A 72,089-nucleotide genomic window follows, 5' to 3' on the forward strand; every position below is an offset into this window, starting at 1 on the left:
GTGCACTTCCACTGTGCACCGCTGGACTCCAGCTTGCTGGCCGAGCGTGGGGCTGGTGTGATGGCAAAGAAGGGCTTGGGGTGAACATGGCAGGCGGGTGAAGAGATGCAGCTGGGTCACAGCTAGTGATGCTGGGGAGAGAGCTGAGGAGACGGGTTGTATATCAGCACAAATGGTCATAACAAGCGGGTGGTGAAGGAAAGGACAGTGACACACTTTTGCCTGCACACATGCATGGCTTGACAGAGAGCGAAGAACTGCTGTTATTACCACCAAAGCTACCTTCAAAGACAACTGAAAAAATTGTTTGAAATGCCCTGCTTTTTTATTATTTGAAATTTTTTAATTTTTTGTATTTACTTATATTCTTTTCAAAAAACGTTTTCCAGTGCCTCTTGCCCCCAAAGCACATGTTGGGACCAAAGTTCTTTCACCAAAACATCTTGACACATACGGGATAAAATGCTGCTTAGTAAGATTTCATTAAATAACTAAGAGGTTACTGTCAGAGCTGAAATTATTATTCAAGAGTTGTGCTGTCATGAAAAAGATTTTTTCTCATCTTTAAATCTTCTTTTAATGATGTGTTTTTCATTCACTTTGTTAGAAGGAAATTACTTGAGTTGTCTTAATAAAAGTTTAAGCAGTCTTTATTCTGTAAATGAAAGGATGCACAAAACCAAATCATTGCAAAGATATATATCAAGTGTATACAAATTCTACAGAATCATCTCTTTTAAAGCAATTTTATAAAACCACTTAAAATCATATAGTGAGACATAAGACATAAATAAAACAGGTACAATGAATTTAAAATATGCAGAATGAACTTAATTTGTGCTTGTTTGTGAACATTTATTACTAAGAGACATTTAAAACAGAACGAATGATGTTTACAACTGGTTCACTCAGTCACCTCTTAACCACTTCCAGCATTTCTGTAACGGAGATAAATTTCTGGAAAATTATTATTGTTTTGTAAGCAGCTCCTCTATTCACCCAGTTGTAGCATGGAGAGCGGGATGGGCGTCTCTGTGTAGGCTCATGTACTTTACCAAGGCCTTATGGAGAAATTTTGGCCAACTCTAGCATTGTAGCTAGGTCTGTAGTTCCCCGAACAAGCTTCTGCATACATGCCCTGCAATGTATCTCTGAGGAGATGGTCATGCCTCTGCTGTGGAGGAAAATCTTCATGCAAACTCAGAGTAATCCAGCCCAGGAAAGCCTGAGTACCACATATTTTTCAGTGACTTGGAGGCCCAGAATTCAGTGATAATAGGCAAAGAAGAGATGTTTTAGGTTTTTATTGCTTGATAGGGCTTGATTTTTTTGGTTTAGTCCAACATATAGCACAAACCATAACACCTTACCAGGTATGCTGTGTTAAAGCCTGGAGACTTTTGTGGTACTGAAGCATGAGAGTTCTCAGGAAATTAAACTGTGCAACAGACAGAAAATACAAGAAACCAGAAGTGTCAGTGGTGCACAGTTGTATTAGCAAAGGAGCAGGTACCTGTGCTGGGCAGCAGCCTTTCTCTGCTCCTCTTCCACAGGTGAGTAAGGGGCAGTCCAGTGTCTTCCTGTGCTAAAAGTGCTTTTGAATTCTGGACCAAGCTGCATCTGGGAATAGATGGGCATGCACAGTGCCTACAGAGGGCATGTGGTGCAGGCTCTCTGGCCATCCCTGCTGTAGCCCCTGTCTTGAAGAAGTCCTCAGCGGCCACATCCAACTGATCCTTAATCTACGTGTAGCTCATGAGCAATGGATATGTCACCTCCAGCCTGAATAGATCTCCCCAGCTGTGGCAGATACATAGCTTGTCCCAAAACATTGCTGGAATTCTCCCCAAAATGAGAATGCCCTCCACCCCTGTCCACCCAGCACTGTCTGTCATGTCTTTGTGGCCTGAGACATTTCTGCTGCCCTGTGTGCCATCCCCGTACTGCACCAGGTGGCAATTCAGACAGCTCTGTGCGTTTGTGAGGAAGGTGAACTTCTTTCTCGGGTGTGACTATCTTCCTCACAAAAAGGGGTATAGGAGAAGAAGTTTAATCTCTGTGTATTGAGATATTAGGACAGGCATAGGTGATCTTGTTAGGTGCTACCAGGAGGTGAACAAATTAAAATGTAAGAGTCATGACCATGTCAGACTTTCTAGTCTAATTCTTGCCTTAAGCCAATATTTGAGCAATAATTATACTCTCCGTTGAGCTGCTCTATGGACACGAGTAATTATAATTCCCAATACACAAACCCATGTATCTCATTATAATGAAACACAGAAGTAAACAAAAAAAAAAAAAAAAAAGGCCTAGAAATAAATATTCAGGATGGCATTTATATGCTCGGCTTTAGTCAGTCAGCTCAGGTTTTACATAACAAGGAAGTCTGCATATGGAAATCTGGCCTTGTAAGTGGAGTTCGTGTGAAGAGTAGTTGTTAAGAGATATTTGTCCAATACCTGAAAAGAAAATGGCTATTCAGTTCAAATATTTCATTAGGTAGTAATCAAAGTGAGAAGTTTGCAGAGATACACTGCTTCTAAAGTGAAAATATAATTCTGTGCTCACATTTCTGTAGTAACTAGCTCAGTAACATTAAATAATTCAATATTGCAGCCTTTTTTCATTAAAATCCTAAAGCATTTACTAAAAAGTAAGTATAAAATTATAAAATTGATGTGGCTAAATGTAGTTAGTTACTGTAGACTCCTCTTAGAGTCAGCGCAGACCTAGGGAGCAACCCAGTTCATCCTAGAGCAGATGTCTTAAATATACTGTAGATATGTGTATTTAATCAAAAGAATCTACCCCAACAATATAAAAAGTTTAGACTTAGAAAACCAATCTCCATGTGTTCAAATTTCATTAAAATAGATCTGATACCAGACTTTCTAGATATCCGCAAAACATATAAATCTTACCAAGCAAAAAGCTGCAGTGATGGCTACTCAGCTGTTAAGACAAATTTAACCATCAGTCAGTTCAGTTCGGTCTGATTTTTCATTTTCATTTTACATTTTTCAATGTAGGGAAATTGACTACGTGGCTACATAAAATCACATCATTTCCAGCATTTCCATGTTTCCTTACCTGAAAGAATACAGCACTGGAACACGTACGTGGTGGAAATCCTGATGACGCTGAAGTCAAAGGGGATGTTTCCTTGATTTCAGAAATGCCAGGATTTCACCCAGGGACAAGAATGGTTGTGCCATGTCACCACAGATCTGCACAGGGAATGAAGATAATCCCCGAAACTTTAAAAACAAAGCCAAATACCCACCACCCACCACCCCTTGTCTGGCGGGTTCATCATTTCATGTCCCATTAAGGCATCTGTAGGCAACTCTGTCATAGAGAACAGGGTGTCTTGTGCTTGAAACGTGAATGAAGAAATGAGTGCTGGAGTTCAGCGATGAGTCACATCTGGCAAGTGTCTATTCCTGTCACTTCTGAGCAGCACTGCCCTGCTCTGCTCCACCGAAACATTTTAAATGATGTGGGAGATATTTTATATGGAGAAGCAAAGCACTCTGTACATGACTCAGAGATTCTGTTATTATTTTATCCCTTATTCAAATTAATCTTTAGATCAAGATTGTATTATTACTCATAATTAATTTGGCCTTGCATAATGCTTTTAATCCAAGTATCTCACAATACTTCTTGAGCATTACCTAATTAAGCTAGTCACAATATCTCTGTGATGTAGTCAAGGAATCTGTGGCTTGTTTCATCCACTGCCAAGAAGCAGTCACCTCTGGGGTCAAGTAAAGCAGCTGTTCAATAATGCATAGTGGCATTGCGCCACACTTTGGGAGAGGGAGTGAGAAATAGCATCCCTAATTGGGACAACAGGGAGATTAAGGGAGGAAAATGTAATTATCCATAATGTCAGATTTAAAGGTGATAACTCGTCTTTTCATCTGAAGATTGTCAAAGGCTTTTTAATGTCCAGTGTTCTTTTAGCGCACGGAACAGATGTTTCATAAAATACCACAGGTCCTCTGGTACCCTCTGGTCAGAGCCCGAGAGGAGTTCCTTACCTTGTCATGATTTGATGACCTATTTTACTTTGAAATTCTGTATCTACACATAGCATTTACATGCCCAAAGTAAATAGCTAGTGTGATTCTTTGATCAAAACCTTTAAGCAAGTGTCAGTATTTAACATTTCTCCCTATGAGTCTTATTTCAGGTAGTGTTATTATCCCCACAGTACAGAATGAAACTGAAGCACTGGGAAAATAAATGACCTTCCTCTACATACTGAGAAAGCCAGTGATTAAAAGGTCATCAAATCTTATTTTCCAGGCCTATATTAGTTTGCTAAACTCTCCCTCATCCTTCTTTCTGCCTGTTAAAATATCCCTTACATTCAGTCTGTACGACAAACCCTTTCTGTATTTGATTAAAATACAGCTCGAACACAGAGTCTAAAATATTGTGCTTAAGAGGAGAGCTTTCACATATCCATTCTCATTCCTGCCTCCTGTAAAACAAGATTTAAAACCCCCACGAAACCAAACACTACTAACCCCACTAATGCAGAAGCTCCCCAAGTGTCTTTTGGACAACTACTCCCCAAAGCAGGAGCACCCCATTTGTGGCTACTGCTGCTTCAGCCCAGACCCATCCCTGCAGGAAACTGCAACAGGCACCCGTCACCCAGGCTGTTCACAGCTCCACAGGCCGAGGTGTGTGGGACACAGGGCTTCGGGAGTGTGCCAGAGTGGGGACAAAGGACATTATATGCAGTTCCCTCTTCTCAGGAAGGGGCAGGAGGAGCAATCCCATGGACAGGATAGTCACTGAAAACAGCATTAAACTTTTCACAGGTTCTTGCAGCCAGATCAAGCTGTAGTGATCTCCTGTAACCTCCTCTGCAGCACACAAACCAGCAGGTATCACTAAGGAATTTTTGCATACGATAAAAACCTGACCTTCATTTAGATGCTGAGAGACAAAGGAACCGTTGTGACTCTAGGCAAAGTATTGAAATGGAAAATGACACTCACCACTGAATACCAGATTTTACTAAATCTCTGGTGGCTCAATCTCAATTATAGGAAAACCTGTTCCTTGTAGGTATTTATAAACAAGACTGGGGTGGAGGCTGGGTAGCCCAGATATTTTGCCAGGGCCTAGAAAAGCCAAGAGGGCCATAAAATTCACCTTTCTCCATCCTGCTTGTAGCGTAGCCATTTTTCAAACTTTGACTTTCATGTGCACATCTCTTTTTCAGTTCTTCTGTAACACAATGTGCATTCTTATGAAGCAAGAAAATGGAGGAAAAATGATAAGCAACAGGCTAAGGAATCCTGATGATTATTAAATTTAGAGACAGGACAGGCACTACTGTAACACCTGGAAGATCCAGGTCTTAAAGCATAGGAAATTATATAAAACCATCTATAATCCCAGTATTTTTACTATCTAGTAATGACATAATCTGCAGTGATATACCATCCTCCACTTTATGAAAACTCTGAGAACTGATGTACTTTATTATCATCAAGGGAGCAGACAGCCAACATGACCATTCCCGAGTTGAAAACACCTTTGCAAGATGACCCTTTAAATAGAGCTCCTATGAGGATGAAAATTCCAGTTCTTGGATGATTAAATGTCTCCCCAAATCTTGATGCTTTCAGATACTTTGTGAAAGAACTATTCTAGGGGGAAAGAAAAAAAAAAATCCATCAGAGTTCCTATTTCCAGTATTCTGATTGTAGAACAATTACAATTTTGAAACAAAGTACTTCCTGAAGGGAAAAAATATAAATGTTTCAGTCTGCAAAAGTATTGTAACAAAAAGTTCTGACACGGTCAATGTAGCTCTATGTTATTTGGGTTAAAATTGACAGTTTCACATTTCACCAGAGTAAAACATCTGTCAAAGTTTTAATAGCTTTTGTTGTGTTCCTTAAGCAACTTCAGTCACTTAAAATAAATAAATACATAAATACATAAATACTCTTTATTCCAGGGATAATGCTTTAAAAAGGAAGTTAAATTTTCTTTCCAATTATGCCCAATGGTAAGTTAAATTATTTTTCCAGTTATGCCCAAATGTATGCACATCTCCTTCTCAGTAGGTAACAAATTCCAGATGGCTGTATTACCTATGTTCACTGTGGTGTGCATCATGAAGAGCTGTAGCATCACAGTCATAGTGGCTGCACTTATATTTTCTTTGTAGAAAAACACATGCCTTTTCTCCTCAGGAAAGAGGAAGGACATCTCTAGGCTCAGCTACTAGTACATGTAAAATGAGGAGTTTGTCACATTGCAGGCCAGGGAAACACACATTGAGCAAGGTATGAAGTTAACTTCAGGGTGCTAGAAGTTAGAGAAGTCAAGGTTGAGCTCTTCATAGCGATGAGAGATATGGACTCCTAGGTGATTCATCTAATTCCAAATGAGTTACCTAATTATACACCTTCACTAAGTCAGGGAAAATAATTGCAAGTTGGAAATTCCTGTTAATCTCCATTGACACTAAAGGGAGCCAAAGGTAACTAATTCACTCCTTGATAACTAACTTTGTCTAATTTTTGCTGAGATGATCCTACCCTAAGTGCCTACAGTTATCTTAAAATACTTTTTAAAATCTACTTATGGATTTTGATAGCCATTCCTAAAATCAACAGGAAGGCATCCAGCCTGGGCAGGTTCCAGGGATTACATGCCTAAGGGTGATGCTAGAGCAATGACATTACCAGTGCTAAGTGTGCAGCAACAGTGTATTATGAACTCATATTTCAGGTTTAAATCTTCATAGAATATTGCATTTGACTGAATGAATGAATGTGTTGTTTGAATATTGCTATAACTGTACCTGCTGCTGTACCTAAAGTGGATGAAACGTCAAAGCACAGTAGATGTTACAAAACACAGTGCTGTAACCAAAGCCGAATGACCAGATGGCTTGGCTTGGCACAGATTTGTGGATACTTTGCTATATGCAGAGCTTATGATCTTTTTTGCACAAATTTAGAGACAGATTTAGGTTTTAAATATGTATTGTGCTAGTGCAAAAATCTAGCTGAATCAATCAGAAATGTTAAACAAAAGTATTGCTGCATGTCAATTCTCTGTCAGGATTTAGAGGCACTTAGGGGGAAAAGTGTAGCCCACAAGCTGCACCGATACAAAGGGAATGAACTCTCCTCCTAATGGTTTTGACACATCACGGCTAGCAGAATAGCAGAAATACTTAAATTAAACATTAATTTGGGTATCTCCACGTTGTGTGGCATTCTGACATATTCTAAGTTGCCTTCAGTGGGACCGCACAGATGTTACAGAGGAGACAGTAAGCCAATTCTCATAACTTTACAGCATATGTTTTGCTGTACTGCTCAGATCTGCCTGGCTTTACTAGCCACATTCAAAATACATTAAATGTCAATGATTCCTTTCTATTTGTAACAATTTACTCCACGGCAAAATTGGATTACTGGTAGAAAAGGAAAAAAAAAACAGGTGATGAGGGAGTATAAACAAGAAAAAGCAATGAAGATTCTCTTACAAAAAAATTCAAGAGAGTTACTTGCACTGAAACAAAAAAGGGCATCTCAAATGCTAAATAGTTCAACATCCTACCCAATAAACCATACTTAACCGACTACACAAATTAAGACCATTATAAATAAATTCAGCCCCCACACTGCTTTAATCAAATATAGAATCAAGGCAGATGGAACCCCAAGTACAAAAGGAAACATCTCATTTCTCAGTCATACTCAGTCAATCAGGCGAACAGATGGCTTAATAGCATGCCCTGAAATGTCTAATTACATGAGAAACTTTGTATAGTTTTTCTGGACTTTTAATTGGTATCCCAACTGTGTGTGAAAAGAGCCAAATGTTTTAATAGATTAATAATAAATATCAAGATAGACTGTTACGGCATGTACAAGACCTTGCTGGATTATTGTTGATGTGGATTTAAAAGATGAGGCAGTGCAGGGAGGGATTCAGCCCTGTGAGTCCAGACTGTCATGCAAATAAGCAGACAAGCGATACTTACCTCTTTGGAAGTCTTCCTCATAACAAATTGGGTACCTTACCATCCCACAAAACAGAAACAACAAGAGGTATGTCATAACAGATGTAGGGGCACTAAGAATTTAGCCTACATAAATGGCATGAGAGGAGCAATGGCCAGTAACTATAGCAACCAATAAAACCCTAAGAAGAGAGGGGAATGGACATTACACATCAGCACACCAAACTGAAATGTAACAATATGACTGAAAGATTAACAATATAATGCAAAGATCAAATTACTGAAATAATAAAATATTTTATTTATATTGTTAAAAGGATTAATGTATATTTAATGACCGAGATGTAAATATCTAAACAGCAGCAAAACAATGTATAGTCAAGTTCACAAAATCTTGTTCACAAACAACAGGCACAGAAACTAAGCATTGAGGCAAGAAAAAATCAGCAACAGCAAATGTGTTTTCCAGTGTGCAGTGAATTCAGAAATTTTATCTATAGATATCGGATCTATACCTCTATTGCCCAAAACTTTGTATAATGTTTCCCTCAAGCCACAGGAAAGCATCAGAATTCTGCTATTTTGGTCACATCATTTAATCCAGGTTGCGATCATGCTGTTTAACCACATTATATATTGTGCTGGAATTAGAAAAGCTGTTCAAAAATGGTGTTGCTTTGATGCTTAGAAACCTTCTTTTCAGGATAAATTTATTAATGGCCAGTTTATATCCATTTGTTCTGGTGCCAGCAGTGGCTATTAGTTCAAATAGCTTTTATCTGGTGTAATAACATGCAATATTATAGACACGCAACATTTTGTTGGACTGTGAAAGTCGAGTTCCTCTCAGAAGACAGAATCACAGAGTGGTTTGGGTTGGAAGTAACCATTAAAGGTCATGTAGTCCAACTCCCCTGCCATGGGCAGGGACGTCCTTCACTACATCAGGTTGCTCCAAGCCCCATCCAACCTGGCTTTGAGCACTCCCAGGGATGGGGCATCCACAACTTCTCTGAGTAACCTGTTCCAGTGTCTCACCACCCTCATCATAAGGAACTTCTTCCTTATATCTAACGTAAACCTACCCTCCTTTAGTTTAAAACAGTTACTCCTTGTTCTGTCACTACTGGCCCTGGTAAAAAATCTCCATCTTTCTCATAAACCCCCTTTAAGTACTGGGAGACTGTACTAAGGTCTCCGCAGAGCCTCCTCTTCTCCAGGCTGAACAACCCCAACTCTCTCAGCCTGTCCTCATAGAAGAGGTGCTCCAGCCCTCTGATCGTTTCATAACCTTTCTTTACCCTAATTATCTTGGAGTCTTTCTCTGATTTTCAGCACGTTTAATTCACTTGTGTAACCAGATGTAAATTACACTCCAGGTAAACTCTTGCTGGAGTACTCTTTAGTACTTCCCTGTCCTTGAGGATATGTTTTCTTTTTATATGGCTGTATCACATCAGTCTGTCACAGGATAGCTACCAGCTATCAATATTTTTTTCTTGGTTTATTGTTCCAACAGGTGAGGTAATTTACTGAAGAAACTCTAGAAACTACTGCTTAATCCTTGGCCTTGCATTTTGCACTACTGAATGTTGTCCAATTTTTACTAACTCAACCATCAGCTCAACCCATCACGGTGCAGGAGCCTATATCCCAGTTATGGTTGTTATTCCATTATGCTTATTATACCTGTACATGTGGCTGTGTAACAACTGAGCCTTTTCATTATTATTTATACATGTCCTCCAGCATATACCTGAAAAATTGCAATCCCAGTAATAAGAATTTGCTACATACAGATATCTCTATTCACCTGTCTATAGGATCTGTGGCAGTACATCAACGGTGGCCCCAGTGAAATCTCTTTTGCAATCCTTCCCATACACAACTGACCAAAATCCTTTTTGTTTTCATCAATCTAACCTTTATTTCACTGTTCGTTACTAACATGGTAATTCTCAACCCCACCAATTTAATCTTATCTTTCCTGGACAGCACACAGCTTTCTTCCACTGATGGTTGTAGTTTCATTGTGCTTCTTACTGCTGCACAGGAAAGAATCATAGAATCGTTGGAAAAGACCTTTAAGATTATTGGGTCCAACCATTAACCTGGCACTGCCAAGTCCACCACTAAACCATGTCCCCAGGTGCAACATCTACACGTCTTTTAAATACCTCCAGGGATGGTGACTCAGCCACATTCCTGGGCAGCCTGTTCCAATGCTTGACAACACTTCTGGGGAAGAAATTTTTAATACCAACCTGACCCTCCCCTAGCATAACCTGAGGCCATTTCCTCTTGTTCTATCACCTAAGATCCTGACTGATAAGCAGTACTTTGCACATATTTCCAAGAACAAAGAAGGAAAAGAAATTAAGGAAAATGGGTGATCATGGTCATAAGGTCTGTAGTGCTAAACTGAAAGCAAATCCTGTTCTACCTAGGTGCAAAGGGTAACAGAGGTGAAATAGCCATGTAGAAGGTATAATGCCTGAAATTATAGTGCTTCCCATTTTGGTTTGTATAGTTAGCCAGTATGACACACCTTCTTGGCTATCTTTGCTGTCTCCTTGTCACTGTTTACAGGGGAATCTGGTTGAATCTCTGTTTACTGTGGTCCATAAAGGGTGGGTTTTTTCCTTTTAAACAGAGTAAAAATCTTATGAAGCAAGAAAAATTACAGTGCTAGTCCTACTACCAGCCAGCAGTTAACCCAAAAGCTCCCTCTCTGTGTAGTACTACAGATGTTTTCTGAACTCTCTGTGGTGATTTGTCCCTGAGGTTCTTAGTGCTCATTGCCCAAATACTGGGACTCTCTATGAAGTCCACTCCCTGCCCCTTCATGCAGATCCTACTTGTTAACTGTATATGGACTATAACTGCAAAAAGCCTGGTTCTCAGGCACTGCCCTCTCGTGCCCATTTCAGGTGCTTCGACCGTGAAAAAGCTAAACTGCATCTATTGGGGTTGTCAGACCCCACTCCCCCACCCCTCCCCGGGGATTTAGTCCAGCTGCAGTTCTGCAAGGCATACCCAAGCACTCCGCAGACAAGATGGTTATGTCTATACAAGTAAAGGCACCAGTCCCAAGGTCCACTCACTAATCCCCAGGCCAACCAGCTTTGACTGGCTGTGCCTGTTCTGTTCATTTTTCTCAGCCTCCAAAACAGAGCGGCCACTTCCAAACTGCTGGTTGGCATGGGCCAGCCTGTGCTGTGGAGCTGCTCAGGAGGCTACTAGTTCACTCAGTTCAAAATGTGCCAGGGACTGGTTTAACGATTCATCTGTGCATACATTTCATTGCATCAGTTTAGATTATCATTGAAGACAGCTGCAAAAATGCTCATACCCTTATATTTCAGTTACAGCACCCATATATGTGCATTTTCCTTTGTGCTCCTGAGAATTACCCCTTCTCAGGGTTGGATGTTAAAAGTAGTGTCAAAACCTTTATTTGCAGCTATCAGAAGGTCTGGGAGTTCAAGAACTTGCAAGATTATAGCTCTTGAAGTACAGAGATTTATGCCTGGCAATTAGCATTTTTGTGTCCCCATATCTCACCTTTCATTGGCATACAGGCAACCTGCTTGTACTGCAGAAGCCCGTGGAGTCTACCCCTTTGTATAACGACTTCCAGAGCCTGCAAAAGTTTCCTTGTATTTAAAAAAATCTACAAAGAAGTGCAGCAAAGATAGCCTCGTTTACAAGTATAAAGAGCTAAAATGTAACCTCTCTACTCTTTAAGTATCATGACAACTGCCATGCTAGAGGCAGAGCTGTACTATTGGAAGTCTTCCAGGGTGGAGAAATAGGATAAGAAATAGGATAAGAGGAGCAGCATTAGAGGAACACAAAGCCCCATATTACTCACAGGATGCTTGCTCTGCAAGATGTCCAAAGGAAAGAAGATTGCTGAAGTGATGGCAAGACGGGGAGGTAAAGCTGAGCTTGGGGGAAAGAAAGCTAGTATCAGCAATCCCAGCAGCTTCAAAATACTTAGATATATTGTCCAAGTTGTCCTGTTCTTATGCTGAAGGGAGAGTCAGTCCATGGGAATTCAAATCAGGAAATTTTGAAGCTGTCAGAAAGGGCCACAAGAAAGCAAATTATAGATAAGAAAATAAGAAAGTTATTTGGAAATACTATTTTGCATGATAATGGACAAGCCAAATAACATTCTGGATGAAATCACCTTACACAAATAGGGAAGGTAAAACACAACAGCCCTATAACTGAATACAGTCCTAACTAAGATGACTACTTCTGATAAGTATCCAGCACAGAGGATTGCAAGTTCATAAAACACCAAGAGAAAGCACATCCCAAAGACACCTACATGTGTGATCACAGTTTAACCAATCAGGCAGATGAATAAATCAAGTGAGGATTAAATATATTAAGATTCTTAGCATTAGATTAGAAAAAGAACAGAAAACACCTTGTTTACAAGAGAACACATCTATTCCTGTGGAATAAGAAATACGAAGGAGCTTTCTTTGTAAAACTGTGAAAACAATTCTCAACTAGCAATACATAGCGTAACTCTGTAGGTAGTTATTCTGCATTTAAATTAGATGTATGAGTTGCTATCAAAACAGGATAAGCCATCTGGCTTGTGTGACAGCGTGTTTGCTATTTCCCATCTAGTTGTGTATTTGCTTTACTGTTTTTTTTAGTTTCCATTCCATATCTTCACAACTCTTGCCTTCAAAATAAAAATAGGTAGACTGAGGCAGAGGTATTGTTTACTAGGTGCTTATTACAGGGTGGCTGTTAAATAAACTGATTGGGGTTTCAGAAACCATAACACAACTGATCTAGATCAAGGTGCAAGGTCACATAGTCAAATTAAGTCTTGTTTCCTGTGGTTTTCATGGTTAACTCTGGGGTTTCAAATTAGACCAGACAAGGAATCCCGTTACTGCAAGCCTGTCACACTACAGACAGAAATTACTTGAATTGAAGCACCTGTCCACTGAAAGGCACTTTATGCATCGGGATAGTTTTCAGAGCTTCACATTCTGAAAGATGCAATTTCTTTTCTATAAAAAATATTAAAAATACATTATTTCAGTCAGAGATCTTGGTAACAGAGGTTCCAAGAAAATAGTTTGATATACAATAAATTAGAGTTTAGTATAAATTGATATTGTGAAAATAAAAGATAACATAAAAATTATAGTCAAATTATCAACACATTGAAACAAAGGGTTACAGCAAAAGATTTTTTAATTATTTGTCTGCATTTCCCCAGGTTTAAACAGAGTTGTGGCAACATAATGTTCACAACATTTTATACACAAATAATTATGTAATTATATACAGTGGTTTTAGAGTTCTAGACACTTAGAATGGAAAATGTCACAAAAACTAGGACTACTTGACATAATATCAGTGTAAAAATGCATTATTTAATAGCTTCAGAATATTCACTCATGGCCATGGAACAGTTATGAAATCCTCTGCTTTAGACTTAGGATGAAGATATATATATATTTTTTTATATATATATATATATATATGTATGTCTGTGTGTACACACACACAGAGTTATATATGTGTGTGAATGAGAAAACAGGATGTTCTTTGGGATGGTCTCGTTTACCTTTTAATCAGAAGTAAACAGTAACATGCAAGGCATGTAGACTTATAGAAACTATTAGTGTTTGAACAAAACAGTAAACACATGTAATAAAAGATTGGTGTAATAGTCATGAAATTATCAGCTAGAAAATATGTTTGGACAGAATAGAATTTCACTGTGATTATGGATACAAAAGAAAAATAATATAGAAGTAAAACAAGTCCTAGTGGGAAAGACATACAATTGCACAATTTTAATATTCAATTTTTAAAAGAAGAAAGGCAGAAAGAAAATAAACAGAAAAATACTTAATCTAATAATTTCCTGTATATACTTCATTATAAATTCAAATGTTTTTTTTTTAAATAAAAAGAATGGATACCAAAAATATTCCCTTGTGCTTAGATGAGGAAGCTGTTAACGTCTTAGACTTAAAGGCTCTCTTAAGTATTTGACCCTGGTTAAAACTGGAGAAACAGGACTTATAAATCATCTGAACTGCCCGGCCAAAATGATTATGACCTTTAACTCGCTTTGAATCAATTCAGACTAAAGAATTAGGATCTCAAGCTGCAAATAAATAAGCATGTAACAAATTGTGATGGCCCGAGAATATTTGTGCTTTTCCCACAATACCAAGGAACCTCTTTAGATGACCCTGCCCAGCTCTCCAGAGTAGTATTTGTGGTAAGCAGAAGCAATTGTGCAAAGCTAGAGGGAGAGAAAGGAAATGCTGTGAAAGGGCAGATAAGGAGAGAGCACCAACAGCAAAACAGGGACTCAGAATTTAAAAACAGTGGGTTTTCCAGGAATTGAAGTACGTCTCTAGCTACAGGAAGGTACTCAAAATAATAGTAGTACTGAAATCTAAGGTCACCATTACATACCTAAGAGCAGACCCATGTTCATAACTTAGTACTTTACAAAGACAATACTATTACAGTGAAACGGGGGGGGGGGGGGGGGAAGGCATTTTTGCAAGTCAAAACGACTTACTTAGGATGTTTGGAGATTTTTCCCAAGTTTCTGGATGATCTAAGAATAAGTTCAAATTGGGAAAGCAGCCCATGCAAGAAGATATAAATCAGTCCCAACCATAGTGCCCCATAGTGCCAGGATAAAAAAATACAGGACTACTAAATAACTTGAGGGTTTTCTTCCTTACAAACTTCTTGCTTAAATTAAACCCAGTATTTTTATAAATTATGTGTACAGTTGACTGGGAATTTTTCAAAATTAAAACACAAACAAATGACAATGTCCAAACCCAAAAGCAGAGGTTAAAATTCAGAGGTAAAATAAAATTCAGCTTACCACTGGGAGATGAAATATTTAGTCTGGGGCCGGGTTACACAGCAGAGTTGGCTAAGTTTCATCAGTTGAGTTAAAATAGAATGGAGGCACAAAGACCAGCTCTTCAGGAGTCAGTGCAGCAGCTCAAAACCCAGAGTAAATTGGAGGAAGCTGACATTAAAGGCTTCAGTTATGCTCACAGGGAACCCAAACCCAGTATCTGGAAATGTCCAGAAGTGTCGTTTAGCTTAGAATGACAAAACAAAACAAAAGAATGGGATGCTGTGAAATTTTACTGCCATGTAAAAAAAGTGTCAATATTTCTTGTGTCTGACACAACGCAAATTTTGAAACCCTGGTATTTTCACAAGAAGTAAGTATTCATTTGCATCCAATTCTGATAAATTCAAGTGCTGCATGCTGTTAAGCAAAGGATGTGTGTTCAATAGTGTGAGAGGAGAGGCAGGTAAAGCTCTGAGATGCGTGTCTTGACCTTTGCTTTAGGATGTAAACCCGAAGACCAAAAAGCTCTTTCAACTCAAAGCCAGATTTTATTAAAATATAAACAAAAACAATAAACATTTTAAAGAGAGAAAACTTAAGAGTGACTAGTAAGGCAGAGCAGAAATAACGTATATGAAAAAATCTCCTTCACCCATCATATACTTACAGGCAAGTTCTTGTTTCTCTGCTTGGTTACTGTGATCACAGTAAGTTTTGATTTGCAGCCAGCTCCCTCTGATCCCTAAAAAGTTTCTTTCTGCCACTGTGGGGGTTGAGTTATGGGTGAGTCAGGTCCCTGCTCCTTTCAGTACTATCTTCATGAGCTACAGCTCCTGCCTTCTTGCCATGACTCACCCACTCTCATCCTCTGGGGCTGGTGACCATCTCCCAACCCTGTGGAGGCACCACCACCTAAGCCCACTACTCTCTGCTGAAAGGCACATCACATTACCGGCAATCTGGGAACAAACTGTCCAGCACATGTGCCACAATCTGTATTTATTTAGTTTTAGAATCTGGTATTTGGCATTTGGCCCTCAGAGCTATATTATTTGGCAAGATGACAGCTTTCCAATGTAGTGAGTAGAAAAGTATAATTTATTTGAGTATATGAGAGGAATGTTGTTTCCTGTTCGTGAATCCGTTGCCAAAATTAATTAGTTTTTCCTCTGTGTGAGGGTTTTTTTCTCTAAGAAGCTTTTCTGATAGAGTCTTTTGGAATTTTAAAGACTTTATTTAAGCTGTGTTCGACATATTTAACAGTTTTTACATCAGCATGATAAATTTTGACTTTTCAGTGGGTACCATTTTTATAGCAACAAATTAAGGAGAAAGTTTAAGAGCTGTCACCTCCAAAGGAGAAAAAAAATTCAATTTCATTCAAAATACCACAGAGAAAATTGCCTGAACTGAGAAAAATAATGTAGATGTATACTGATGATCATACTGGCAGCTTGGAGGTGATGAGAGTAATGATGGTGCTCATGGAAGGAGGCACTGAACAAAAGACTCAAAGACTGAGAGGTCTCCCTGAAATAAAGACTCACCACATGTGACATCCAGGAAGATGTATTGCATCAATTTCATCTAGGTCCAGTTCAGGCCACTTAACTACAAATAGCTAGTTACAATAAAAGCTGTGATTTTTGCTGAAGAAATTGGTTACACATATGAAAAATATTTTCATGCTATTGTATTGGTAACTCTTGTTCAGTACACAGACTAGAGCCAATACCATTATGTATAGACATCCCTAGTGAGATGTTGTACATGCAGTATGTTTAAATTTACAAAAAAGAAAGCAGACTGTTTCCATGACATTATTTACATAAGTAAATTTAAACATCTGAGTGGAAAATACAGTCCCAAATTGGGAACATATTTGTGCAGTCACCAAAATTACTTGCAAAATCAAGTGTTCATTCACACAGATTTCCATTATAAAGGAAAATGATGGTATTGCTATATAGAAACAAGCTGACTTAAATTTGCCATCTGATGATGAGATTTGCATATCTAAAAGCAGGAATGTGATAGATGCAGAACTCTGTCTTCATTAACATCTTGCTCAATGAATGGACAAACCTTTTGTTTTGTCTGAGAATATCTCTGGAACATCTCAGAGGAAGCAGCATTAGTTGGATAAGGTACCAGAATTATTTTTAAATAGATTGTGAAAAAAGACATTAGTCTGAAAACAACCATGAATTGTAACAATGCTGTTATTTCACTGTTTTGTGGAGTCATTCAAAAAGAAAATGTTGTGTAGCAAGTCCAAGTAATTAAAAGGTATATAAAATGGACATATGGTGCTAAAACCTCAAGATAAATATAGATAAGAGATCCAAGAAGAAAATATTGGAAAAAAAATTGGAAAAGAGCTATCTGTACAGCCATCTGGTTAAAAGCAGGTTTAGACTACATCCAGTATTGGCTTGAGCAAACAGCTAACCTATGCTCTAGAGAGAAAAAAAGGCAAGCATGTTGTAATTGAGTAAAATGGCATATGGGGATAGATTAGAGAAGCTTCCACTTTTGTTGCACCTAATCTTGTCAAGACATCCATGATGACAACATTAATAAACAAGTAGCAGTCTTAACTTACTAAAAGTCATGTTCTTCACTGGATTTTCTTCTAGTGGCCTTCCATCATGAAAATCTGTTTTTCTTCAGGAAGTCTTCTGAATAAATGAAATATTTATTCAGAGCAGTACTCTGTTAGAATGAAAAATGAAAGTCGATTTAAGCTGCCTTTCTATACATACAGAGAAAATCTACACATTCAGATGGAAAGAATTTAATTCATAAAAGAGGGAAATCTGTATAATCAGTTAAAACTGCAAAATTCTTGAATTGCTAGAGAAATTATATTCTCTCTTTGATTCCATTTTAATAATTTTAAACACAGAAGGTTCCCTTTAGGATTTCCAGTATTAGTATATCATCCTAGGTTTTATGCAAGACCCTGATGTTTCTGTGGGTGACGTCAAAACCAAAACACATCCCCATTCCTGGCTGCTTCTGGGCCTGGACTTGCCATCTGCATCTGACATTTGCCTGTGCCTTTATGGCACATCTACTCAGTGCAGTGTATTGCCACAGAAAGATCACCAGGCACTTCTGAATACCACTGTCAAGCAGAGGTGCTTGTTCAGATCCTGTGATCAGCCACATTGGTGCTTTTTTAGAAAGACTAATTCATGATGGTGGAGTGGCCACAGTGCCTCTGCTTGTACACTAAGCTCAGGTATCTGTATGTAGCACTGCACTGAGCAGTGTAGAATTATTTACTTTCAACAGTAAACGGGGAGAGGTAGGTGCTTCTCAAAGGCAATGTGCATTATCTGTTTTCATGCTTATGTCAAGATGGGTTGAATCGCCCTCTCAAAGGCTGTGCTTCAGTCTGGGGCCTCCAGGACCTTTCCAAATCTTAGGAATGCTTATCCCATTTGAAAGGAAGTGAAATGATGTGCAGAAGATTATTCATTGCTTAGAATGAGTTGGAGTAGAGCTTTTTGTAATAGGATGGTCTGGCAATTCAAAATGGGGGAAAATGGTAATTGGACAGGAACACAGCAGAGACCTGTAGAGATCAGCATACTGGGGTGACATGTTTTGACCAGTTAAACAAGGAATATGGACAATTGTTGCCCCTTGTGAAAATGACACAGAATTTTAAAGGTAAACTGAAGGAAAAGTGTGGTTAATGTTTTAATTTGCTACTTAACAATTTGATTTTTATTTAGTCTGACAAGCCATTCTATTAGTCTTTAAGACTGTTCAAACTGAAGGCTTATACTCATTAACAAAATTTTGTTTAAATTAATAAATAAGTCTAAGTACTTAAAATGCCAAATCAGCACTAAAGCATCAAGAGTCATTGTTTTATAGGGTGTTTTATATATGCCAGTGTGCTTTAATACGTTCTCTGAGAAATGAAGAGAAATGAGAGGCCCATGTAACAACGGAGGGGTCACAAAGAAGATTTCACCTAAATATCAGAAGTATTTTTTCTGCCAAACAAGACTGCTGTAACTGAACACATCAGAAGTACTGAGATCTCCCATATGGATATCTTGTTCTAAAAGATCAGCATAACACCAGGTGGCCTCCCTTCTAATGACCGCACAAATGACTTGCAGAGGGGAAGCTTATCTTCTGAATGTGGTAAGATTCCACAGTGCCTACTGTTTTTTCTATTGAGAAATAAATCAAAAGCATTAGATTTTCAAAAGTATTTACTCTTATCAAATACAGTGTTAAGGTCTGAGAAATATATATTTTTCTTAGAATAATTCTAATCTCTTGAATTTTTACTTTGTGAATTGGTTATGGAGATAATTATAAACATAATTATATGTCCTCTAAAGCCTCATAACCATAGACTCAGTGAGGGTGAATATGCTAGAAGGGACATCATATCTTCTTACCTATTTCAAAGTAGTCTTTGAAAATTCCAGGACAATATTTTATAAGAGAAGGAAAATTATTTGACATTATTTATTTAGATTTTGAAACTGCCTTTGACAAAATCCCTCGCGTCGAACAGATAAAGACTGTTCAGCGGGAACAAGGTGAGAGGCAGTTTGTTGCCATGGACTAGAAACTGGCTGAGTCAAAAAAAGGTGACTGCTGAGGTTCAGTAAATATATTCATAAGGTTTTCACAGTTATATATGTGTAGCAGTGTTCTGGGGAGGCTGATAAACAGCAAGATAGCAAAATTATGTAAGTCAAGCAAACCCAGGCAAACCCAGAAGGACTAATGTGGGGAAATAGGCAGTGTAGTGAGCTGGCAATATGAAATTCAATGCTACAATAAGTCTGGATGCACTCCTAAATTACTAATCACATCTCTCGAAGGATCACTGCTCAACAGAGATGAAAATCAGGAAGTAAGTATTAGGCTACAAAAGGTCGGTGTGAAGAATATGAAGATCATAAGCCCATTTATAAATCAGGATGTATCTGCTGTGCTAGGAATACTGTCCTCAGATTAGCCTGTCTCAAAATATAGTCTTTCTAAGGGTGCAGATGGGAGTAGTAAGGAAGATTAGGAAGAAACGCAGAAGCCTGTACCGAGCTGAGAACTGGAACTTTGTGCTTTACAGAGACCTCCTAACCTACCTTGTCTGATCCAAGTGAAGACTGGTGGTGAGGAAGACAAAAGGTATTTAATCTTACAAATAAGTGTGCTTCTCTCCTTCATGCTTCTGACACAGATTTTGGAGGAGGAGGAGGAATATGCTTTTTAAACAAGGAAAACAATGTGAGGATCTATAAATATTAAATCCAGATTCATAAGGAAATTGGATTTTTTTTGATACAGAAGGCGGCACTTTTCCTTCAGAAGAACACTTAATCATTGTCCATATAGTAGTAAGCACCACACAAAAGCAGCATTAAGTGTAAAATACGATGAGTCCCCATTAGGACTTGCTTGTGAAGTAGCTGCCTATTTGGGAAATTCCCTGGAGGTGGAGAAACAAATCTTAGACCATGCAGAACTATCACAGCAGGGACCCACAGTCATGAAAGGTTGCACCGTGCAACTTTACACAGAGCTGATCCTGTATATTTTGGCTAGATCTTTGTCCCACATGAACCTCCCAGTACAGGCCTACACACTATTTCCTGCCCCTAGGCCATTTCTCTGCCAGCATCCCATAGAGAGCGCGACTAGCTGACAAACTCTTGAAGAAACATACAGGGCTGACTTCGTCTCTAATCCCTCTCGCTAAAACCTGCTGATACCTTCCAACGCACTCCAGTTTAGTTTATCCTCAGACTTGCCCATTAAAAAAGTCAACCTTCAGTGTTCATTTCGCTCAGCCCCTTCTTGCTTCTTCCCCCCCCACTAGCCCAAAGGTGAGGATGAGGTGAGGTCTTCTTGTACAGATGATCACATTCCTCACATGAGAGGGAATCAATCAAATGCAAGAGATCTTGGGGAAGATAGGTGGGTTAGGGTCCCTACCCTGGATGTCGGGAGCTGGAAAGGCACAGCAATGGCTGAAAGACCTCTTTGGTTGCTATCCTATTATATCTTGACACCTAACTTCTCAATTTAGGAGGAACAAATCCAGGGTGTAGTCTTTATTTTCTGACCCAAGCATCATATAATTATTCAGTGGAAAATGAACCTTCCCCTAAAACCAAACTCAGCTGCACTTGTGAAGAGCTTTGGGATCATTCTAAACAACTAAAGCTGCTCACAGAAATCTTGTTCATTTTAGACTCATTTTATAGTGTAAGGAAGATCAAATGAAACACATTCCTTTTCCCAGACAAAATTACCCAGCCTTCCTTCTCATTTCCACTATTTCTACTTTAATTCTCAAATAGTTAAAACAGCCTCCCCTTTTCCAGAAAAGTAGTTCTCCTCCCCAGCCTGAGTCCTCAGATTCAGAGTACAAAATCAACTGGGAAAAGGATAGTGTAAATGACATGGAAAATAAAGTAAATGCATTAATACTAGAGCTGGCTAGAAAACTAGTGACATCTGTATGTTACATCTCTTCTGTGCTTCATTTTCCACTGCTGTGTTCTGCTGCTAACCTTTGCCCTGTGCTGCTCAGAAAGTGCCCATATTATCTGAGTAAGGCTCCGAGCCTTAATAATTTAGCTTATTGGTTTGAGCTGGAACAAAATGTGGCAGAACTGATGACAGAAATGAGACTGAAATAGATTTGATGGAATTAATGGAGCATTTGTGGGTAGAAGTTGGCTTAACGCATTAAAGAGTTTTTTCCTAGCTTGACAGTGAAATGCAGGACTGTATAAGAGGTGGAGTTGACGGGGACTGATACATCCAGCGTAATGCAATAGCTAAAAGCACAGGTACATGGGGAAGAGCCCAGTGGGCCAGGGCTGTATAACACTTCTGCAGCGCTGCTGGAGGTGCTCTGCCTTGGCGGGGTGGTGAACTGGGCAGTGGCAAGCGTGCCCATAAGCAGCCATTTGCTGCAAGCTGATAAAAAGGTGCTCTTTTATTCCCATTGGAGCACAGGTTGGAACAGGATGAGCTATCCATTCCCTGTCCCTTGGATCAGCCGCCCCACGGGTGCAGCGCATGTGGCATTTCCCTTTCTCTGAGCCACAACAACAAGGGATGTGGGGACAAGGGTGAGCCATGGGCTTCTGAAGCTCCCAGGTGGAATCAGTGATCTCAAGCATTATATGGCTCCATGGAAATGTGGGGAAGGCCTCAGGATCGATCAGATTTTTCTTGTGATCGCAGCAGGAGCAACACAACTGTTCTCTTTGGGAGATATTTTTTCAAGAGGGAGACAGCTGACAATTTCTGAATGAAGTGCCAGGTTGTCTTGCGAGAACTCCTAAACACAAGGTTGCCCTGTGTGAGTACAGTTTGATGTCCAGGTTGCAAGTTCATCCAAATAAAAACCAAGCTCTTCATATCTTCTATAGCTTTATAAGTGAACCTGTCCCACATGCAGATTACCATGCAGAGAGATTCCCCTCTTCCCCTCTTCCCCTGAGTAGCAGAAGCAAGAAATAGTATTTCTAGCTTTAAGGAGTTGCAACATATTTCACTAGCTTCAGCTGTGACTCCCTGAGCTGCAGCTCCACGATGGGCAGTACCCAGCCTCCAACTTCTGGGTGACTCTGTGCAGCTTTGGAGCAATACCAAAGAAGTTCAGAGAAGTTTTTTTCAGGGAACAGTGAAATCCTCTTTCATGCAAACAATGAGCTAAGAGAAGAAAGTTGGGCTTTGAAGGAGTGAGTTCTGTAGATCTACCCCTTCATAAATCATGCTTTCAGCATCTTTTATTCTTCATAACTGTCAAAGTAAAAAGAAAAGAGAATCATATAATAACCTAGCCTTCAGACTGAGAATCTTGAACAAATTCACCTTGGTAAAATACCCTATCCATTCTGTAGCACAACACATCAGCAGGCTGGCTGGAAGGTCTGGCCAGTATGGCTGAACAGGCAGTTTGAAACTCAGACCGTCAAGTGTCCTCTGTTTTGCTGCTCTTGAGTACCCTTGTCTTATTTTCCTCACAAAGCAACAGTTATACAGTTAGTCTGACTAAACACCATGGAAACTACTTTCCTGATGTCTCCCCCAGTGTTTGGAACACTTTGTTGTACAACACGCTATCTCTAATTGATGGCAAGCAAAGTTACTTTGAGCAACAAAAAAAACCCACCCCTAAATCAAAGTCAAGAGGGTAATTAAAAGAGTCAGAATACTCACGAGAAAACCTTTCTTTTTATTTTTATACTCAGTGGAGGTAGGAAGTAGGGAGGAGGTTCTCCTATATATTTTAATTATGAAATAATGTTAGAAATGAGACCTTAATGCATGCTGCTACAAAAAAGAAAAGTAAAGCAGATTTTAAAAGTAAAGACTTTTTGTTAGCAGAAACCAAACTACAAAATGCAGAAATTCCAGTATAGAAAAGCTGGACTGATGTAGTGATAATACCTGGAGGAAGGAATGGTTTAATTGCTTTATTTTGATAATGAAGATAGACCTTTCTTATTTACCTATTCATACTGAGAAAATATTGTCCCTCAAAAGCTGCAGTTTCATATAGATCAAAACATGGCACAAACACGAGAGGTGTGTAAGGGATCAAGATTTGTGAGGAAAGTGTGATTGTGAAGAGGTTCTGCTTCCCAAGGAGAATGCAGATCACCACCTACACAGAAGAAAGATAAGTAGGACTGAGATGCTAGAAAAAAGCAGGTAGCAGTGACTCCCCAATTTTATTCCTTTCCCTTTCCACTGGAGCCTGTATTTACATTCTCTGTCTAATGTTAAAAGTCTGCCCAGCAGATGTAGCAAACTACTGATGAGGTAAACATCTTCCAGCGGAGTCAAGGAACACCAAAGGGGGACACAAGCATTCACTGAACAAAAGGATAGATCAGAAAACAAAAACATCACTCTCCAGCCCTAACCCCCACCCCCGCCGAAATCAGAAGAATTATAGGACCTGTGTCTAGGACAGAACACCTTTCTTTTGCTGTCTGAGCCTTCTGGGTATTAGAGTAGTGGGTAATGCTCCCCAATTTGACTGTCCTTCTGTTCCTTATGAAGAGAGTGAAGAGGGTAACAAGAGGTAATTCCCCCTCCCTGTCTATGACAAGGTCCTTTATGATTCATTGTGTTGTTCTTCATCACAGGTCACAGCTGTGAGATCACAGACTGAGTCTGTACATGCAAAACCCAGGAGACTAATTTTACTGCATAAGAAATTCAAGAGCTGGTGTGATTCATCATCAATCACTATTGGTTCCTGCCTACACCAGAAACTCAGCAACAAACAAGGTATGATGTAGGATGAGTTCCTGGCCCCTGACAGTGAAATAAAAGATTTGGGGAAAGTTAAAAAGACTTCAAAGGAAGAGGCTGAACCTCTGAGAAACCACTTGCAAAGTGACTATGTAGCTGTCCCCATTTTGACTGGAGATGTGCTTTTGGCAGAAAGGTAGGACATGTTCAGAGAAAAAAAGTGGTCTTAAGAATATGGCAATGACAACTGCATTTGCTAACCAACAACTTCAAGCAGATTTTGATGCCAAAGTTGTTGAATGCTGCCTAAATGAAGGTATTCAGAAGATCAAAAATGCTTATGGCAAACAATGTTCATTTTAAGTACTCAATGCCTGTGCAAATTAGGATACTTTTTCTGCAACTGAATATCCAAATATAGATATAAGTACACATACTTAAAAAAGCTCACTAGCCTACATTTATGTAGAACCTAATTCTGCCACTCTTAGTGATGAAAGGTAGTAGCTGAATACATGAGTGATCTTATTAAATAAATTTTCCTTTCATTACGAGTAATACTCTTAGGATCAGGTCCAAAGATACTACAAAAGAAATATCAACAAATATCTATTAAGCAGAAGAGCACACAGAGGAGCATACAGAGCTTGTTTTGTATTTGTAAACTGACATGCAAGGCAAATGAAAATAAATCTAATCCAAGCCCAAAGGCAAAACTGGCTTTTTTATTGATACAACAAAGCAATGACTAACAAACCACTACTCTGGTCTTGCATTTCTAAAACATACATTTCTGAAAGCTTGGCATCACTGAATTGGTCACAAAACACTGAAAAACAAAATTTGCCAAGCAACAGTTCGCTGAAGTGGGTTTGGTTTTGGTTTTCTGTTTGGTTTTTCTTCTTTTTTGTGTTACTGATGAAACAAGCCTACATCAATGACCCTGCTATCTTGTAATCCTAGATGTGTTACCAGGCAACCTTTATATGCAGCGGTACCTAGCTTGCCCCCCTCTACAAAGATCCTAAACCTCCCAAATCTTTCCACTCCATGCAGTAATGAAAGTGCCATCTTTCTACTGCTAAATGCTTACTTGGGTGTTTTCCTTAAAAATTTCAGAGTGACAAAATGCTGGTTATCCTTTCCTGAACATGCTGCTCTTCAGTTCACAATGTGATCAGTTAACAGGCTCTACCTGCATATACTTATATTTTCATTCAACTATATACTTTAAATGAGGCTACATTTGGAAACTAAAGTAAATTATTCAGAAGCTAGTAACAATGTCAACAAAGGCAGTATGAGTCAAAAATGTATGAGATCTGGATTACTATACAAAAAAATTTATTACAAGCCAAACATACTTTTGTATCTTCAATGCCATACAACTCTGAAACAGTAAATTAGAACCATAAAATCGTAGAATGGTTTGAAGGGACATTTAAAGGTCATGTAGTCCAACGCCCCTGCCATGGGCAGGGACATCTTTCACTACATCAGGTTGCTCAAAGCACCATCTAACCTGGCCTTGAGCACTTCCAAGTGTGGGGCATCCACGGCTTCTCTGGGCAACCTGTGGCAGCGTCTCACCATCCTCATTGTAAAAAGTGTCTTCTTTATGTCTAATTTAAATCTACCTTCTTTTAGTTTAAACTGTTACCCCTTGTCCTAATACTAGTGGCCCTGGTAAAAAGTCTCTCCAGCTTTCTTATAAACCCCCTCTAAGAATTGAAAGGTTGCAGTAAGTTGTCCCTGAAGCCTTCCTTTCTCCAGGCTGAACAACCCCAACTCTAAGCCTTTCTTCATAGGAGAAGTATTTCAGCCCTCTGATCATTATTGTAGCTGCCAGTTGTCTGTAGCTTTTCTGAGGTATCACCAAAAGATGCATATTTAGCATTTAGATAATGAAAAAATGACAAGAGTAATGTTTTCTGTATATTTTCTTAAGGTAGATGTCACGTACTGACAAACTCCTGAATCTGGTGGATCAAGACCAAGAGTAAGTTGGAGAAACTGCAAAAGTGTAACTAATGATGCTGGAAGAAATAGCGACTAAATGGTAGTCAGCATCTTCTTGCCAGTGCAGGGGGTCCTGCGTAAAAGGAGAACTTTCCAAGGAAATCAAAGCCTTGCAGTTAATCATGTCATCCTTCTACAGTGAAGCTCTAAAATGTAATGCAGAGGACACAAAACCCATTCCAACTGGGCTTGACTGTGAGACTTTAGTGAGATTGGAAGATGAGGTGTTAAAGACTTCTGTGTACACTATCCATCAAAACCTGACAACCTGAAACCACTGTGCAATTAGCAGCTACCAGCACAGTCTTTCTGATGGATTCCCAGCTAGCGATAAATCCAGCACAAGCAGAGAAACTGCCACCTATGCTGGGAAAAAAAATCATAGAAGAGCAGCACTGCCATACATCATGTATTTTACACCCTGAGTTGAGCTTTTTCCATGGAAGAGTCTCTGGTTTCTGTGCCACTAGGAACTCTTTACCAGCTCAATTTCGGATTAACATCCAGAACTTTTTAAATTAAGTATGAATATGGATCTTCACACACTTCTACAAGCCTGAACAGGGTGTCTTACCACACTACAGAATGGTCTTAATGCCTGATCAGTCACTCCTTTTGAGTCTCCCCCTGATCCATGCCTGAAAGTGTCAGTGGAATCTTACAAAGCCAGAGACACTCAAAGCAACAAACATCCAGCAGCAGGAGCAACTAGGGCATGAAAATGCACTCTGGAGCAAGGAATAGCAATGCAATAAGCAAAATGCATTTATAAAAGCTTAAAAAAAATCTTCAAGAGAGCTAGCAATGATACTTCAGAGGCAGGTAAACACGTCAGTGTAATGGCAAGAGGGAGATAAATGAACGACACTGTACACTTGGAAGCCAATCTACTTTATGGTATTTTTAAACTGCAGGGTAGATTAACCAACAAAGAACAAACCCTTTGTTCTCTGAGGAAATTATACAAAAAAAAAAAAAAAAAAAAGAGGAATCACTAAGCACTCAAACCTGCCATGTTTTAACTGGTCAGCACAGTTCCACTTTTTTCCTCAATAGCACATGTGTGAAGTGGAAGGGCTCCTCACACAGGCATAGACATGAGCAAAACAGGACATTCACACACTGGATTCAACTTGAGGGGTAGAAGAATGGTCTGAGAAGCAGAGCCCTGCTGTGATTCTGGGGTACCCTGAAAGATTACAGCCAGCTAGAAGGGAAAAAATAGTTTTGACTGGAACAACCTAGCATCTGGAAAAACACTGCATCTACTCTGTAGCCCGGAAGTGGAAAAAAATGAGCAATCAGAAAAGATATGCTTCTGTAGAATTAAAAAAAGCAAACAAACAACAAAACACAACCCTGAAAACATATTTAAAATGAGTAATTTCTAAACACCAGCAACGATGTTTCCTAAGATGTGATTTGTAGTCACTGAACTCAGTGACAGCTCCTGACTCTGTTTAAATGACTAAAAGACCCCATGAAGGACTTTCCAGCTCTAATTTTCTATGAATCTACGTTAATATTAGCGGTGACTAGCAAGGCCAGTTCTATGCATTTTGAAATTGGTTAGACTTCCTATCAGCTTAAAATGCCTTCAGTCAAGCCCTTTTGTCCTGAATTTTGAGATAATAAGTCACTGAAATTATAGAATCATGAAGACAACAGCAGGGAAATTTGTTCCTGATGGGTTTTATTCATGGTACTACCTTCCTAAAAATTTGAATTTATGTATGCCAGTTATTATTAATGCAATGTCTTATAAAATGAAATAATTTAATTGGCTAACAGGAAGACATTTATAAGATCTAATTGAGACAATGGTAGAATGGTTCACACCGACATTTTAATCTACGACGAAACACAGAAACAATTTTAAGTGAATTTGTGGCTGAACTGGAGTCTCATGAACCAGAGGTTCATTATAAATTTATAATATATAATATATTATATACATATCACATAATATATGAGATATATTTATGTTATGTCATTGTAAACTTGTAATATTATGTAGACAAACTCAAATACTATGTTGTATATATGACATGACAAAGTTGTAATGTTGGGCTCACTGCAATGTAATACTACTTTGTCCAAAGTTTCAAAGAGAAATGTACTTGAGAATCTGCATGTCTTTTTGAAGTCTCATCTTGCCCTGACACTACAGATCTATGGCTGGAATGTTACTTACAGATACTGAAGTGAAGGAGCAATCTGGTTTTATCAGGCTTTGCATTACTTTTTCTTCTGTGACCTCATGTATATTTTTCTTGTTGGCTCCTTGGGATTTCTAATGCCAAAACTGTTCAGAGGGCTTTATATTTAACCATTATAAAATGTCTTTCCAAATGGGTGGCAATTTGGATTCTTTCTTTCCTTCTCATGTACTATCACCAGTGCTGATCAAATTCCCTTTTTGGATAAATCTGTCATCCTCTCTTATTATGCCTCAGTAGCTGCATCTCAAACAATCAGTGATGCTGGTGAAGGGTATAGAGAACAAGTCCTATGACAAGAGACTGAGGGAACTGGGGCTGTTTAGTGTGGAGAAAATGAGGCTGAAGGGAGACCTTATTGCTCTCTGCAACTACCTAAAAGGAGGTAGTAGCAAGGTGTGTGTTGGTATCTTCTCCCAAGTAACAGGTGATAGGGCAAGAGGAAAGAACCCCAAGCTGCATCAGAGGAGGTTTAAAATTACTATTAGGAAAAATCTCTTCATGGAAAGGGTGGTCAGGCAATGGAACAGGCTGCCTGGGGAAGTGGTCAAGTCACCATCCCTGGAGGTATTTAAAAGATGTATAGATGTGGCATTTAGGGACATGGTTTAGTGGTAGACTTGGCAGTGCTAGGTTTACAGTTGGACTTCATGGTCTTAAAGGCCTTTTCAACCTAAATGATTCTATGACTCTTCTGTTCATGGTAAACAACAAAGAGAAGAAATCACTTCTCTCTCTTGTTTCAATCGACTCTGAATATTGCTTGAAGAACTGCTATGTATATAGGTAGTATGGAAACTCTATTTTCCTTCCTTCTGTCCTTCATTAATGCTCAAACACAGGGCAGATTTTGGTCTCTACAAAACTCTTCCGAAAGCATTAGATGCAGTATGAGTCTCAAGACTTCTGCACAAAACACACTAATAAACAGGTGTTAATAGTTTCCAGTCAACTTTCAGTGCTTACAGCAAATAGGGTAAATTGTAAAAAGCATATAAATGGAATCCTGTAAATCACTGTGAATGCTATGCAAGGTTGTGGATAAATTTTAAATAAAAGCTATTTTACAGGAAACCGACTGATTTTCCTTACACAGAATTTCTACTTAGTTGCTGTGATACATGTTCAAATGCAAAAGTTTCAGCATTTATGCCTCTGTGTGTAGGACATGTGTGTAAACACATTCTTCTCTTGTCTTCTTCCAAATAAAATGTCTCAGTATTTATACCACTATATAATACATAATGTATTTTCAGTTTGCATCTTGTCACTGTAAATCCAGTCTTTTTATGAAGAGTTTGCTTTGTAGTGAAATACACAACTGGAGCTGAGCTTGTGAAACCAAAGGCATGGTTTAACTATGCCCAGCTGATCTGCAAATGCAGAACAGATGCTGAAGAGAGACCATGCCAGCTGAGAATCAAAAGTCACACAGAAATGTCAATACAAAATGTGACCCTTGCTAACAAGTCCACATAGTTTTGAAGAGTGACCTGCTAAATATTCTTCTTTGTGTTAGCCTGTATTTTGATGTGGGCATACTTATTTGTCCTTAGCTAGGAGACAAAATAGCTCAATTAAGCAGAGGCCCCCATAAAGGACAAAAGAATAAAACTCTTCAGATCCATCTCAAGTTTTGTACTTTCAGCGTATAAACCATCAACTAACCCAACAGACTGATAGTCTGGTAATTGTTAGATGCCCTGTATTCTTCTGAAAGGAGAAATACTAACAGAGGATGCAAAAATATGCATTTCTGAAATACCACACAGATACTAGGTCACATTTTGCCCTGGAGCAATCCCACTGTTTTTTCCAGCAGGGAACTTGGTTACCCAAATAATTCTCTTAGAGTCTTTCTAAAAGATACAACAGTAAACATACCTGTTTGCTTCCTGGAGATGAGAGACTCTGGCACTGGCATGTAAAGCAGCACCCATAAACGGAAAGCTACATCCTCCTTGCTTCCAGGCCCATACTACTTCTGTGAGAGCACACAGGTTGATAAAGTTTAATTTATTAATGATAATTGTCCAAAACTAGATGTATGACAAACTTCTTAATTTGTAAAACCCACAATATGCCATGAGCAGAAGGAAGGAAACAAATAATAAAGAGCGGGCAAGGAATGGGGTAAAGAGCAGCCAGGTTCAGTGTATCTAAAAGATCAGACTGTAAATTGAGAAAAAAGAAAGGATACAATTACTGGATCAAAGAACAGAAAGTCTAGCAGTAAATTAAAGAGATGACAATGAAGTAAAACATGGCAGTGGTGTTAAGCATGTGAAGCTATATGAAATTGTATGAACCTGAGTGAGTGAAAATGAACTGTGAAGTGGAACAAACTGGGAAGTTCTGTAGGACCTATGGGAGGAACCTGGGACTGGTAAAACATACAAAAGAAGAGGTTTTGCTGTTGTTTTAATTTTGTTGCACAGGTGCTGTTTACAAATGAATACAGTTGGTTTGTCCATATCAAATCGATTACAAGTGCTTTGCTGATCTTTTCCCTCTAACTTCAGACTACTTAACCTTGTATTTAAAAATTACTAACTACTGCTACATCCTGACTTCCTCCTCCTGGCATGGTCCAAGTTAGATCAACTCATCTGCCATTTTCAGCTTTGGTGTTGCAAAGTTCAAAAAATTGCAATCCGAAATGGCATAAATATGACAATGGTCATCCTAAGAGGGGCAGCATATCAGGGGACATGAGATCTGGCACTGGCTGTAGCTTCTATTCTGAAACAGTTTGGTATACAGATGGGACCTATATGTTCTCTGCCATGCTAACAGCAGCCATCAATCTTTTGCAGAGCTGTCACACTGTTAAAAACAGGGAGCATTCCACAAAGTAGCGTATCAAGAGCCCTTAGACATGCAGCCGAAGAAGTTTAGGACAAACACACAGCTATGAATTTGCTTTTCAGTTTCAGACTCTGCTAACTAAATACAGTGTTTCTAAACAGACCCAGATTACCTAACAAACATCTAATTTCAAACCAATGTGTCTAAATCCTTTCTCCATAAAGTTTGTATTTTGCTCATTCCATTGGCCTTATGAAACTATTTATAACTTTTGTTAGTCTAAAATTGAATTAAGCATCACTGATGAATTAACATCAAATCATGCTTTGAAGCACATGGATGGATCAACAAGAGGGTCCTCACTTTGGAATGAAAGCTTTGCAGTGAATGAAAGTCATTGTCTGTTCATTGTCAACATGATTTAATGCTTACCTGCACAGCTAGTTGAGAAATCTGTGGTGACCCTCCTGAAGATACCCTGGTGTTCTGCTTTTGTTTCTCTATGGTCTAGTTTCTCCTTAACACTTTATGCATCAGCCTTGGACTTGTAAGAAAAAAAAAAACAAACTAAAAAAACCTAAAACCCAACAAACAAATGAACAAAAAACTTCTCCCTTGTCTATTTCTCCTATTTTACCAATGAAGTTTGAGCTTTCAGCAGATGTGGAGATGACTTTTTTACAATACACCAGCTATAGGCACTGATAAGAAGCAGGAAAGTTTTATAAGGAGAGACGAGCCAGGAAAACAGCAGTGAGAAAAGTCCATCCACCTGTTTTAGAGTTATTCCTAAACATATTATATGGACCAAGCTTGTTTCAAGCCAGTTCAGCAAATTCAAGCAGAGGAAACACTAGGGACTTCTTCTCAAAGCCTGGAGATTTTATGGCCTCGCATGAGCTATCAAATGTACTGGAGAATGGTCTCAGCACAGTGAATGTTGCTGCATATGGATGAGGTGACTGTTCCTGGTGCACTTCTCCGAGAGCCCAGAGGGGCCATGATGTGGGTCCTCTGACCCCAAGTGCTGATGGCTTCATCAAGGAGCAGGGCTGGAGGACTACCCTGCGGAGCAGTTTGGGAAAGTGTTCAACACTGTCATTCTGAGAAATGGTGAAAACATATGTGCTTTCCTGATTGTGCCAAAGGGTAACATATGTGAGAAGATCAACTTTCTCTGTAGCATGTTGGAGCATTCCTGTGCTCTGGTCTGCATTTTCTTACCACTCTGTCTGAGGGGGATAGGAGGAAGAACCAATAGCCTGTAAGAAAAAGCAAAAAAACCCAAACACCTGCATAAATGCACCTCCCTGAGACTCTTTCCTTTTTTCCAGTGGGTCTTGCCTCATGGTTTGTGCAGTTTGCCTTGGCTCAGAGAGCACAGATTGGTCTCTCCAGGATGTCTGTGTCCTCCTCATACCTTCCTTAACAAGGATATCGCAGGGTTGATGTATTTCCTCCTTCTCCAAGGTTTTCAGAATGCTCCCTGTCCTTCACAACATGGATATGTAGCCTTGCCCAGCCTGGCATCCATTCTGAAAAAATACCACCAAATGAGGACAGACTCTCAGGTCCTTTGAAGGCTTCCTATGGCTGTGGCAAAACTGCCTTAATTCCTTCCTTTCCTTTATTTCCTTTCAATGTTTTCACCCAGAGGCAATTCTGTTGGTGGACTTTCTGAGAAGGACAGGCAGATAGCAGATAGCCAGGAAATGTTTCCCACATCAGGCAACCACTTAAGACTGCAGCAAGATGTTCCCATTTTTGCATTTGTATTCTCACAAAGCTGGGGGAGGAATATCTTGGAACAGGTCATGCATGGAAATAAGTCATAGGAACATAACTCCTTGGACCGACCAGTGGTCTGTCTATTCCCATTTCTGCTTCTGACACTGGCAACAGGAAAGGTTGTCTAAGGAGAGGAGGAGATCCTGACCTCTTCCTGCAGTCCATTCCTCTGTACGCTTAGGGGCACCTTCACATACTCTACATATCCAAGTAACAGACAGGCTCGAGGCTGCTGTTACCTCAAGGGAACAAAATTCAAAATTGTGAGCAAGGTGCAACGGCACAGCTGTGGGCACAGGGGCTGATGGGGTTCCCAGCATCTCTGACCTCAGAGCTGTACCACAAATTCCCACCCGGCACCGTGACAGTGACACGTCCTGCCCTGCCCCCAGCCCCTTCTCAATAAATCCTTCTTCTTAACAAGCGTAACCAATTCTACAGAGGTGGAAAATACGGCATGAAACAGCTGCCTGGTGCCTCATTTCCCACCACACCGCCCTGGCAGGTGCGCTGAGGTGGGCTGCGGGCAGGCCACACGCGTCCCCCGGCACCCCCTGCACAGCAGCCCTGTCCCAGCAGCCGGAGGGGACAGCCTGGCACCCACCACTCACCCTCCTGCTGCACACAGCAGACACCTGTTTCTGCCTGCCTTTGCGGTATTACACAGGGTTTGTAAGCCGCAGTTAATCAGCCATCAGTGTGGCAAATGTAAATAAGGCTGTGTAAAAGTGTGGCTGTGTTCCAGTGGTTTCCCAGAGCAGCTGACTGGGAGACCAGTGAGTGAAGAAGGGAAAATGTTTTTCTTTAGACAGCCCTGACGGACCTGTGCTACGCATGCTGTCCAAGCTCCTTTCTGCTGTCGAGTCACATGCACGTCTTTCCCATAGGCCACGATCCACAGATGTAGCTGCCCTGGTTGAGCCAGAGAGTGCTCAGGAGATGTGAATTCAGTTCAGGCTGCAAGGAGCCACGTATCTCTACCACGACGAAGAGTCTGTTTTTTTTCTAGCCAGAAATAAGGCTGATGCTACCTGCATCCAGAAACTGCTGACACATCTAAGAGGAATTGCTGCTGAGGAGCTTGCTGTAGCTTTCCAGTACTTCTTCAGAACTGCTTTGTGCTGATGGGCATCACTGCAAGACCTCTCGCAGCCCACTCAGCCCCCCTGTTCCTGGGGACATGGATACCCAGACTGCGATAACGCAGGAGTCATCTTCTTATCTCCTGCATGGCACTCACCTCGCTGTTGGTCTTGGATACATTTGGCATACACTGGCCAGGTCTTTTCAGTCCCTTGAAAAGTAGTATCATGTTTCTGACATCTTGATACAGTCAAAATGATGTAAAGGAGCAAGGCTGCAGAAGGTGACTTTGGCTCCTGGTACTTATAAACACCTCTGTGCCATGCCCTTTGTAAAGCTGACTCCAGCACATTGAGTTGTTAAGATTGAAATAGGAAAATTGCCTTCCCAAAAGACAACCACAGAACCCAAGACAAGTACAGGATTTCTTGTTCTTATCCTTCATCTGAAAAAAGGATCAAAATTTCCTTTATCAGACAACTGCTTTTCAACGTGTCTGTTTTGCTCTATGCCATAACAAATGTGCCATCCTTAAGGCTTACAATAGCTGTGTGTACAACTACCTCTGTTGGTTAAGAGACTGACCTGTGTTCTATTAATATTTATAGATTTAAATTTTTAATACACAACAATTCTGCATTATTGAATAGGTAACTTCCTGCATTTTAATGGTTATGGAGTAGGAGTGGGGTCTTTGTAGTTAACATTGCAATAAATGTTTCATGATTAAATAAAAAGTTTTTACCTCTAACTTCCTCAACCAAAAGCCTCTCGGACAACATGTTGGTGCAATGGTGAGGAATTCTCTCAAAAGATATATGATACTATATTTGTGCCAAATTTGCTTAAGGGATTTCAATGTGTGGTACATAAGGATTTTCCATAGCTGGAAATATTTAACGTTTTGTTTTAAAGTTGCCAAATTTTTCAAACATCAGTTTGGAATTACTCTACTCAGTTTTGGCAACAACTGGATTCTTATTTGCAAAATCAATCTCCACGTTTTAGAAGGTGCATATTGGCAAAAGAATGGATTCAAAATATTCACTTGAGTTGGCATCCTGGACTAGGACTGGGATGTAGGTTCAGGCTTCCATTTATTTACTTTGAAATCAAGGCCTTTTCTAAAGGCTTTAATAGCTGCATTGTAAAGAATTTGTATATTGGAGGACAATATGGGATTTCAAGATCTTTTAGGTGTTACATAAAAATATGAACCGTTTGGAATAAGATGAGGTCAGGTAATTTCTTAGGGAAAATCCTGTGCATTTAGTCATTACAGTAACTGACATTTTTCTTCTTCTCGACCAACTGAATATTGTCAAGGTCTGTTTTGTGCATTAAATGGTGGCAGAACACATGAACAGTGAATAACAGTTTCTCTGATATAGGAAACCTGGTGCTTTTTCATCTTCAGGTGGGCCAGGATCTTCACAGTACCACTCAGGTGGGCTGTTATTGCATCAAGAAGTGCTCTGCTCTTCAAATAATGCAGTGAATCCAATGAATTATCATTTAGGAAGAAAAGGATACTCGACGTGAATACGGCAATCACAGTCTAGTCTAATATCACCTAGTATAATTTTCTCGGATTGGCTTTTAATGTAAAATTTGTACTGCATAAAACTTAGTCATGTCAAGGTTTTTGGTTTTAAAAATATGAGTGTGATTTGAATTAAGGGTGTACTAATGCACAAAGCACACTTCTCCTTTATTTGGATGATTTTAATGGTGCTGTCCTCAACTTGAAAAAGATCTGCAAAACCCCAAGCCCTTTTCCAATATCTGCTTTCTTTTACATCTGCTTTTATTTGTAACTTTCAAGTACAAATAGGTCCAGCTCATCTTATATTATTGTTGGAATATAATTATGCCTGTAAGCCAAGGATTCAGCTGATGGATTTGCCACAGTAATTCTTTATTTACATGATATCATGGCTCTATTTACCCACAATGAATGTAAGGAAGGTTACAATTCTTGCAATTTGTGCAGAAGAGTTGGTGTTGCTTTGACAGCATCTCATACGAATTGAAGAAAATTGGTCATATGTGTGCTTATGAGGTATACTTCAGTGTTCGGAATGGTCCAGAATAGTCAATAATTCATAACTGTATATTTGGAATTTGAATCATGGTATCATCACAGAAGGTTCATCACAGAAAATTCCTCCAGTTTTAGAGAAGAAATATTTACTGAGGAATTTGAAAACAGGGCAACCCAACCAGTTTCATTTTCTATCCTGTGGTGTATCTACGTCCCAGCGGCAGTGAGGTGAATGTACTTGCACGCCGTGGCTGAAACAGCAAATAAACATTTCATGGTGCTTGATGAAAGGGATTGTATTATTTTAGATTCCTTCTTGATGCTATTCTCATGTTGACTTCACTGAAAGCAATGTCTGTCAGTAGACAATTGAGAAATTAAATGTGTTCCTAAAGCAAAGCAACAAATGACACTAGCCCAGTTATATTATACTTAAAGCAATTATAATTATTGATAAAATATTTAGGGTGCAATGCTTCCTTCTGGCTCAGATTTCACAGCCCCTGAAATCCATCCCATTCTGTGAAGCTCAATTCAATTTCATTTTTTAACTTCACTTGCAAATAAATATTTTGTTGTCCCTTTGAGTGTGAATCAATTTAATAACCTAATCAAAGATCAGAGCTTTCTGCGTATATGGAGTATAATAAATGTATGCCATTTTCCTGAAAAAGTGTACCAAAAGAGAGTAACACTTCAAGACAGACACTGCTATATTTCATATCTGGACACTATATAAAATAGCAAGACACCCACTCTCATTAGACAGTTCTGTAAAACAAATACCAGGCAATAACATTATTTCCTTGCATCTTCAAAAATGCAAGCTGGCAAGCTCTCCTGGGATGTGATTAGCAGCTTGTCAGCTGGGGGTACTTACAAATGAAATTATTTCTTTAGCTATTAACCTTTGACGACATCAGTAATTCCCACATCTAGGACACAACATGGTCTGGTAACGGACATGGAGGAGGAACGTGCACTGACTCATGCTGCAAGCAGCCACACTGAAACACAGCTTTTTGGATGGGTTTAGCTTCCATGTCAACAGCTAAGCAAAAGCCATGTTTTCAGTCGCAGTCAATAGCTCATGGCTCCTGCAGTCATGCTATTGGGAGATTTTCAGAAATATTCAGGCACCAGCTCCTCTGAAAAACCTACGTATTGCTTTACGTGCTAGAAACAGCTGCAGTCTTCTAATGAGCTGCCCCTTACAGACATTTCTCAGCCTCAGGGAAGACTGACTCAAAGGCACTGCCTTACTCTGCGATTCCTCTGCCGTTATTTTCACTTACCCCTTCCCTCACAAACCTTTGCTGCCTGTGTTTTACTGCTGTCACAGCTCATCCCTATTTCAACGGTAAGTGTGGACTATTTTATTTTGTGCCTGCCCAGCAGAGTGGCATTCCCTTCCTGCTTGAATCCTCTGGGCATGACTCCAGTACAAGGAATGTCTGTTTGCAAATTACCCTAGCACTGGGAGACAATGATATACGACCTTTCACAATATTGGGCGAGGTATTGATAAAAGTCATTGATCCCACGTTTGAGTGACTGTTTCACCCAGGAAGAGAAGTGAAATAAAAAATCTGACAGTGCCTGCAAAAGCCTGTGCCAGTTCAGAGACATCGAAAGCTTTTCGTAGTTCTTTTGTTGACCTTTTGGCCTCAACAGAGTTAACAGGTATCATGATATTGTTTGTCTGCTTTGTTAAAAGAGCCTTCTTCTATGCAAATAACTTGTTTGTTTGCTTGTTTGGGTTTTGCGTAGAGAAGAGACAATTGAATTTCAGGAAACCTTTTGCTCATGCGAGCAGCCCTCAATGACAGGGCCACTGCTCCCCCAGGTAGGAAATACTTTGCAGATGAAACAACGGGATCTGTGGGTATGTTTTCTCAGGCTACGAATGCACGTTACATAGACAGTTTTCTGTTTTGGAAGAAGCCTTTCTAGTTTTTAAATGAGTAATCACCTACAGGAATCAGCTGTTACTTCTTGGTGTTTTTTACTGAAACGTCATTAGTGGCTTGTTTTCTTATCATTAAAAAACAACTAAGGCTGGCTCCCAAACAGCAAGTGAAAAACATATGACCTTGTAAGTCAGCTTTTAATACTTTCAGATTTACAACTGTAACATCCTATGTTACCTGAAACTAAATGTTCCATAAAAATGTTTTCATTTCTTTTTGAGCTGCGCTGCGTACACATACCGATAATATTATAGCTGGTTAGGTGAGGTTATGTAATGACAACCTATTTCTGAAGGAGCACGTAGGCAAATTTCTGCCAATGACATACAGACAGTCATCGACAGAAATTTGCCTATAAATAATGGAATCAGCATGCATGCATGCTAAATTGCGGTAATAAAGATGCTGGCCTTGGCAGCTGAATTCGTGTTAAAATGCAAAAATAACTGTGTTTTGCTCTTAGATCTGCAAAGCCAAAACGATCTCTGGTATCACCTGGGCAGGGAGATGTGTGTCAGAACAAGTTGCTGGCAGGATGTAACAAAGCAGCAGTTAAGGAGATAGCTGAGAAATTTAAGTATCAGCTCTGCAAAAAATGTGAATATTGAGAAAATATTTTCATACCAAAGCCAAACAAACCAGTCAACACTGATTATGTGCAAGAGGTTTCCCATGCAGGAGATGCTCCGTTGCCCAGTACACTCCATCTCCCAAAGAATAATTCTGTTTTCCCACTCATCCATAGTGCTTAGTGACATCTGCTATACTGTTTCTGAGAAACACTGTGCAGCATTTCTCCCTTAAATCAAAAGATACGACATTTCATATTTTTTTCTCTTTAAAATTTATTTTCCACATTTAGTATGGTATAAAAAAATCCTTCTTTGTTAAGGTCAGCAACTTCACAGTTGGCCTTCATAAAACACTTCCCTTAGCCTTCCTGGATAATGCTGTGCCTCATTGTTCCCCTTGCCAATACTTCAGACTGCAAACTCAGGTTTGCTCAGGTTACTGGAGCCAAACCGGTCACATCTTTGTGTCCAGTCAGCATTTCCCTTTTAGCCTCATCCTTAGGCTCCCTGCTCATGGTTATTCTTGGTTAGTTGATGGCAATGGACAAATTAAAACGTTTTAAGGGCTGAAGCATGTCTTACTGGAGTCCTATTTTCTTTCACATTCTGCACCTTTAGAACAAAACCAAGCAAGCCTCCCACTGTAGTCCCATCATTTGAACATTCACATGTCTGGAATTAAGCCACAAACAAGCCCACCCAGGTCCATATAGAAACGCTATAATCTATATTCTCTCCCCTCTCCTGCTATTGCCCCCTAACGCTTGATTAAACAGGCACAACAGAAATGAACAGCAAGTTAATCAAGTTTCTCTCTAGTAAATGCAGAGTCACATTTTACTTATCATCTAGTTACCAAGGTGCTAAACAGGAACTTGGGACTCCTGTGCCCCTGAAATCCCTGATTTTTAGCCTTGTTGATAAAAAAAGAGAAAGGTGGCACAAGGCATGGTTCAAGCCAAGCCTCCCCAGCCGGGACACCTCCCAGGTTTCCCATCTCAGAGCTCTGGCTCCAGAGCAAAGCCTGGACTCACCCATCCTGCCACCTACAATGCTTAAGCAGCACCAGCCCATGCAAACTTTACAAAAATTGAGCACACTGGCAACCCATCCTCCTCGGGAATGACTGCAGGCTTCCACTCACCTCTGCCGAAGAAGAAGGAAAAAGATTCCCTGCGTAGGCATCTGCACGGTCAATGAACTCATCCGGTCACCTCTCACATCACTGTCAGGGAAATATGCTGGCACCAAACACACAGAAATTAAAGCAAAAGCCTTTCCCTGCTGGACCAATCAAGTCTGACAATTGTCTTGTGGTGGATGCCAGAGGGATTCTGAATATTTTGGCAGAAACGCTGGCTTTTTCTAGGTGAGAATCTGCCTACATAGGATTTATGCAAACATTTCCTCACTTGGTTTGTAACCACCCCTTCACAGCTAAGCAGTTCATCATTATCGCCAATTCTTTACATAGTTCTGAGTTTAAAATACTACCACTGCCTAAAATAAGAGGAATTTCAATTACAGTGCTCTCTGAAATGAAAGAGGTGGAAGCCAGTTTGACAATTTAAGCTGATAGCTGAGATACTGCCTCACCAGCATTTTTGGCACCTGGCCTAGGGAGGAAGTAACGAGAGGACGGGAAGGGACGAAGAGAAAGAAGGAATAAAGAAGGGTGCGAGCGATCCAGTCCACTTAATATAATGACATATATTCCCTGTAAAGGGACCTTCATAGTCAGTGGAAAGAGAGCTGTGCTTCTTAAACACTACAGAGAGTGTTCTCATCCACGGAACAGAGGCATCTCTTCCTTTTCATTGACAGCATAGGGGATTCGGGTGTTTTCAGGGAGTGATGAAGCACTAAAATGAATTGCCTCTCTTCCTTGGAGAGCACAAAGAGGTAGTGGGAAATATCACTTTCACTCACTTGGAATACGGTCCGCCTCATGCTCTTCTAAGAATGGCACCCACTGGAGCAGAGCATACTGCTGAGGGATCATAAAACTTGACTTGGAGGTGTGGGGGAAGAAATCAAATGAGACCAGAGTTGCAAGAAAGCCCTGGAGGGGACACTGATTTACACCTACTCAGAACAGGCACTTCAGAGCTGGTATTAATAACAGGATAAATTATTCAAAACAAGCAGTCCATGGGAGTGGTTGGCAGGTCAGAAACTGCATAATGACAGTTACAAATAGGACTGTGAGACCCTAATGATGATGCTCTGCAAAAAACAAAACAACCCCAAACCAAAAAAAACCCCAACAGATCACAGCTGGGGAGTCCCAGGTTGCAGCCCTGAGCTCCTAACTGAAGGAACAACATTGCCAGCCACACGGGGAGCAGGTACCCAGTTATACAACTGATACAGCTGCTCAGAGAGAGAACGTGATGTAAAGAATTATACCTAGCATGATAAAAACAATCAAGCCTGCAGGTCACAAATGAAATGTACCTGCTAAGCCAGAAATGACTACCTTGGCTGGCAGCCAATAAAAAGGGTAGGTCATAACTCTACGTGCAGGCAAGGTAACACTCAGGTAGGAAATAGGTATTTCTGCATTCACACCTGAACTGAAAGCACCAGCGTGTGAAAATTGATTCACCATCCAGGCAAGTATACAAAGTGCTTTAGAAAAGGATTCCTGAGCCCTCCGCAAGCACAAGATCAGGCATACAAAAGAACAACATTAGCATCAGCAAACCATCTCTTGTAGGTGCAGGTACAAATTGCTGAATTAGGCACTGGAAGTATTGTCTTGAAAAGTCCTCAAACACCCCCTCAAACTGAAGCAGAAGCCGTGCTCTCAGACTGAAAAAAGTGTTCTGCTGCAGGGAGAGGTGTGTAGGGGTATCAAGCATTCAGAAAGTTAACTAAGGCACAAAACTTGTAGGCATTGCTGGGCTGCCTAAGCATCACGTGAATGTAGCTGAAGCAAGAACATTACAGAAGCAGAAGTACACAGAAGTATAAGAAAGCCAGCACACTTCAGATCAGTATTTAGCTCACAGTTACACCAAATCTAGCAGCACATTATGGAAAATCTAGAATGCCAAGCAGCGTTACTGTTCACAACAATGAGATTTGCTTTATCATGGTGGATATGACAAGCTCTCCCCTCAGTGCAAACAGCCCTGTGGAATCAAATGGGAAAGCAGTAAGACCGTATTTGTAAATGCATCAAGCAACGTTTGTCTGAAGCTGAGGGAAACATTTTGCTACAGAACTCAAACTGGCCAGTATAAAGAACTATTAATAACTGCAAAACATGTCATTTAGAAAGCTAAATAAGAATCACTTCTGGATTATACTGTCAAGACCAACATATTCAGGGCCAAGATGGCAAACAGGAATCATTTGCAACTGATCCGCAGGATGATGGGGAGGGCAGAGCCCAGCAGTGGTTCCAGATTTATTATCCTCTGTTGACATAGACTTCTCATTTCCAATATGCAAGAATTAGAGACAGAACAGAAGGCACTGAAGCTCCTTTGGCCAAGCTGTAAAGATTGCCAAGTGCCAGCTGTGGTCTGGTCTTTCAGTCCTTTGAATAAATGGCCACAGCTAATGCAGCAAGTCGTCCTGGTATTCAGGACTTTCTTTGTGACCAAGAAGTGATGTGTCCCTTCTGGAATTGAAATGGCCCAAAAGAAACTGGCCTGTGGAAGAAAGGCCCACATGTAATCTCTAAGGAAAGAAGGTTTGCTTGTCAACTACTTTAAATGTCATGTATTCAAACAATGTACGTCATAACATAGAGACAGTATCTTTCAAACCATCAGTTTTCTCATTTTTCTCCAGTAATTTCTAGGTTTCCCTCTGTGATATCAGATATGCTGCAGTTCCTATGCAGGCGGTTGATAGGAACACCATGGATAAATGCTTGATTCTTCTGGAACAGCCATGGCAATCTCTTTCTGTTCTTCTCCCTCACATTTCCAGGGGATTAAAACCCTGGGAAATGTCTGTTTACCTAGTGGGTAAGCATATTACATACCATGAACATCAGTGCCATGACAAAAAAACCTTCAAAATGTAAACTCAGTGAAGGCAAGCTGTCCACAGAAACGTGCCATGCCACTGGCAGGCTTCAGTGCCTCTGTGGACTGGAGTAAACTATGCAGTTTTCAGTGACTTCCCCTGCTGCCTTTGCCATTACTGTCTCTTCTAGTAATTTCTCTCTGATATTTTTTAAGAAGAATTAATCTCCCAGAGCACCTTTCCCTTGTTTTTACAGATGCAGATCTTCAGATTCAGTTTTAGCAAGCTGTCAGTGCACTGTGCAGAAGACAGTTGATAAATTCTGTATCTTTATCATAATTTGAATCACTGTAGACTAGTGACTTAATGTTTCAATGTAATCCTCTACACATCTACAATCAGAAAATGCGCATTTAGAAATAAAAATTGTTTCAAAGTGCCACCAACTGTTGTTTTTGCAAACTGCAATTCAAAGAATGTGTTTTTTAAATGCTTCTACTGGATGTTATAACATTTTCTGATATATAGCACACAACTTACAAGAACAAGCCTACATTATCCTTTTCCCAACTAGACAAGCAGCACATTCCATTGTAACAGGTCCCCTATGGCTAGGTTTCAAAGGCAACACAATACAGTACACCAGGCACACCTTTTCTGTCATTTGTGAAATCATTTTTTTCAAATGCGTGTGTTTTAGTGACAAGCAGATTTCCAAAACTCTCAAGAAACCTCCAAAATTATCTGAGAGAACCAAGTGCTAAGAGTCTGGTTTGTGTTTTAAAAATGTCTCCTATTAATGATGTGTGAGTTCCTAAGCATTAAGTACATGCTGAAAACACCATGCTCCAGTGCTTTGCCTTCACCTCCTCCAGACTTTAATTTTCACTCTTCTCAAACTTTGCTTTTCTCAGTTCCCTCACCCCCTGCTTTTTGATTTCTCCTGAATCAAGCTGGACTCCCCACAAGAAGAAACTCTTCTGTGATCTGCTGACAGTGAGCAATGAAACAGTCCTATAAAGTTTAGCAAAAAGGCATAGCGGTACTGATCTGTTGGTGCCATGAACAGGGTAAATAATCACAGTTTGCCAGTCTGCACTGCACATTAGTAATCCAGCTTGAGACAGTCTTCCAGGACACTGATGGTTACAACTTCTGGTGAGCTGATCTTCATAAATTGCAGCTCTAAATCAATTCTGTTTGCTTGCTGTGATCATATGAAATGCATCAACTGTTAAATAAATCAACGTGACCCCAAAGATTCCTTGGCTTAACATCTTATTATTTTGTGGCTATAGGCTGATTAGGCATTTAAATAATTTCCTGTGATAGCATCTGCAGTATTTGAATATGCCAGATTCTGAACACAAACCTTTAGATTTCTCCAGTACTTCAGTTGCCAGCAATAACAATAATTAAAATAATAACAACCCTCCCTTAGTTTTGTTGATACCATTTAGTTTTTTCCAGAGAGGACAAAGTAGGCATTTTACTGGTTTGAAATAAAATGTGTTCTGCAAGGTCTGAGTTATTCAGCTATTGACTGGTGCAAGCATTCATTTTGAAGAACGGTAAGCTACTCCAATGTTCTCAGTTCAAATTGATCCAACAGAATGAGACCCCCTTTGAAGTCTGAATTCCTCTACATTTTTTCTTTCAAAACTGCAGCTCTGAACCCCCTGTAGATGTAGCAGATAATCAGGGCTGATTGATTTCTGAGTGTGTGTATGGAGAACAGGGAGAGAAACAACGCAGTGACAGGAGAGGATGCAAAGTTCAAGAACGTCATAGGCATGTGCCAAGGAGACCTTTCATAAAAGCAATAGAGTGACTGCGGAAAAGCCAGTGAGAAAAAAGAGTGAAGGATACAGCTGAAAGGTGAAACAAGGAAATTGTAGCTTAGAGGAAACTGCCCGTGCGACGACTGGGGGAAGGAGAAGTTTTCAGCAAAACTGAACATGGTTAAATGGAGGAGACAAAGGAGAAGAGGGTGCAGATTTGCAGAAGGTCCCAATGCCATGGAAAGTAATCTGCTCAGTTTTCTGTTCTGAGAGATAAGGATCCCAAGGCAGCAGATACTGACAAAACACTAGATGTCTGAGATGTGTGCCAGTTCCTTTTTCTTAATAAAAAAAAAAAAAAAAAAAAATCGAAAGAAACAAATTAATAGTTTGATTGAGAAAATCACTGACTTATAATGCCAAGAATTTTCCTTAGAAGAGGAATTCTGATTTTCAAGATTATCTCAAAGATTTATAATATTTTTTGACTGTTTCAAATGAATAGAAATATCCAGATCCTCAAAGCTGCCACTGCCTTATTGGTAGCTGGCTTTATCTCTGAACTTTCTGGTATAAGAAAAACAAAACAAAACATAAGACATTAAGAAATGCCTTTATTTTCATTCAGTGTTTTACAAGCGACCATGTTATTATCAGCTGGATAAATCTCAAGTGCTGTGCAATAAGACTTCCTACTTTTGACTGGTCTGACAGATACAGTTTAGACTACATAACATCCACGATTACCACTGCCACAGAAAAGTATGACATTAAATAAAAATAAGGCTGGATTTTGCAAGTAGCATTGCACAAGCAATGGAGAACAGAATGACAATTGGCAAACAAAACAAAATCTTGAGAATCTGCAGGGTAAAATATCAGGTTTCTATGCCCTACACTACTGAGGTTCTGCAATATTGTTTTCCTTTCTGGTTTAGATCTAGGAAAACCTAATTATGATTCATTAAATGACTCTTCTGGTGTCAACTTAGGTGACAACAAATAAAAAGTATATCCTTTTCCTTAATGAGGAGTAAATTTGAATTTGTAGAGCTGCAGCCAAAGCCTACTGTCCATGTTTAACATTGGTTGGCAGAAAATATATCTTTTCAATTTTCCTTGCTTCCTAATCAACTGCTTCAGCATCCTTTCCCCACAGTGCTTTCAAGACGGATATGTCTCACCATTTCATTAACACAGACTTGAATAGCAGTGCTTCCTTTTGTAACAAATTAGCATTACTGTAGTGTGCAATATGAGTTTGAATCTCATTTACATTAGGATCCTTCATACCATTCTGACAAAAGAGACATTTTTATAGGGAAAATCTAATGTATGCTGCAAATATTTAGTTGCAGAGGCAAGTAGGCTAAGGCAGCCTCCCTGCTTTTTGCTGCGGCAGAGACATGTAGCACCAAATCCTCTATCCTGCCCTGGCACAGCCTGCAAGGCTTTTAACAGCACTCATCAGCACGGGCCAGGCTTTCCGCATGTATCGATGGCTGAATGTTGACCCCCAAATTCCTCTTACCAGAGAAAGATTGTGAGTCTTTTATTCTCACTAATGAGGGACAAGACGGGGTGAACAGGTTTGGGATTTCGCTGAGACTCCCACACCACAAAAACACATTTTGCACCACACAATCACATCACCCATCAGAGGTGGTTATCAAAGAGAAGCTGAACTCAAGTGCGTTACTACAGGCTGATTTCCAAGCTTGCTGAAGACTTGAATTTCTGACTCGCCTGCAACAAATGAAGTAATTCCCTATTCTTTACTTCATCACCCTGATTATTACAAACCCACTTCTACTGAAGTGGTCAGGTGTCCTTTAAACCCAATATTAATCGCAAACTGCAAACCTCTTCATTTGACATTCCTCATGGCTGTTTGAAGAATGAATAAATATCCTTCTGCTTTTCAGAAAAACGCCTCAGCAATTGAACTTCTTATTAAATCCTTAGATTAGTAAGAGCTGTCCTGTCATACAAATACTCTATTAGCATGTAAAAAAAAGAAGCCACTGAGTGTTCCTTCTAAATGAAAATCATTATTATGAAGATCATAAGATCCACAGGATTTGCCTAGCACAAAAGTAATCTTTAGCAAGTTGCACTGGGTAACTAATAGGAACAACAGTCAGAGTGACAGCATTCTAACACTTCGCTTTCATATGCGCTAAGGACAAACTTTGCCTTGGTCAATGATCTAAACAGATCATCAGTTTTGCATCAGTTTTGCTTTCTAGCACATTATATCCCCCCTTTATCTTCAGTCAGACCAGTGAAATGCTGCTGTTTCCTGTTCTATGCCTTTTCTGTCTTCCACATTCCCGGCGATCCCTCGTAGCTCTTACTTCATTAGTTTGGTCCCTATTTTCTCTAATTCCTGTAATTTTACAGCAATTCATTCTGAAAGCCAAACAGCACGCTGTCAGAATCAGGTCACCCTTATTTTGTTAACACATGGTGTTGGCCAGTGGCATGACAAGGCAGGATCCAAATCATGGTATTTTAACCCAAATGGTGATTCTCCCCACTCCCATCCACACACAATACTTAAAGTGGCAAGTCTGTATCAAGACTGACAAAATCTTCATGGCCTTAATAGCTAAAGCTACCTTTTGAAAATTCAGTCATTACTATTTACTAACCCCTTGTGGCTATGTCCAGATGTCCTGCTGCATTAATGGAGAAGGATCCTCTGGAAGTCATCCAGCCTGACCTCCTCTGGGGAGCAGACCTGTGCCAGCACTGGGTGAGGTCAGCCTGTGACTTTGCCTCTCCAATGCAGCAGGTGTAGACACAGCTTCTCTTTAAAGCTTGCTTCCTCTCGTTAGTTTGTAAAATGGTACGGTACATCTGCAGTTTACTAGTGAACAGCTATGTTGCATATTTATATTTTAAAATAAAATGTGCAGCTCTGATTTTATAGTAGTTCTGTTTCGTGTTCCTCCTAAAAGTAAGACAGCTTAAGAACTTCGCTGTTCTCAAGGTGAACTAAAAAGTTTTCCAAATGTATTGTAAGAATTTTCCTGACTGCAGTTTCCCACTACTTCTTATACTAACCACCATGGTCATAAGCAATAGACTCTTCCCTTGTTTTCTGTGATAGCCTTTCTCGTATATTTATATAAATCACACATAAACATATATCCATATACATGTATGTATTATATAATATATAAAAATCTATTATATATATATGTCAACATATATACGATATACAATGATATATGTTTATATTATATATATCTGATATCTTTCAGTCTTCATACACTAACTTCAGGTAACATAAGGGAAACAACTTGAGAGTGGTGTAGGAAGAACTAATGGGACTGAGAACTCAAACATCACAAAAAGTAGGAATGGGGGTACAAAGAGCTGAAGACGGCAAGTCTGTTCTACCTGTGGAAAGAGGTTAAGAAAGCAGCTTGATGGCAGGCTACAGAGAGCGATGCTGGCAGAAGCCATTGGATACCAGGTACTCTTTCCCTGAACAGACAAAACATGGAAGTACCAACTGTTGAACACTGAAAGTATCCACGTTAATGTTAGAAAGAAGACGGAAATTGTTATCAGAGGAAGCGGTTTAACAGTGGAGTAGACTAAAAAGGCATGTGGGAGAATGAGTTGGGATGGGTCAGCATTCAAATGGGTGACCTGCTGAAGACCTCCCTCTTGTGTCCCTGAGGATTTGTCTGCTTTTCTTCCAGTTACCTCAGCTGGGCTGATAAAATATATCGCATGCTTCCCTGCTCTATGGCCTGATTCTCACTCCAGTCACAAACACTTAAGTCAAACTAGGGTTGGTGAAATTGTGTGGCCTGTGATTATGGTAGAAACCCCTAATATTCCTCGGGTCTTTAAAAATCTGTTACTTGACTATGGGTTGCAAGAAGCCTCAGATGGGTAGATGTATTTCCCCAACTTTCATGTTGTTTCTGTAAATAGACAGCTCTTATTTCTTAGAACAGGCTGTAGATACGCTCAGTCTGCCATTCTGTTCTACCATCCTGTTATGTTAGCATTATATTGCTTTTCCCAGAACTCTTTGCCATTATAATTGCTCACTTCTCAACAAATTACATTTAATACTTACTTTATTAACATTGTCTGCAGTCATCTCTGAATATTTTATGATCAAGAGGATTCCCTCCTTGAAGAATTATGTTTACTTAGCTTTTGATTTCTGCTGTATAATTATGACAATATTTAACTATGGTGACCTTTGATTACCAGAGTGAAGGAACTTGCATCCCTAGCAGCCCCTCTACTCTGTCATTTTTGATCATGGATAAGTAGGGAAGCATGCTACCATAGGAGTACCTAACCACATTATTTATCCTGTGTATGAATTATGGTTATGGACAAATGGTAGATGTATTGGTTGTGGGCTTCTTTATCCAAACCTCTTAAAGCATAATTTCCACCAGCCTAGTTATGTATGACCTCCAGTATTAGTGTTTGGTTTTTGTTTTTTCACATTTGTTATATTTGTTCTTAACAATCTCTTCCCATGTTCAATTTGATCCCCGCCTAAAAAAATTGTCTGTCAGGATATTGCCACTATCTCAAACTTTTTTCTGCTTGCAATAGGGAATGCTCAAATTCTTTAACAAGTTTCAATTATTCAAAAAATGCTATCTAGTATGTAAGTAGTGTAGGTGGAATTTAACTGCAAATGTACATAGCTATATTACTTAAATGTTAGTGGGGTTTGATCCTTATTTTGTCAAAATTGGGTTTCGGTCCCTGAGATCATCTGTTGTTCTTTTTCTATACTTCCACATTCCTAGCTTTCAGAGTAACCCACACAAACCTTTCCTGCTGAGATACATCCATTTGCAAATAACCTCCATCTGAATATTATATAATTTAGTGAAGCTACTGCTTGTATAATCTACTGTTGTCAAGACGCAAAGACTTAAATTATCTAAAACAGTTGAATAAATATCTTCTAAATTCCCTACTGCTTTCCTTCATCTGTCTGTGCCCACCAAGTGTTCTTTAAATTACAGAGAGTAAAATTGTGCCCTTTAGCTTCAAATATATCAAAACGTTGAAACTTCACCAAAGAGCCCTAGAAACATTTTATCTAGTCCTCTCTTTTCAAGGTCACATTAAACATGCTTACGGTTAGACATCCAAGTAATTTGTTCTTCATTTCTCTGGTCTTTGGTAAACCTGATAAGCATTTTGATGGAAACTGCTGATACATCATGGAAAGTCAGAGGGGTTGGAAATGGTTAATGATTGGACTCAATGATCTTAAGCGTTTTCCAGCCTAAATGATTCTATGAATTGAATTATAAAAATTCAGTTATGAAGGGGTAATCTATGAAAAGCTGTAGTCTGGCCCTTTTAAATGAAAGCACCATCGGGTCCAGAAAAAGGAGTGAAGTACTGAGAAGACCGCAGATGATTTTAAAGTGTGCCTAAAATCTCCAAAATAAGCTTACAGGTCTCCCTCCATGAAAGAAAAAGGAGGGTATCTAAACATGCTCTAATAATTTTCATGTATTAAATCCAAGAATGGGAGTGCACATAACCATCAGGTCTCGGCAATACCTCTCCTCATATTGCTTCAGCCAGATAATATTAGGCTGTCAACATCTGACTGACCCACGTTTCACTGCTCCTCAGAGGATGATGTCTCACAGAACTTTGTGTACTTAATGGCAATCAAAATGGCAAAGACTGAATAATGTTACCAAAATGCTGGTTTTGAAAAGGGAACTACAAAAATCATACAGGTCTCTTGGAGAACATGAAACTAAGAACTTTTTTTGCAGGAATTTACTAAGTGTCCATGATGTAGGAAAGGAGACCACTGCTGAGATCTGACCAGATTCATATTGCATCAAGCAGAAAAGCAACCTACGTTACTGCATTTGTCACCACTGGTTCAAAGGCCACTGACAGGCCAGCACAGTGGAAGACACGAGTGCATTAACACCTAACGTATATTTAGTGCTAAGCCAGTAAGAAAGTCTGCCTGGCTCAAGCAAGAAACATACCCCTAGTGAAAGATTTCCTAGAATAAATGCCAGTGTTTGCACTACAGCCAAAGGAGAGAGGAAGAGGCCTGGAAAGCCTCTGAGAATTGAGATCCTGTCTGCCATGACCAGGTGCCTAAAGTTTCATTTTAATTGTATACACTTTAGGCAGAGGTTAGGCAGGATCACTTAAAATGAAACGCCTAGTTCTTATGAACAAACTTTAAGTGAGAAATTGTCATCTGGGGAGACTTAGGAGAAATTGATCTCTTAGGAAAAGTAAGGAGCAGATGCAGAAGGGAAGGGGTAATCATCCTCTGCTTCCCAACCCCCCAGTCTTTGGGAACAGCTTTCCTAGCAGGTTTGGGGTGGGTTTTTTTCCCCCTTTTATCTCTACAGCTCAGAACTCAGAGCTGCAATAGAAGTGAACAATCAGGTGTGCGTTACATCTTAATAGCCTGCTCTTTTACTTTCTTTTATTTCTAGCTAGTTGTATAAGGGAAATAAGGGTCAGTTCTTACCTTTTTTTAAAAAGCAAAATATCCCAGTTTTCCTCAAACCGAAAATGAGGAACTTTTACATTTTTTTTAGGTCCTGGCTGATCTTATTTTGAGCTCTCTTCTGCACAGATCATGTCAGTCTGTGGGGATCAGTCACATGTTGCTGTATTGGGTTTGCATGGCAAGGCTTTGGTAGCAGGGAAGCTACAGAGGTGGCTTCTGTGAAAAGCTGCTAGAAGCTTCCCCCATGTCTAATGCAACCAATGCCGGTCAGCTCCAAGATGGACCTGCTGCTGGCCAAGGCTGAGCCTATCAGCAATGGTGGTAGCATCTCTGGGATAACATATTTAAGAAGGGGGAAAAAAAAACCCTATGCAATAGAAACTGCAGCCTGAGCAAGGAGTGAGAACACGTGAGAGCAGCAGCTCTGCAGACCCCCAGGCCAGTGCAGAAGGAGGGGGAGCAGCTGCTCCAGGCACCAGAGCAGAGATTCCCCTGCAGCCCGTGGTGAAGCCCATGGTGAGGCAGGCTGTGCCCTGCAGCCCATGGAGGTTAACGGTGGAGCAGGTACCCACCTGCAGCCCGTGCAGGACCCCATGCCAGAGCAGGTGGATGTGCCCAAAGGGGGCTGTGACCCGAGGGAAGCCTGTGCTGGAGCAGGGTCCTGGCAGGACCTGTGGCCCCTGCAGAGAGGAGCCCAGGCTGGAGCAGGTTTGCTGGCAGGGCTTGTGACCCCGTGGGGGACCCAGGCTGGAGCAGTTCGTGAAGAGCTGCAGCCCATGGGAAGGACCCATGTTGGAGCGGTTCATGGAGGACTGTCTCCCATGGGAGGGACCCCAGGCTGGAGCCGGGCAGAGTGTGAGGACCCTGCCCCTGAGGGGGAAGGGGCGGCAGTGGCAGCGTGTGATGGACTGACCCCAGTTCCCATTGCCCATCCTCCTGTGCTGCTGGGGGGAGGAGGTAGAGAAATTGGGAGTGAAGCTGAACCTGGGAAGAAGGGAGGGGTAGGGGTAAGATATTTTAAGATTTGGGTTTATTTCTCATTATCCCACTCTGGCTTCTAATTGGCAATAAATTAATTTCCCCAAGTTGAGCCCGTTTTGCCTGTGATGGTAACTGATGAATGATCTCTTCCCATGCTTATCTTGACCCATGAGCCTTTCATTATATTTTCTCCCCTGCCTGGTTGAGGAGGGGAGTGACAGAGCAGCTTTGGTGGGCACCTGGCATCCAAGCAGGGTCAACCCACCACAGTTTCCAAGGGCATGCCTTGTATCATTCCTGGATTAGACAGTGATTTCTGAACTGTAGATGAAAAACAACACAAGAGAAGATGTTGTTAATAGTTACTATTGATATAAAACCAGTTTATTGCAAGCCACTCAAAGCCCAGGATCAGGACCCTCAACTCTATTTTCAAGGCTCTGCAAGCACTGAGAGCAAATACGTAGTCTCTGTTCTAAAGAGCTGCAGTCTAAGATTAGCACTAGCAGAGGCACACAGGTGGGAGAACATTGGCAAACAAAATACTACCAGGAAGAATAATAGGTAGCAGTCATAGCTTAATCAACAGCCTGACTCTTGTCAAGTGTGTTTTGTAGGCATCACAGCAAAGGAGGATTCTTAGGTAAGATAATGAGGATATCGATGCCTGTTACAGAAAGCTCCTCGCAAGCCTGGGAAGGCATGAAGATGTCTGACTGAAATCAAATAAGACTCTGGGAGGGGCCAGCATGAGAGGCTAGTGGAGGGCAGTAATTGGCCTGAGCATGTGATGAGAAGTGGATAAACTACCAGAGGTTTTGAAAGTCATGTAAAGAAAATTTGTTTGTTACTGAGTTATTAGTAGAGGAATGAGATAAGGGAAGGGATGCACAAGGAAGGGATAAAGAGAGAAGGGGGTCGTGACCACAACAGCAGGCTATGGAAATGTGTGGTATCATTTGGGTGGGTATGGTGCAGCTTCCAAGGCTAGAAAAAAGTAACTGAAACGTGATAGAAACCAGGCCAGTAGTTTTAGCTACTAAACCTCCCTAGCTCGCTCTTAAGCAGAGGCAGGTTCGTCAATGAGATAACCTCACCTGAGGTTTTTTCAGCTTCTCACATGGGGCTTAGGGTTTTGGAGTGCAGAAATCCACCATTATTTAGTTCTGGTTTTAAACATGAGAGAGGCTTTAAGTCTTGGAGGGATATGCAAGGATGTTCTGGATGTTCTCACTCCTCCTTTGCAGTGACAGGAGTGTAGCAGGGTGGGGGAACAGAAGATCAGGCTCCTGTGCAGAGGTGTGCCCAGCCGCAGGAGCCAGACATGGAGAAGGCAGCTTGGAAGCAAGGAGAAGAAGGTTCATGACTAGGATGAAAAGTCATGAACTAACAGGATGCAGGGACAGATCTGGACCAAGTCCAAAGAATGTTTGAGAGTGATGAGAAAACCAAGGAGAACCCAGAGACCTCTACAGGTTGCTTTTTTTTTTTTTTCCTTTTAATAATAGATGGATATTACTCTTGTACTTGGTAAGAAGTTGACTGCTTGGGTACGGAAGCCTTGGCTTGCTCTTAAAGAGGTGAACTGTACACTCCATGTGCCTTTGCAGACCTCCTGGAGCGTAGAGACAGGACTATGAGGAGAATAAGCACTGGGGAAGAGGTATAACAAAATTTTCCCGAGAAAGGAAAGGGAAACCCATGAAACTCACAACTGAAATATAAAAGCTACAAAATAACATTAACCGATTCTGCTTCCACAAACAGACATGATCTTGCAAATGAGGACAAAACCATGTCTCAATTTTTAAAATCCATTAACGATTTAAAGGCTACACCCAGAAGCAAAGTATTTTTTAGATCACCTCAGAACCTCTATCTGGGCATGTTCTACCCGAGACCTGAATCCTTAAGACTGACTTCTTCCTTCTAATGAAAAATAAAATGCACCTTTCTAAATAGAGATCACATCTATGTTTTACCAATTAAGTATTCCCTTCCCCAGTAAACACACATATGAAGAAACGCAGTTTTACAGGCTTCTATGAGACCTCTCAGTTAAACAATCTTTGGATAATGAAAATTGGAAAATAATAACAGGCCACATCCTTCAACGGCGTTGGCTACAGCATCCTTAAATCGTTGGGTCAATGCTGTAGTTTTACTTGGTTACTTTTCTCAGAGTCAGATGAGATACACTTCTGCTTCCAGCCAGTAAGACATGCCACTGGCTCGTATTTGTCAAAAGCTTAAAGTAACAGAATTTTATTTACCTACCTCTTCTGAGACTTTTGCTTCTCAGAGTCTCTGTCATCTTCCTCAAAGAAAGAGCTACACAGGTAGCAGTGGAGATACCGATGCTTTTGCTAGCTTGATTATTCTTTAGTAGAGTGGATTTCACACTTTGCAGCATCTCAACCAAGTTTCCTAACAGCCTCACTCCAAGACCAGATTATGTTTGATTTGTTTACAGCAACTCTCACTTGTCACCAGAATGAGATCTTCAGCTGTGCACCACCTTGCAAAGTGCTGCTGAGAGTAACGGCATGTATCCTGAATCCCTGAAAGGGCCTCCTGACCTCGCAAAGCTTTTGGATGATGCCATAGCCACTTGCTACTGCTTTAGTCTTGCTGCCCTACTCTGTTGATGAAAGCAGGCCTACAACACCTTTGCGGCCTTCAAAATGTCTTCCTTTACTGATTTTCAGCGCATTGAAAACATCCCTCTCTAAGCCTCCTGCTAAGCAGAATAGACAACTACATTTTGCAATTAAGTCTCATACTGCAGAAGAAACTGTCAACTAGTAAACACTGACATTCTAAAAAGGACTCAAATTAATGGATAATGTGTTTTATTAAATTAGCAGCCCAAATCTGCATGCCAGCAAAAGCTCCTAGCTTCTGATTACCTCCAGGAACAAAGACAACTAGAGCATGCTTATAAATAGTGGCAGTGGGCTTAGCATATGTTACCTCCTTTCCTAGATAAATATTAATTAGCCCTGCAGAAGAACCAGATCTTTAGTAGAGAGAATTTTTTGTAGCTCCCCTTAAATCAATGTTGACATGCTGATTTCACAAGGAAAAGATTTCATTCTTAATTTTCAGCAATTTTACTTCTTTACTGTGATTCACTGCATTGCACAAGTTTCCATCAAGCTTCCTGCATTAGTAGCTTGTTGCTTTAAAATGTGTGGAGACTTTTCTTTTTAAAAACAGAACTCAAATGTTTCATTTCTGAAAACTTGGTATTTGGGACCTGTTTGAAATCAACTCCGGATCCTGAAAGGAAACCCTTACAGATTTCATCCTCTAAAGCAGAAAGAAAGATTTGAACATACTAATGTGGGCCAAAGCTTTAAACCTGATGCAGGTCCATATCTGAAAGTGGATGATTTATCTTCTGCCAGGTCTGAGCACAGAACATGAGACTTTTCATTTGGATCCCTACAGAGTGTAAACGCAGGGTCCTTTGCCTTCATGCTGAACAGGTGCTCTTCTCTTTTTTTGTGTGTGATAGGCAGGAGTTAAGGGTTATGCCATTGAGTTTCAGTCCTGGTAGACAGCTGTACATTTATATCATACTGTCACAGCTGTTTCCTATGGTTCATTCCCCAGTGGATCTGCATGTATTTCATTGCAGACAGGTCCTGGTGGGTTAAAATCCCTTCAGGTGGGCAACTGGAGACAACCTCTGAACTGTAGGGATGATTATTCAGCCAGACCCTCTGGCAGCAAAACAGGCATTTGCACTGATTTTAGGGTGAATTAGAGGCTCCAGCAGCCTCAGATGGAAACCACAACAATGAGGAGGCAACAGCCCTTTTTATACAAGCGGTTATTTCTTCTGCTTCATAATGAAGCAGGAAAATAATGGGCAGAGTGGAAGGAGAGGAGATGGGGCAGGATTGAAGTCGTTTCCTGTGGAGCATCTCCAGGAACATCATCAAAGAGCGAACCCCTTGTAGATGAACGACAACAAGTCACCAACCCCAACTGCTGCCTCCATGAACTGCAGTGTGGCAGGGTGGGTGCAGTGTCTGGGTGATGAAATTGAGAGAGGCAGTGTAAGGGAGGACTGCAGTTTCTTTTTGCTTGACCTCAGTTGCCTACTTAGAGTAACTGAATACTCTTCAGAAGGTATCTGAGTCACTTTTCAGCAACTGTGCCTGATCAGCATGAAGAATAAGGAGATAACTTGATCTAGTTTTATTCTCTTGGGTCGAGAAGCTCGGTGTGTTTGTATGCCTATTGAGCCCATGTGCTCGTTTCTTTTTCTGGGTCCTTGGAGTCAAAATCAAAACCAGGCCCAGCTGTTCCTTATAATTAAATTTCATTAATTCAAGCTGGGTGGTTTTATTTTGACTAGTGACTTGAAAGTGTTGGCATTTAAATGGCCTCAGCTATATTTCAAAGTTAACATTGAGAAACTTCACACATACATTAGTGTTATTTGTCTGTTGGCAAACTCAACAAAATACCACTGTGTTGATTTACATAGCGAAGGTTATCTCTGCTAACAGAAGGACTCAGAAGTCCATTATTTAAAATATGAGGATGAATCTCATGGTGTTACACACAACTTGCCACCTGAGTCAAGGGCAGAGGTGAAGTTTATATTGTGCACTGAGCCCCGTGTTCAAACATATCTCAAGGATCCAAAAGTCAAAACCCACACAACATCATCTGTGGCCAGGACAGATCTGACTGCAGGATGAAGACTTTCTTTCTGGTACCTGTGTTTGTTTCTATGTGTCTTAGGATGAGGACTTTTCCTTTCTGGTGGTTAGGTTTATTTCTATGTGTCTGTTCTCTCTCTAATTTATTTATAAGTCATTGATGACATTTATGCCGTACATGGGCAGTTTGTGATGCAATAAACCAGTAATAGGCTTGGTTTTCATTGCAGTTTCTATATTTGGATATTTTAGTACATCAGAATCTAGATATAAGAAGTATTAACAGTCTTATGCTAGCAGAAAGAAATTAATTTTATGCCTGCCTCGGCACAGAAGCCAAAATCTTCAGGAAATAGGATCTCTTCCCATAAGCATCTTTTCAGATCCAGTTAGGAGAGGGGAAGTAAACTATGAAATGCAAGCTTCAGTGTGACAGTACAGCAGTGAGGTATTATCACATGAACGATCATCTATATGATTCACAATATGTTTCTGACTGGAATTCTGAGACTCCAATATTTAGTGATGATCTAGGTAGAACCTAGTTCCTGCTTTCATCGAGCCTTGGCCCGTGGGAGCCCAGCTGTGACACAGGACTATGTGCAGCCTGGCTGGACAGAGAGGAAGAATCATTTTTCAAAATCTGAGCACCTCTTGCTCTGACACAAATCCTGGGAACCAGTATGCACAGCCTAAAGAGAGCATCAGTTCCTGTGCCTGGGTGGGGACACATCATCTGCGTGGCCCACCAGCAGTGATGCACAGTACCAGGTCCATGAAATGGAACACTATTTGGAAGGTAGCTTTACTTTCTTGCTGCAGCTATTCCTAACCCAAGACTGAAGTCCCTGAGAGAAGCATGGGGAATGCTTACTGAATCTGCCTGGGAGGACCAGGTGATCCTTGTGGGAAGTCAAGTGAAGTCACCACAGCTAGACCTGGCACACCCTGTCTGAATGTTTTCCTGACCACTGGCAGCAGTACTACATAACTGAGTAAGAAAAGAGTGAGCACAACAGAAGAAAACAAACAAGGGAGGAGAAAAGCATCTCCCTGCCAAGACAAAGAGGGAAGCGATGAATGATGATTACTGATGAATAATAACCCAGAATTAATGGAGAAGGGCAAGAGCAAAAACTGTGCACAGAACACAAACATTTTATAATGAGGGTAAACACTGACATTAGTAGGGTGGCCAAAACTCATTGCCCATTCACATAGTACTTGTCTGCGTTACATGACAAGGCTGATGGCAGTGGCTAGGGTTGGAACGTTAGCCTTGGAGGCTCTACAATTTTATCAGAAGAACCTTCCCACAAGAGGCAAGCTGTTCCAAAACTGAAGGACTAGGTTTTCCTTTTATTATTAGTGTTTTAAATTTAAATCAGCCTCAGCTACATAGCCCTATTTGGGAAGAATCTTGAACTATGGAGGCTCAAGGGCAGCTGCCAACTTAAGCACAACTAAATTAAGCCAGAAATGTTGAGCATAAGTGGATGCAATAGCACACTGTATTAGAAACCAGGATTACAAAATCTTTGCCCATCAAAGGGACTAGAAGAATGTAGATAGCTCTGTATTATTTTTAATGCAATAAAGCCTAGAGGCTCCAACCAATTACCAGACTCCACTGAGCACGAGGCACCACAAAATAAAAACATGGAAACAGACCAAATTCTATCCCAAGCCCTTCTGGGAAAACAGAAAGGCTTACTGACATTTTCTCTTTCTTTCAGTTTGGTGAATATAGGCAAACTTTGACTACCACACTTTTATTAACCCAAGGCAATCTTCTCCCTACCTTGCTTCTTGAGAGTCTAACTAAAAAGCAGATCTGGGACTGATTTTACAAAATCTCAAGCACCGTCACTGCTTTTTTTACCTCAGGGGACCTGCGAATGCTTAGCGCATCCCAACATCAGGGCACCTTGCCCAGTACTGAAATAGGGAGGGAAAGGGTTGTCCCTGCAGGGCCCTGGCTCTCCTTCGGTTCAATGCTTCTTTTCCCAGAGCTTCCTCACCCCTCTGGGCCACTCCAGCCTTCTCTTGCTGTCCTTCCTTTGCATGCGTCCTCGCAGGTTCACCAGTCCCTCTTGCTCAAGGATGACCAACAGAGTGATGTGGCTTCCCACCCTGCCCATGAGCTCCATCTCCCAGGCAGAACAATGCAGTGCCTGTCCCTGCGTGTGCCGAGTGGCCCTGTAAGGACAGGGGCACAGGGAAACTGCTCACCTTCTCCGGCCACAGAGGAGACAAGCCAGGGGGAGGTGGCCAAAAGAGGAGTGCTGAGACTCCTCAGGGAGCTGAGGCAGGTAACAAGATGTGCAGGTGTGCACAAACATGCCTGCAGACTTCAAACCTTGCTTCCTCTTTGCTGGGTTTGCCGTGGCATCTTTGGGAGGTTTATTCGAGGGCTGGAGCACAGGCACTTCACTGAGCTTGGAATTACCCTGACCCAGCAAAAAGCAAGCTCGCCCTTCCCTTTCCGTGCAAAACTCTCCTGCGGCTGCGGAGAACAAACGCCGGCAGAAGCTGCAGGATCTGGCCAAATGTGTGCTCCCGGTGCACCTCCTGCCCGACCCCCCCCCCCCCCGCCGAGCACTGAAGGATCCTGCAGGGCACGTCAGGGCTCTTCAGTCACGGATGTGCGTTTCCAAGCACACCAGGAAAAAAAACGAATAGAAAGAAAAGGGAGGAAAAAAGGGTAAGAAAGCCTAAGCCCAGGAGGCGCTGGATCGCTAGAAGTTCAAGTTCAATAAAGCAGGCGATGTGTCCCGGTGGGACATGCATCCCCCGCGGCAGCGGCACCCGCCGCGCTGCAGCGCGCAGCCCCGTGGCTCCCAGCCCCCAGCCGCCGGCCCGGCCCCGCTGCGCCCTGACCCTGCCCTTCCCCGCCCGCCCGGCTCCGGCTCCGGCACCGGCACCGAGCGGCACCCGCAGCGCCGCCGTCGGAGGGCCCGGGGGGGCACAGCCGCCCCCGCGCGGCCAGCGGGCTCCGTGGGGAGCGGGGCATCGCCCGGCCCCGCGGCGTAGCGGGCACGGTGCTAGAAGGGACGGGGCCAGGCGGAGGATCAGGGGGACGCGCACCCCAAGTGCCGCGGGGCGCCCCGTCGGGCTGCGCCGTTGCGGAGGGCGGCTCCCCCTCCGCGCTGCGGTGGGGCCGAGGCGGGGGCCGAGCCCGGGCTCCTCCTGACGCCTGCGGAGGCAGGGGCGGGGGACGGCGGTAGGGCGGCGCGCGGAGCCGGGCCCCCCCCGTCGGGCGGCGGGTGGGTGCGGGAGGGCGGGCCGGGGGAGGCGGTGGCTCCTCCTCCGCGGGCAGGCGGGCAGCCCGCCCGGGAGCGGCACCGGTTGCTCGGTGCCGGCGGAGCCGCGCCGCGCCGCCCGCTATATAAGGGGCGGCGGCTGCTCACCGCTCCCTCACACCGGCCCCTGCCCGTGGCCGCCGGCGCTGGGGCCGAGGCCGGGCCCCGACAGCATGGCCCGCGGCGGGGCACCATGGGAGGTGGTCTCCCCCCCTGCCTCCCGCGGACCCTCCTCTTCCTCCTCCTCCTCCTCCTGCTCCTCCCGCACCCGCGGCGGCGGCTGCAAACTTGCTGCGGCGGGCTGCGTGTGAAGGCAGGGCCCGGCGGGGCGGCTCCGCTGCCCTCGCAGCCCCCGCCGTCGCACCCGCAGCCCGGGGGGCGAGGCCGCTTCCCGCGGGCATGCGGCGCCGCCGCTGCCGCTGCGCCCGTCGAGACGCGGTGCGGAGCCGCGGGCGGCGGGGCTGCGCCTAGGGGTGGCCGGGGCGGGAGCCCCATGCCCGGGGCTGGCGCTCCGCGGGGAGGTGGCGGGGAAATGAGCTGGCGGGGCGAGCGGGCACGCCTGGCCCCGGGTTTGCCCGGCTCCCTTGCCCGCGGGGCGTGAGGCTCCGCGGAGCCCGCTCGGTGCTCCCGGAAGGGCGGGCGGGAGGTGGTGCCGGCGCGGGGATGCTGCAGCCCTCCCCCGGCGCCGACGGGGTCCTGCCGGGGTAGCGGCCCCGCCGTGCCGCGCCGCGCCGAGCCCCGCCGTCTGCGGGGGCGGCGGCCGCGGAGGGATGGAGCCGGCCGGCCCCTGCCAGGCGCCGCTGCTCCCCGCCAACGATTCTTACCGAAACTGCAGCGCCAAGGAAGGGATCTACCAGGATGCCACCCCCCTCTCCGGGAAGATCGTGCTCGCCGTCGTCCTGGCGCTCGTCACCCTGGCCACGGTGCTCTCCAACGCCTTTGTCATCGCCACGGTCTACCAGACGAGGAAACTCCACACGCCGGCCAACTATCTCATCGCCTCGCTGGCCGTCACCGACCTCCTCGTCTCCATCCTCGTCATGCCCATCAGCACCATGTACACTGTGACCGGCAAGTGGACGCTGGGCCAGGTCGTCTGCGATATCTGGCTGTCCTCGGACATCACCTGTTGCACGGCGTCCATCCTGCACCTCTGTGTCATCGCCCTGGACCGCTACTGGGCGATCACCGACGCCGTCGAGTACTCCACGAAACGGACTCCCAAGCGGGCAGCCGGCATGATCGCTCTGGTGTGGGTCTTCTCCATCTGCATCTCCATGCCCCCTTTGTTTTGGCGGCAGGCAAAGGCCGAGGAAGCTTCTCGCTGTGCGGTGAACACGGACCACGTCCTCTACACCGTGTACTCCACGGTGGGAGCCTTCTACTTCCCCACTCTGCTGCTGATAGCCCTCTACGGGAGGATCTACGTGGAAGCCAGATCGCGGATTTTGAAGCAGACGCCAAAGAAAGCGGGTAAAAGACTAACGCGGGCTCAGTTAATCACGGACTCCCCGGGCTCGTCCTCCTCCGTCACGTCCATAAACTCCAAGGCCCCCGAGGGATCCAGCGAGACGGGCTCTCCCGTGTACATGAACCAGGTGAAGGTGAAGGTCTCGGATGCTCTGTTGGAGAAGAAGAAGCTCACAGCCGCTAGAGAGCGGAAAGCTACAAAGACTTTAGGGATTATTTTAGGAGCCTTCATCGTCTGTTGGCTGCCCTTTTTCATCATCAGCCTGGTGTTGCCTATTTGCAAGGACGCTTGCTGGTTCCACATGGCCATCTTTGACTTTTTCACGTGGCTTGGATATCTCAACTCCCTCATCAACCCCATCATCTATACCATGTCTAACGAAGACTTCAAACAAGCTTTCCACAAACTCATACGTTTCCGATGCACAAGCTGAACATTTTGAATGTGATGTGTTCTGCGGGGCTGCCCCCATGCACGCCCGTGCCCGACGCCACAGGTAGGTGCGCGCCCCCGCCCCGGCGAGCCGCGGTGCTCGGGGCGGGAGGGCTTGGGGGGAGGGGGGGAGCGGGAGCTGGGGGGGGGAGGAGGCGGGACCCCCCGATTTGCTGGTGTGCAGCCCCTTTGCAAGCGGCGGCGAACAGCGGCGATGCTGCACGCTCCTGGCATTTCAGTGTGTGTGTGGTTTCTCCCCCCCCCCCCCCCCCAGCTCGCGGGGAGTGACTCACGGCAATCTGCTTTTTATTCCACCGATTAAACGAATCTGCCTCCATTTCGTATGCTAATGCCCGTGTTTAGACCAATTAGTGCTAAACGGCACTTGCTTTCCAACCCGGCTGCCGAGCGCCGGGCCGGGGCACGGCCCCCCTGCCGTGCCAGCGCCCCCCGGTGCCGCCCCCCCCCCCCCGCCCCCGGCAGCGAGTCGGATGCAGCCCTGTCTCCAGCTCGCGTTTGGTTTTTTTATTTATTTTGTGGTTTTTCGGGTTGTTTGGTGGGTTTGTCTTTTGTTCTGTTTGTTTGTTGGGGTTTTTCTTCCTTGCTTGGGTGTGGTGTGGTTTTTTTTTTTTCCCTGGGTTTTGGTGGTGCTTTTTGTTTGGGTGTTTTGTTGGGTTTTTTTTTTTGGAAACTAAGGAAGATAGGACAGGCCCCAGGTTAAGGCTGCTTGTAAAGTTCAGCCTACTTTCTGGCCTCCTTACGGCTCCGGCTGCTCCTGATGGAAGCAGAGCCGGCGGGGAGCGGGCATCCCGAGAGGAAAGCTGCCTCTTGGCCACCGTGGAGGACTCGACACCTCTCCGTTTCTCTTCGCAGGCGAAAGGCAGCGCCTCGCCGCGCCTCTGGCAAAAGCGGCTGCCAGCTCTTTGCTGAACTCAGCGCCACGTTCTGTACTTGCCTTTGTTGTGATACTTTAATAATTCTGCCAATCTTTTGCTTTTTGTCTGCAGAATCAAGTTGCTATTGTAAAGACCCACTGCTTGAAACTTCCCCAAGCCCAGTTGCCAGACTCATGATGCTGCAAAAACGTCAATACATACTGCCACCAAACTGCTCAGCTCTGCATTTCAGTGTAATGACTTTGGCAGAGATGCTGTTCCAATAGTCACGCAGATCAGTTGCAAAAAAAGAGGGCAGCCTCGAATCAAGGTCTATAATTCATCTGGACTGAAGAAAAAGTTTGAGAGTAAACTCCATTTATTTTGCAGGCTTAACTTCTTAATTTGTTCTCCGGCCGGTTGTAGGGGTGTGCACAAGAGCACAGTTGTCTCTGTCTGTGTTGGTAGCATAGTTGTACTTCTGCACACCTGTAATTTCTTTCTTTCAGTGGAAAGAGTTGCTCCCCTCACTTATGAGGCCAAGAGGAGAAAAAAGAAGCATTTAAAATAGGAGCATTCACAGTAAATTCTGTAAATGACTCCTTCAGCTGAACATGTGTGAGAAGTGACAGTGTGCAAAAGTTAGTGTTTCAAAACAATAGCAAATGCTGTAGAAACAAGACTTGTAGACCTGTTCAACTGCACTGCATATCTGTAGTCTGTCCTCATAGTTGCCTTTATGAAATAAATACTTCTTGCTTCTACTCTGTAACACAAGAGCAGAAATCAAGAAGTCCAATGACCTCTTCCATAAACCAGCTGGGAGTAGAAGTAGCAGTTTGATGTTGTAACCATGTTTTCCATTTTGTGTCAGTTGCACACCCTTACTGCATGAACCACTGCGAAATTTAGAATTCTCTAAGTAATTACATTATTTAGTGTATTTCGTAAAGTGAAGTTCTCTTCTAATCTCTTTCAGAAGAGATATATCACCTGCAAAATAAATACCCATGAATCATGAATTAACTGATGCTAGTGAAACTACTCTCGTCCCAACTTCCCTCTTTTTTTTTTTTTTTTTTTTCTCCTTCTCTGATCAGACCTTAAGACAGGTCTATGCCTATTCAGCAGTCGAAGTTAGAGTTTTGGAATATGGTCCACCTGCTGTGATAGAACTGCATTGATTGTTCTTCCTATGTGTAAATGAAAATGAGTATAAACAATAAAATGCTTTACTGTGTTCTCAAGAGTGGTAGCAATTGTGTGACTGAAAGGACTATTTATTGGCTTACCTGGTTTCTCAGTATTGACTTTTTGGGTAAGGCTGATTTGATGAGTCACTCAAAGCGGTTGATGAAGGCTGAAATGGAAAGCTTTGATCAGTGGTCAGATTTTTAACAGGCAGATTTGCTTTCATCCTGACCAGTACTGTTAGGTATAATTCTTACTACTTTGATATAATCCTAGATTAAATTTTTAGGTGTGTTTTACAAATATTTTTTTCTTACTCTAACTCCAAACAAAACTTATTTTAGCACTTAGATACTGCAATCGTTTTCTTGTAAAACTATGCATGTATTCTAGATGGGGGCTATTATCAAGATTGGAAAAATCTTACATGATTGATCTACTTGTTATTCTTCAGTGAATCATTCAAGTAATAAGGATTTATCTAATTGAATAGTAAAGAAAGGCACCTGACCCTCTAGGCCTCTGAAACTCCCATTGGCTGTAAAGAGGAAGACATGGTCACGAGCAGGAAAGAAGTCTCAAGATACAAATTAAAGTAGTGGGAAATAAACACTTTCAGTAATTTGAAGAAATCCAGAAAAGCCTAAAAATTGCATACCTTTAAAAAAAATATATCTCTCTACTATACTATGCTTCTAGAAAGTACCCTCTCAAACTATTACAGACAAATGTGATTGGAGGAATTTTCTAACACACTATCATATTTAAGTGCTTATGTTCCTTCAAAATTTTAGTTTTTTGCATATATGAAGTGAAAAAAGCAAGGAAGATGCCATTAAACAATGCTTAAGCTATTCTTGTTTGTGGTTTTCCAATCTTGAAGAATTAATTTTGTTGACTCCAAATTCTCCGTGAAATCACTGGGCTTCTTACGTGTCTAAAAAATGGAGAATGAAACCGTAAAATGAGTATTTTCAGCATTGCCACAGAGAATCAAGCCTTCTGTCAGTTTTACAAAGTTACGTGACTTGGAGAGCAAGAGTTTCAGGAGTTGGACTTTCCTAGTCCTCACATGGCTGGAGTATACCTTCATCTTCAGCAGCTGGCAGCAAATATTCCTGGCTCCCTGTTGTGATGTGTGGATTTTGCCGAGAAGCTAGTTCATCAGGAAATTATCCTTCCAAGTTTATGCTGAGGCTCTGAACTTTCTGCACAAACAAGCGTTTCAGGTAACCATGCTCACTGTTGGGAAGACAGTCGGTGTGAGGGCTGCGCTGAGTGACGTGGGGCTAGAGGAGAGGAAGCTAACTGGAGCCCTGCTGAGATACCTGCTAGTTAAAGGCTTTGTGTTACCCCAGCAGCAGCATCTAGTTCAGAAAAACGTTCCTGCAGGGAGATAGGTAGAGTGAGGACATGCATCTGTTCAGAGCGAAAGAGAAGAAATGTAGGGCAAACATCACTCAGTGCTGGAAAATATAAATATGTAAAACGTGTTCTAAGATTCATGTAGTGTGGTTTTGGACAGGAAAGGTGGCCCTCGCGAGCTTCAGCTCTTTGTGACTGGCAGAGTATGTCCTGGTTGAACTTAGGTTTTAAAAGATGTTAGGGTTCAGGGATGTGGTGGTGAGGTTTTGACTCTGGAGAGATCTGAGGACGTTGCCCTCCTGCTTCTTCACTCCCTTGCTGCGCTTGCTTACTGTGCTGTGCCTCTGGAAGGATGGAGCATCTGAAGTTTTCAGTAGGAGAGGGCTGTCCTGTCCACCGTGTATCCTGTACACCGTGTATCTGGGCTCAGAGGACCCCGACTCCTGCCCTTGTTTTGTCACGGGAACCTCTTCATGACTGCAGGTAAACTCCAAAGGTGCCTAAGCCCATGCTGTTTCAGTCTTTCATTACAGAAGCAGCACGGCTTCCTCTTACCTATTTGTTGCGTCGGGTTCAGACACTGTTAAATGGTGTTGTTGAGACAAATCTCTCCTGAGTGCTGAGATCTGAAGCTGATCACACATTTGCAAACCTCGTGCTTCCCATGTTTCATGGTAAGGGATGCGTGGATGATAGTGTTGCTGACTGCAAGCGCTGCGAGACATATGACTGTTCAACAGTATCTGCAGTTGTGGGAACAGCTGTGTGCAGCCCCATAGCTGCACTATATTCCTAGTATGCCTCAATTTTTCTTGAGGCATTTCTCACTTCTCCAGGTAACAAAACACAGATGCAGAATATAGAAATTGAGACGGGCAATCCCTTGCAGTGAACCTTCATACAGCCATGCGGCAGCCTACAAAGTTCTACCTCCTCTGCATGCGTAACAAGAAAATGCCTTGACTGATGTGCCAAGGCTCCATGGGACAAAAGGGATTTCAGCTAACGTTCTGGATATTTATACCATATTCACTGCCACGGCACAGCGTTTGAGGAAGCTGGTCTGGCCTTTAGCCTCCAGCAAGGCCATGTAGAGTAGGGATGAGAGTTAACAGCCCATTTGGAGTAGCCAATTTCCACCCTCCTCTGCCTCTGCCTGCAAAAAGCCAATCTGACTTCCATTAGCAGAGCATTCCCATGGCTTTATGGTTTACAGTTGCTGCTTCCATGCTCTTTTGCTCAGAAAGCACTGGATATTGTCGGAAGTAAGCACTTTTACCTGAAAATCCAGCCCAGTCTCAAGCTATTTTTTCAGGGAATAAAATGGCAAAAACAAGGAGTAGCAGCAGTGGAGAACAATCATTATGATTTGCAGCAGCAAAGTGTAAGCAGTGTGGCTGAGGGCAACTCTGTATGCAAATGATGAAATCCTATTCAAACTGAAATGTAGCAGAGACTGAAGAACAGGTTTCTCCACCAAAGAGAGCCTGTAGCAAAGAGGGCCAGGGAGTCCTCCAAAATCTCCAAGCCTTGACCTGGCTTTAAGGAAAAAACCTCAGGGTTACAACTCCTGGGTCTCAGGACCACAGCAGGCAGGTGGGCAAACAGTTTCGGAGAGAAGCAGCATACCCAGAGACATGTAGGAACGTTACAGGTGTGCATTTATTCAGTAAAGTGGATGCTAACTTCATTTCATGTGTTAGGAACCCTTCTGTGTTTAGGGGAGTGACACGTATTTGAGATATATCCTTAAAAACCTGTCTACATCAGGATAGAAAGGTTTGTGGTTCATATGAAGAGGCTTTTTACATACTCCAACAATTAGTACCTAAAACTAAATACAGATGCAGTTTTAAGTGAACTGTCCTGCAGCAGTGAGTCTGGCCAATAATAATAATGGGCATGAGACATTTAAGCCCAGAATAATCATATAGAAAAGGAAGCAGAAAATGAAACCTTTTAATCAATCACATATTAAGCTTGAAAGATGTAATATAACAGGCAACTCAATAGGTGAGGTGAAGAGGAGATCCACAGGATATCAAATTTACAATATAGAGATCAAAATCTCTTACCGAGTCATTTTCAGGAGCTGCGGAAAGAAAATCTTTGCTGTTCTTCTCCAAGATCAAACTCCTTGCAGTCACCCTTATAAAGGAATAAGACTTTTTTATTGTCTTTATACAAATAATACTTTGAAGGCTACAAAATAGATTTCATGGCTGCAGGGCTTTCACTGAGTTATCATATGTTCTGTCTTTTAGGCTGAATGGTCACAGAAAAACAGGAAAGGCAGGAGCAAGGGACGATTATGTAAAATAACTCCTTTTCGTCATCTTTCCTTATACAGAACCAAGGCAAAAACTAGAATAACAGGAAAAAAACAAGATCTGGAAAATTCAGGCATCAATGAGGTTACATTAGATTTCAGGAACATGTTTGAGGTAGAACAGGACAAAAATAAAAACATTTCCAGAATCCAGAGAAGTGGAAATGAAATTAGACATTTCCTTCCATCCACATACCTCAGGGGTTCCACAATCCTAATATTGGTTTCATAATGCCATTTCTAAAAATCTTGATATTCCCAGATATGTTGAAATTAACATTTATTAATGCATTCATAGCTGCTTTTATATTAAGGCATACTCTTCCCGAGCTTATTCACTCTTTTTCCTGTAGATTTCAATTTTCAATTACTTTGTGCTCTTTTCTACCTGTGCACTGTGTTTAGAATAGGAATCTCATTTGCACCCAGCCCTCTAAAATCCAGTCCCTGAAAAGATGAGAAACATTGTTTTCAAAAGGAACGTTAGAATTACTACATTTAAGAGAGGAAGTGCAAAAAGACCCAAGCAACGTCCCTGTTCCCTATCTACAGGAGAAGGCTGTCCTTCCCTGAACTCCTTTCCTGGAAAAATCTGCTGTAGATTTGAAAGACACAGATATGACATAAGCCAGACCATAAACCAGGCAGACATACAGAACAGCCAGGTGCCTGGGCAGCAGAAGGAAAGCATCAGTGCTAAGCTCGTACTCGGATGGGTCTCTCTCTGACCCACAAGGGACATACCAAACCTCTGCATTTACTGGAGTCCAGAAAGATTCAAAGGATCCGCCAGGGAGCGAAGGGCGAGAAGAGCTTCAGGAGCAGTTTATAGGCAAGAGATGGTGCAGCTCTCTCTCCCCCGGGGCTGGGTGGCCCTGGCTCAGGGCAGCTCAGGCACCAGAGCCACATGGCCGTGGATCTGGCTGCTGGGAGGGGTGTGTTAGAGGAGCCGAATCCAGTAGCCTGGTAGAGGTGAGGCTGCACAGCGCCATGCCCCAGACCCAGCCAGCAGTGAGGCTGGGCGTGTGTTCCCAGGTACATGTATACACGTGTGCAACACATATGTACACATTGCCAGCCTCACAGACAGATCCACGCGGTGCTCACACCAACACAAACAGCCCTGATGCCCTCATAGTGCTTGCCTCTCTGGCTAATAAGGATGGAGGTCCACTAGTAAGAATATATACATATAGGTATATATATATACATATGTACAAAGTGGATCCTTCCAGCAGCTGGGATCAGACACTGGATCCCAGCATCCACAGTCGTTTGTACCTGGACATATAAGCCCCCAGTTCTGTAGCCCCACTCCAGCTGCTGGTATAGACCATCGTACACACAGGCACACGTGCATGCGTGCACGTACACCCACTGAGGATGCTGCAGTAGGGTGTGCATGCGTGCGCGCACGCACACACACACACATGCCTGGCTGCCACGACACTTCACCAACTGTCCAGCTACTCTGACTTGAATTTCGCGAGTTATCACACACTCACTCTTGCTAGTATCTCCAGTTTTTGCACCACAGACATGCAGCCCCTCGCACTCATGATCCCACTGCAGTTAGTGGCTCTTAGACCTCCAGCCGCACACATGCACACAAAATCCTCACCCAGGAAAAGTTAGGAACAGAGTTTAGTAAGAAGACACAACAAGACTGCACTGATCAGGCACAAGGTATGTCCAGGCAACCACACCAACCAGCCTTGTTTACACAGGGCCAGCCCCTTTTATCCCTTTATCACTCCATCATGTCATTTGTTCCTACACTTATTCCTCCCCAAACCACCTTGAGCCCTCCCTTTCCCCACCTCTGGTTCCTCCACTAAACATCCCACCATAAGTCTTCTGCTATCCCTAAATGCTCTCCCCTTGAATCTCACAATGTGTCCCATGCCCATAGGTAGTAGTCTCCCGCGATTCAAAAGATGCTCCTGTTGACTCATCGTGATGGGTTTCATGCCTGGACATGGGCTGAGGCTCCCCTGGGACAACTTTGAGAAGGACCTAGACTGGCTCTACCTTCCTCAGTTCTTAATTTGTATCCCCCAGAACCACCTGCTGTTGTGCCCTGAGCTCTTCTGGGCTTGCGGAGATGGGCCTTTGGTGGCCCTTTGGCCCTTCTGCGATGGGTCTGGGAGGAGCTGAGGGAGGGTGTTATTTGGCTTCCCCCACCTGCCATTACCTCTGTGTGCCTTTGTAGGGTGCAGATAAGCTTTTTAACATGTAACCTAACATTTTATCTCTTTCCAGAAAAATTGAGAAGGGATATAGCTGGCAGCCACTATTCCAGATTTTGGAAGCCTAAATGCCTAATATAGATTAAACTAATTAGAATTTCAGAAACTGCCCATCAAACTATAGCAAGAGCATTACAAAAATATGCTGTGAAGTCTTCATGCTGAAGGAATGAATAGATAACCATAGACTAAGTGTGATTATTCAGATGTCCACTAAGCAATCTTGAACAGCTCACAAACAAGTATTTCAGAGCTATTCTCTGTTTCAGGACCTTGAAGAATAACAGTATCTGTGTGTTATATCAGAGCTAGATCTTATCCATCCCAAGTTTAGATCTTACATATCAGACAGTTCTGAAGTGCCTTGGTGCAAGCTTTCTGCACTTTGATGATTTCCACACTAATGGAAAAGATGATCGAAGAAGTCATCATGGTAAGTTAATCAGTCTCTTTCATTTATATAATTGTGCTTTGGCTAAAATTTTAACAGAAGCTACCACTGAAGATTGCCAATAAGGCACTGGACAAGTATTGGTGCCCAGACAATATACTCACATACCTAAGCATACTTCTGAGCAGTATGTTTACATATAACTAAATCAAATTACCAATAAATTCCTTGTTTTCAGAGTAAGAGGTGATCTCTGAAGTCTGTCATTCAGGGCCTCACAGGAACCCTGGGGAGAGGCACTGTCCTCCTCTTGGATGACAGCTGAGTCCCACAGATGTGCATGAGACATAGACTGGTCAACATTTTCACTAGGCAGGTTGGAAAACAAGTGAGCAAAGGTGAGTGATGCTAAAAAGGGCAAATAATCCCACCAATGAATGCACAATGAAATCACAAAAAGACTTCTTCTTTTAGACACACTGAGGACACTGTTCTGTGAAAACAACTGCAGTCAGAGAAGCAGACAAAAGATGGCACATAGAAAACAAGGCAGAAGACAGCATTGTTTCATCTTGTAAATTCCTGTGTCCTGCATCCTGCATACTATGAGAATATGGTATACTATACTATTCAGACCTGCCTCTGAAATAATACAGTAGAACTAGAAAACAGTCAGGAAAAAAGAGTGTTATCAGGGTGTGTCTGAAGCCTTTTTCGGACGCAAGCAATCCGGCACTTCTTCCTCTTTGCACTATGCGAGGACAACTCAACAGCAAGGCAAGGGAGAGCAGGCACGTTCAGAGTGCCACCGTTATTGTAGGAAACAACACATTTCTAAATGCAGTGCTGCTCGGTCTGATTCCACCGTGCCTGAAAATCCCCAGGAAGCATTTCTGATGCTTTTCTTGTTTCCAGTTGTATCAAGGAATGTTGATTCCCCAGCCCGTGACCCCTAGCTATTCTGCTAGTTTCCCGGCCACGACTCCTCTACTAGGTGTTAATTTGCAGCTAAAAAGGGACACTGAGTGGTGCAATAATGATTGCATTCAAAGGAAGCATCACACAGGTCTTTCAGTGTGGGCATCCAATGAACGAGGTTTCTGGAGCTGGTGGACAGCTTTGAAAATCTGGGGCCCAATTCCTGATGCTCTGGATTGTTGAGTGGGTCTCTACACATACAGAAGAACTGAATATTTGAAAAAAAATGATCATCCTACAATTTCACGGAACTGGGAACTTCAGGGTGTTGTAAGGAAAGAAGGCTCACACATGCTTCTCTGTATTCTTCCTCATATATACAATTCGAGGGCATTAGCTTTCATTTATGAAGGAAGGTTTTTATCTCCTCTGTCTTTAATTAAATCACTGGTTCATAAATTGGCACTGCTATAACTCAGCTTCACAGAAAGCAGCTGGGTGTCAACACCCTGTAGGATACCCTTGCCCAACTAGTCTTTTAAACTCTTGTACTTATTTCAATTAAATAAGAGTTAATAGTTCTGGGAGTATTACATTTTGCTATAGGAACAGTGAACTGATTTCTGCCTGAATGACAGGTTTCAGTCACACCCTTCAGTTACAGTACACAAAATATTCTGAGAGTTTTGTCAGCAGACATAATTGAGTTCCTTTAATCAGGCTTAGAGAAAGATCCTAAAGGGATTCCACCAGGCTTCTTCCAAGCTGCGTGGCTACTAATTTGTTTAATAGAAGGAGGTTCTTCACATTCTTTCAACTTCCTTTATATATGGGATTTTTGCCTGAGGAATGTATGTGGATTAAATCCTTGAATTGGCTAGAGACAATACTCCTGCTTAAAGGGTGAGAATTCAGACCCATCCTTAAAAAGACAGTAAAAAGAACAAACCAGTGTTTCCCGTTGCATTTAAT

The 72,089-nt window shown here is 42.0% G+C and overlaps 1 protein-coding gene and 1 long non-coding RNA gene across 2 annotated transcripts; one reads left to right on the forward strand and one right to left on the reverse strand.

Moving 5' to 3' along the window:
* Positions 1-640: 640 nt before the first annotated feature.
* Positions 641-40,138, reverse strand: LOC130151841 (uncharacterized). Its single transcript, XR_008822742.1, has 7 exons — positions 39,812-40,138; positions 30,287-30,386; positions 17,506-17,615; positions 14,919-15,144; positions 11,892-12,098; positions 3,094-3,230; positions 641-2,462 (listed from the first exon to the last, which is right to left on the reverse strand). It is a non-coding gene; the product is annotated as an uncharacterized LOC130151841 (long non-coding RNA).
* A 20,510-nt stretch (positions 40,139-60,648) lies between these two features.
* Positions 60,649-63,921, forward strand: HTR1B (5-hydroxytryptamine receptor 1B). The gene is made up of 2 exons (XM_056344527.1): positions 60,649-61,863; positions 62,807-63,921. The coding sequence occupies exon 1, from the start codon at positions 60,667-60,669 to the stop codon at positions 61,798-61,800; it is 1,134 nt and encodes a 377-aa protein (XP_056200502.1). The 5' UTR covers positions 60,649-60,666; the 3' UTR covers positions 61,801-61,863; positions 62,807-63,921.
* The last annotated feature ends 8,168 nt before the right edge of the window (positions 63,922-72,089 follow it).

This window comes from Falco biarmicus, chromosome 6, assembly GCF_023638135.1.
Source record: "Falco biarmicus isolate bFalBia1 chromosome 6, bFalBia1.pri, whole genome shotgun sequence".
In the NCBI taxonomy this organism is placed as follows: Eukaryota; Metazoa; Chordata; class Aves; order Falconiformes; family Falconidae; genus Falco; species Falco biarmicus.

Coding starts and splice junctions, on each gene's coding strand:
- HTR1B (XM_056344527.1), top strand. CDS start 60,667: ATGGAGCCGGCCGGCCCCTGCCAGGCGCCGCTGCTCCCCGCCAACGAT.